Source organism: Arachis ipaensis, chromosome B1, assembly GCF_059453495.1.
Source record: "Arachis ipaensis isolate K30076 ecotype BB chromosome B1, ASM5945349v1, whole genome shotgun sequence".
NCBI classification, from domain to species: Eukaryota; Viridiplantae; Streptophyta; class Magnoliopsida; order Fabales; family Fabaceae; genus Arachis; species Arachis ipaensis.
In genome coordinates this window covers 84,544,701-84,616,789 of record NC_142436.1, presented here as the reverse complement: position 1 = coordinate 84,616,789, position 72,089 = coordinate 84,544,701, and the positions used below count along the sequence as shown (strand labels likewise).

At 38.0% G+C, this 72,089-nt stretch overlaps 1 protein-coding gene and 2 non-coding genes across 3 annotated transcripts; 2 read left to right on the top strand and 1 right to left on the bottom strand.

Moving 5' to 3' along the window:
- Positions 1-18,570: 18,570 nt before the first annotated feature.
- LOC148577294 (small nucleolar RNA R71) lies at positions 18,571-18,673 on the top strand. Its single transcript, XR_015903391.1, has one exon. It is a non-coding gene; the product is annotated as a small nucleolar RNA R71 (small nucleolar RNA).
- Positions 18,674-39,650: 20,977 nt separating this feature from the next.
- On the bottom strand, positions 39,651-39,757 carry LOC148577293 (small nucleolar RNA R71). The gene has a single exon (XR_015904316.1). It is a non-coding gene; the product is annotated as a small nucleolar RNA R71 (small nucleolar RNA).
- Positions 39,758-49,492: 9,735 nt separating this feature from the next.
- LOC148577292 (DNA-directed RNA polymerase I subunit 1-like) lies at positions 49,493-51,537 on the top strand. Its single transcript, XM_088500604.1, has 4 exons — positions 49,493-49,561; positions 50,108-50,267; positions 50,659-50,711; positions 51,451-51,537. Exons 1-4 carry the CDS (start codon positions 49,493-49,495, stop codon positions 51,535-51,537), a joined length of 369 nt encoding a protein of 122 aa, XP_088356730.1.
- The last annotated feature ends 20,552 nt before the right edge of the window (positions 51,538-72,089 follow it).

The window sequence follows — 72,089 nt, the reverse complement described above, 5'->3', positions numbered from 1 at the left end:
AAAATCCTAATTCTAAATCCTAATCCTAAAGAGAGAAGAGAGAGGAGAGAACCTCTCTCTAAACTAAATCTAAATCATGAAAACTAACTAAAGTGGTCTTTCTGAATGGATGCATTCCCTCACTTCATAACCTCTGGTCTATGCCTTCTGGACTTGGATTTGGGCCAAAAAGGGCTTCAGAATTTGCTGGGAGCATTTTCTGCAATTTCTGGTGCGTGGCCTCTATCACGCGTCCGCGTGGGTCATGCGGTCGCGTCATTCGGAGTTTTCCTTACCACGCAGTCGTGTCAGTCATGCGACCGCGTCATATGTGTTCTGCTTAAGGCGCGCGGTCGCATCAGTCATGCGACCGCGTCGCTGCTTCTTCGCGCTTGGCATATGGCCATGTCATCCATGCGATCGCGTGGCTGCCAGTTTCTTCAAAAACTCCGTTTTATGCTTTCCTTCCATTTTTGTATGTTTCCTTTCCATCCTTTAAGTCATTCCTGCCTTAGAAGATCTGAAACTACTCAACACACTAATCACGGCATCGAATGGAAATAAAGGTAATTGAAATAATTAATTTTAAAGCATAGAAAACATGTTTTTCACATACATCACATAATAAGGAAGGAAAAGTAAAACCATGCAATTAATATGAATAAGTGGGTAAAGGATTGAATAAATCACTCAAACTAAGCACAAAATATATCATAAAATATAGGTTTATCAACCTTCATAGTTAGAGGTTAACAAAGTGGGATTAAAATCCAATTCTCATCACAATTGATAAGGATAGGACTTTCAGTTCTTATACCTTGTCAAGAGTTTTATTATTTATTTAAATTAATTCCTTATAGTTTACTTTCTTGCCATTTACTATTGTTGCTTTTTTTCTTATACATTAAAAAACCCAAAATTCTACCTTTTTCATAGCTAATAATAAGTCATACCTCCCTGCAATTCCTTGAGAAGACGACCCGAGATTTAAATACTCGGTTATCAATTTTATTGGGTTTGCTTAAGTGACAAACAAAACTTTTGTAAGAAAGGAATTCTTGTCGGTCTAGAAGCTATACTTACAACGCGAATTTATTGTGAAAATTCTAGATCGCGCGAGAGTTTCGCTCTTTCAGTGACATATAATCCTGTTAGCTTTGGGTAATTAGGGTTTTTGTGGCCATAAACTAGTTTTTGAACTTAACCCTCTAATCGGACATAAGTGACCACGAGAGTGGCGGCTAATGAAGGTTAGAGGAGGCTAAATCACTAAGAGATTAGGGTTTAAACATTTACAATTTTTCAGGAATCATGCATTGTTAAAATAGTTGGTAAGAACTTTTAATCTAGAAAGATAAACATCTCCAAAGCCTTTACTGTTTTCACACCAAACCTTTATTTGCTTTATTTACTTGCTTATTTACGGTTTTATGCGAATTGACTCACCAAACCCATTTTGTATTTGTCTAACTAAGTCCAACTGGTTAGCCATTATTTCTCAGTCTAGCAATCCTTGTGGGATCAACCCTTACTCATCTGAGGTATTACTGGGAGGACCCAGTGCACTTGCCGGTTAAGCTGTGCAAAATCCTGATTCGCACACCAACAACCCTAAATCACCAGTCCATATTGGACATCAATGACTCTTGCATCACTAACCACGACATGACAATTATAAGAGCAAACCCAATTAGTCAACCTCTAATGGGGAGATAAGTCAACCGGGCTTAATCAATCTCAAACCATAGGTCTTATTCGTTAATGGATACGAGATTAAATAAAATCTCCTAATTATCACTCAATTCTTCAGATAGTAATGACATCAAGGTCACCTTCATTACTCAATTCCAAGTCAAGAATGCAAAAATCTACCCTAAAACTAAGAGAAGCATTTTCATAAACACTTGTAAGGAATAAAATGAAAGCATTGTAAAATTGTAATAATAATGAAATCTAAAACTACCAAATGAAAGATAACAATAACAATAACTAAGGCAAACATCAAAGGATATAAAAACATAAAATTTTATTAGATGGAAATCAAAATCAACACGATTTCATACGATCAAAAGCAATAAAATAAAGAAAATAACAAGTAAAACTAAGAGAACCAAGATGCAATAACAAGGAATTGTAAGGAAAACTAAATCAAAACAATGATTGAAATCTAAATCTATGGAGAGATCTAATCTAAACCCAAAATTCTAGAGAGAAAAGAGAGCTTCTCTCTCTAGAAAATTACCTAAAACATGGTTCTACTCTATCCTAATTGCTCTCCCTTTATCATTTTTGAATTTGGCTTGAAATAACCTTAGAAATGAGTTAGATTGGGCTTGAGAAGGTCCAGAAATCACCAGCCATGTGTTTTCTTAAGTGAACCACATGCTTCATGTCATGCATACGCATGAGGCATACATACGCGCCACATAGAGAAATCCCAAAGCACGCATACGCGCAAGGCATGCATGCACATGACCATGAATTGTGCCAAAACCTCATTTCTTCATGATTTATCCATTTTACACGCTTTTTCTTCATTTCTTCAATCCAATCTTTTCTTTCTAAGCTTGAAATTACATAACAAACACATCAAGGCATTGAATGGAATTAAAGTAAATTAAACTTATCAAATTAAAGGCCTAAAAAGCATGTTTTCAATCTTAAGCACAATTTAGGAGATATTCGCAAAACTGTAAGAATCGCAATTAATTAATTAATTTAATATCCCAAAATAGGTTCCAAAATTTTAAAATATTAATTAAAAATATAAATATCGTGTTTGGACTCAGTAGATTTTTTTAAGTTAGAAAATGTAATTTTTTGCGAAAAAATGCGTAAAAATGCATACTGGTAAATTAGCTGGCAGTACTAGCTTAAATCTGTCTGGTACTGTGTGAGAGTAGTAAAAACTGTAGAAGAACTTAGAAAAATAATTAAAGTTGAAAATCGGATGCTAATTCTAAAGGTTTGGCCAAAAATTGTGTTAAACGGGCAAAAAACGCTAACGGGTTCGATCGAGCCCAAGTTGGGCCCAAGCCCAACATATATAAACACACAAGTGAAGGCCATTCAGCCTCATTCATCACAAAACACAACACACACCAACTACACTAGTGATAAGAGAGGGAGAAGAGAGTGTTACTATTCATCCTTAACTTCCAGTGGCCATAACTCGAGCTACGGTACTCCGATGACGGCACGTGAAGCTCTCGCCGAGCCTGTCAGTTCTATCTAATTTTTTTAGGTAAGATTTTGAATATCACTCTCCATTATGTAGCCATAAAAAATTCAAAATTTAATTTTTTGGTTTTGAGTAGATTTTATATTTTCAATTGATTAGGTGGTATCTAAGGTTGGACTATTGGTGGTTTGTGTCCCAAACACCATCGAGAAAGGTAAGGAAACTCTTTACCTTTTTAAAATTGTGTATTTAGGAACCCTAGGTATTGATTTGTTGTATTTGGTATGATTTTAGTTGAGTTCTTGCAGTTGTTGGCATTTATTGGGAGACTTTGATTAGTTGTTGGTGATTGGAAGCTTGAGTTGGAGTCAATTTGGTGTGTTGTGCATATTGGGAATTGGCCAAGGTATGGTTTTGGTTTTCTCTATGTAATATGTAATATTTCTGGACACTTAAGCTAGTGGACTTTATGATAGGATTGAATTGATTGTTGAAAATTGTTGAATTGATAATGTATGATGGCATTGGTGATTATGATAAATTATGATGTTGAATTTTTTATGTTGTTGTTGATTCTTGAGATTTAAGTTGGATAATGATAATTTTGAGGTATGGTAATAAATTATGATGATTGTTGATATTGATGAATGTTGAGGATGTTGAATTTATGTTGAATTGTTAATTATTGAGAAGTGGAGTTGTGTAAGTAGGAATTTTTGGATGAAAATGATGAAAAGGTGTATTGGTAGGTTGTAGAATTAATTGGAAAGTATATGAACATAAATTAGGTAGATTGGAATTATTTTGGTTGTAGGTTAATTGGTTTTGATTGTGAATTTTAGAAGTTTGAGAACCTAGTTGATTTTTGGTAAAAATCTATTTTTGATGAACTTTGGCAGATCATAACTTGAGCTTCAGTTTTTGAAATTGACTGAAATTTGTTTTAAATTGAAGTTCATTTAAAGAGATTTAAAACATATTAGGTTTGAGGAGAATAGAGTTTTGTAGAGAAAGTTATGAACGTATAACGTTTGGTGTTTAAAACTAATTTCTACAACTTTACAAAATTTTACAAGTCTAGGAGTGCATGCATACGCGGACACTTCCATGCGCGGGCGTGCGTCTCTGTCAGACCTTCTTGCATACGCGGCACATGCATGCGCACACAGAATGGTCCAAATTTGAAGTGTGCGTAGGCACAGACCCTGTTTTACTGAAAATAATTTTCTTCGTTATTAAGGGTTCTCTTACTTTCTAAACTTCCTTAAATTTCTGTTTAAGAGTACTATCTAGTAATTAGGCTCTAAGACTATTAGAGAAGAATTAGTGACTTACATAGGTGAAGTTCTATATGAATTTAGAAGAGGGATACCTAGGTTTCTGGAGTATTGAGGAAGGATTCGTTGCGTGAGATGGCGGAGTACTGTAATGATGACTAATGTGATGAGTTGTGGAATTACGAACTGATGATGGTTATGAAGAGTCTGGAACTCAAAGAGAAATGGTGAATTATTGAATGTGATCACTGATGGAATATATATATATATATATATATATATATATATATATATATATATATATATATATATATATATATATACTGATATTGTTGAGACGCTTTGTGCCTGGCAGGGACGGTAGGTAAATCTCGCATGTCGAGGTCGCGGCGGCGGCGTAAGGGAGGTGGTTAGTCCCGCTTACATTGAGATGTGAGGTCTGTGGCTGAGTATCCCTCTCGCATCCTTTCGGAATTACAAGAGTGTGCGTGGGCACGATATCCCTGGGGGTATCCGTTTTATTTGTGACCGGAAGGCGACATTCCCATGAGAATGTGTCAGGTTGGATATTTGGTGCACAAAATTGGCTCCACAGAATTCGCATAGATAGACCAGCAAGTATACCAGGTCGTCCAAGTAATACCTCAGGTGAGTGAGGGTCGATCCCACGAGATTGTTGGTTTGAGCAAGCAGTGGACACCTTGCAGATCTTAGTTAGGCGGATAGAAATTATAGTTTGTCACGGAAAATGCATAAAACAAAATAAATAAAACGTTACTAGATAGATGAGATATCAATGGTGATAGAATGGTTGAGGCTTCGGAGATGCTTTGTCTTTCCAGATTAACTTTTCTTACTGTCTACTTCAATAACCTTCTAATTCCTTCAATGGCAGCCGTAAGTGATTAACTCATGTCCTCTCATCAAGTTAACCTCCTCTACTACAGCAATCCACCATTTTGAGATGACTCATGTACTCTCATCAAGTCACCTCTAGGTTTCTCACTGTATCGGAAGATGAAGCTCTAAGCAATCCATTCCCCTTCACGATCCTATTCAAGGTGCCACAGACAAGGCAAATCTTCCAGATCAGAAAGTGCTGCTTCTCTGACTCTAGCCTTAATGCCACAGAGACCTCACGCACCCATAGTCAACAGGATTATATCATATATCCAAAGTTGCTCAGATGCTCTATTGGAATCCGCAATGCAATATCTAGCTTTGGTTCAACGCTATTTGGATCAGGAATCGCACGGAACCCATGTAGAACAAGGGTGATTGTCACGGGTCACCCTCAATTTATAAGATGAAGAACGAGGTTGCATAAGAGAATAGAATCAGACATATTGAATTAGAACAGTAATATTATTGATCCATGAAACTCAGCAGAGCTCCTAACCTTAACCTTAGAAGGTTAGCAACTCATACTATACAGAAAATAATAATGAAAGGTTCGAATGGGCAAAGATCTCTCACAAGGGTAATCTTTGTTCTATATATACTAGTCTAGTAATTAAGGATTACAGAAAATAAGATAAACTAGTCTTGTAGTGCGAAAATTCACTTCTGGGGCACACTTGGTGAGTGTTTGGGCTGAGCTTGAGTGTTTCCCATGAGCTAGTACCCCTTAGGGGCATTAAACACTGGCTTGGGACCCCCTAAAGGGCGTTGGACGCTAGCTACCCCCTTATGTGCGTTGGATGCCAAGACTGGGGTTGGTGGCTGGCGTTGAACGCCAGTTGTGGGCCTTCATTTCCAAAGCAAAGTTTTGACTATTGTATATTTCTGGAAAGCCCTGGATTTTAGCTTTCCATAGCTATTGAGAGGGTGCCATTTGAACTTCTGTAGCTCCAGAAAATCTCTTTTGAGTGCATGGAGGTCAGATCCTGACAGCATCTGCAGTTCTTTCTCTGTCTTTGAATTAGACTCTTGCTCAAGCTCCTCAATTTTAGCCAGAAAATATCTAAAATCACCATAAAACATACAAACTCAAATTAGAATCCAAAAATATGAATTTTTCATTAAAACTTATAAAATTATAATAAAACTTAAATAAAACATAATGAAAACTATATGAAAATGATGCCAAAAAGTGTATAAAATATCTGCTCATCAGAACACCAAAATTAAACTGTTGCTTATCCCCAAGCAACCAAAAACAAAGTAGGATAAAAAGAAATAGAAGGATATAGTAAATTTCAGAGTTTTCAATGAAACTTAGTTTTAATTAGATGAGCGGGACTAGTAGCTTTTTGCTTCTGAATAGTTTTGGCATCTCACTTTCCATTGAAGCTCGAAATAGTTAGCATCTTTAGGAACTTAGAATCCAGATGATACTATTGATTCTCTTAGTTAAGTTCTTTTTTATTCTTGAACATAGCTTCTTTAGTGTCTTGGCCGTTACCCTAAGAACTTTGTTTTCCAGTATTACCATCGGATACATAAATGCCACAGACACTTAACTGGGTGAACCCTTTTGGATTGAGATTCAGCTTTTCTAGAATCCTCAGCTAGTGGTGTCCAGAGTTCTTAAGCATACTCTTTGATTTGGACCACAACTTTAACTGCACAGTCACAAGTTTTTCACTTTACACCTTCACACCACAAGCATATAGTTAGGGAAGCAGCTCAATTGAACTGTTTAGGCTAAGATATTTCTTTTAGGCCCTCCTAACCATTCATGCTCAAAGCCTTTGGATCCTTGCTCTTACTGATGAATCCACATTTCATGGTATTTATTTTCTCTATTTGGGTGAATTTCATCAACTTTTCCTACACTTATTCATTGAAATAGCATAGTTTCATGATTTCTTCTTAAATTGTGCTTGAAAGTGAAAACATGCTATTTAGACCATATAATTGCTAAATTTTATCCACTTTAATTTCATAAAATGCCTTGATGTGTTTGCTAAGTGATTTCAGGTTTCCAAGGCAAGTATGGTTGAAGAAGTGAGAAAAAGAGCATGCAAAAGGGAAGAAACCATGAAGAAATGGAGTTTGGAAGTTCAGCAATTTGTGCGTGCGCACAAGCGACGCGTGCGCACGCACAAGTGTGAGCATGGCGACGCGTACGCACGACCCACGCGTACGCGTGACACGAGGCACTTGAGCTCATTAATGCAAATCACTGGGGTGAATTCTGGGCATCCAAAACCCAATCCAACTCATTTCTAAAGCTATTTCAACCCTAATCCAAGTGGAAACAAGGGGGGGCAATTAGGTTTAGCTTTTCTTATGTTCTTCTCTTAGTTTCTAGAGATAGAAGCTCCCCCCTCCCTCTAGAATTAGGTTAGGTTTAGTTTAATTTCCTTTAATTTCAGTCTTTAATTCTTGTCTTAATGTAGTTTACTTTATGTTTTCATGCATTCTTGTCTTTATCTTCTTTATTTCTCTTGTTATTTCCTTTCTTTTGTCATTTTTATGTTTATGGATACTTTTGTTAATTTCAATTTTAATTAATGCAATTTATGTTTTATGTTCATTTATTGCTTTCTTTAGTTGTTATTGCTATTTTCTTGCTTTTGGTAGTTAGCTTTTATTTTTATGCAATTTAATTTGATTTTATTTTCATGCACACCAAGTGTTTGATAAAATGTTTGGCTTAGTCTTTACTTAGTTTTTCTCCACTCTTGGCTTGGAATTGATGACTGTGGTGACCCTTGAGTCATTAATGTCCATTCTTGTTTGATATATTAGAGTAGTTAATTGGTTTAGTTTCCCTTGACTCTAAGTGACCCAATAGTGTTGACTTAGGACTTAGGGATTGAATTCAACTATGCCTATTTGACTTATCTTCGATTTAAGGTTGACTAAGTAGGATTAACTCTTCATAATCATCATGTGTTTGTGGTCAATGGTTAGGATAGATAGCCTTAGTTCTCAATTACTTGCCAAGAGATTTCTTGCATTTGAAGTTTTATCACTTTGAATTTTAATTCCTTGCTTTGACTTTATTGCTTTGATGTTTAATTTCTTGCATGTTTAATTTTCACACTCTTGGTTGAGAAATTGGGTGTTTTGGTGAAATTGAGTTGTGGATGTTCATTCCGCATTGTGTGAGGATTGTTAATTGGTTTGGTTTCCCTTGACTCTAACTGGCCCACTAGTGTTGACTTAGGACTTAGGGATTGGAATCAATTATGCTCTTTTGACTAATTTTCAAGTAGGATTGACTAATTGGGATTAATTCCACACAATTGCCATATTTATGGTCCATAACTTGGATAGGAATCCCAAATTCCCCAATTCTCACCAAGAGCTCTTTTTAGCATTTAATTTCCATTTTCATATCCTTTACTTGCTTTTTATTTAATTTCATGCATCTTTATTTTATTGTCATTTACATTTCTTGCCTCTTTCAACCAAAACCCCAAAAAGATCCCTCATAGCCAATGATAATGACATTTCATTGCAACTCCTAGGGAGAACGACCCAAGGTTGAATTACTCTTGATCTCGGTTACTTTAACTGAAATTAACATTTGATCGTGAGAATTCATTGTTAGTTTGGACTATGCTACCAATGAATTGATGCTTGTTTTGATTGATTCCAAACTACCAATCTTTGCAGCCCCTGTTCGCAGTGCTAGGATATGCTGTGCGCATGAACCCCGGCCCTCTTTTGTTCCTGTGCATGCGCACGGACCTGTGTGCGCGCGCACACATGATCTAACCCATTTTAAAGAAAAAACAATTTTTTTTCCTTTCTGTGCGTGGGCACAGACCTGTGCCCACACACACCTCGAAATAAAGCCTCTGTTTATAGCGTTTGCACGCATAGTGTGAACACACAACCTATTTCAGTTTTCCCATTGACGCGTACGCGTCCCTCATGCATACGCGTCACCTTGCATTTTCTCCACTTCACGCGTACGCATTCCTTATGCGTACGCGTCGATTCCCTTTTTCACAAGCATCACGCGCACGCGTCTACCACGCGTACGCGTGACCCCTTGTGCGCGCGCACGGCCCTGTGTGCGTCGCACTCCTCTATTTTCTCACTAATACACTTTTTTCTTCTCTTGTCTCTATTTCTTCTCTTCTTTTCTCTTCCCCTCTTTCTTTTCCCCTCTTAAACCACCACTCACCACCATACTTCACCATGCACGACACTCACCTTTAGTTAGTTAGTTAGTTAGTTAGTTATTTAGCTTAGTTAGTTTAATTTTCTATTTTGATGCTAAGTGTAGGATAATTGAGTTGATTTATTAATTGTGTTGAGATATTGCTGCTGAATTATTATTGTTGGTACTATTTATTGAGGTTGTAAACTGTTGCTTGGTGTTGAGTTCTTCATGTTTAATGTTTGCACATACCAAGTGCTTCTAACATTGCCTTTGAGAATGCTTTTGGATTTCTAAATTGCATGTTTTGGCCACCAAATTTCATTATCTATAGATAGGCAATTTGTTCTTAGTTGATGCATTTTTTTTGTTAGGTGATGCTTGTTTGTGATTGATTTTTATTTAAGTCACCTATTTGATGCATTAACATTGAGAATTGTGAAATTGGATCACAAGCTTGCCTAATGACACTTTTTGAGCTTTTTAAACTTTGTGGACTATGCTTGTCTTATTTTTTCACTTCATGTCAATTAGGTGTTGCTTCATTATCCAATTCACAATTCCTTGATTCTTACTTGAATACTTTCATGCCTCTTTATTGCTTTTTTGTTTATCTTAACCTACAAGTTTTCTTTAGAGTATTTCAAGCACACTAGAATGAATGAGGTGCATGCTTATTTTGTCTAATTGTGACCTAGCTTACCATGCTAGTGTGTCTGTGTTCTAAATCGTGCACAACTTAGAATTCATACATTTGTTTTCTTCATGTCACAAACTTAGTCACTAACCTCATTCTAGTGAATACCGCCTCATTCCAACATTCCATGCTTCCTTGTTTTTCCATTCACTCGTCTTACGGTGTTATTTCCTATTTTTCATGAATGATTCATCGTAAGCAACAAGGGAAGTAGGAGAAAGAGCATACATCAGCCGATTGATCCACCAGCTGAAGGTGGCAATCTGAAGTTACTTCAACCCCTAGCTCACCTTTGAGTGCACGGAGGACTGTGCAAATCCGTAAGTGTGGGGAGATCGTCTCCGATCGACCATCTTGGGTGAGATACTCTAATCCTAACACTTTCATCTTCTTCTTGAGTTCTTAGTTTCATTTTCTCTTTTTAGTTTGTATATATCTTAGAACTTGAATTACATTCTCTCCTAGTTTATTGCGTTTTTTTGCATATATATAATAAGCTTAGTTAATATAATGAAAATTTTCCAAGAAACTTTCCATTATATAGGGCATTGGTATCCTAATTGATTTGAGTTGGTACTTTTGATTGAAACTTGCTTGAAATATATTGTGGAACATGTTTTTGAGTTATGAACACACAACCTTGTGTGTTGTTTTAGCCTAATTGTGTGGTTACACCATATAACCACTACTTTTATTCTTGTGTGTGTTATTCTCTTTTTATGATTGTAATCTTTGATTTGTTTGATTCTTTATGTCCATTGTTTGATGTATATATGCATTTATGTGATTGAGGCCATCTTTTCATTAAGCTCACTTATCTCAAATAGCCTACCCTTTTATCCTCGCTTGTTAACCAACTTTGAGCCTATCTCAATCCCCTTTGTTCTTAAGGTAGCACATAACTAGACTTAAAGTGAAAAACAAATAAATATCCCTTATTTGGATCTTTGATTAGCTTAGGCTAGTGAGAGTGTATCATATAAGTGTGGGGAAGTTTGGGAACTTTGGTCGAGGTAAAAGTGGATTTTTGTATTTTTGTTGAAAATCTTAGGAATTGGGTACATGCTTATGCATCCATTACTTAAACTATATGCATTGTCACTTTTGTATATATATTAAAAAAAAGAAGAGAAGAAAATAATAGAAAGGGGATAAAATTCCCCAAAGTTTTAGAAATAAAAATGCATATGAGTTGTGACTAAAAAGAAAATGCATGAGTGTGTAAGAAAAGTGAGAAATGGGTAGTTAGGCTTGCTTTGAATTGTATAGGTTGTTAAGTAGGTTTGGTGAGAGCTTAGGCTATTCAAAGATGCAAATATTAAGCTCACTTGACCATATATAACCTTACCTTTACCCTAACCCCATTACAACCATGAAAAGTCCTCATGATATTTGTATGCATACATTGAATAAGTGTTGATTGTTAGATGAAAGATAAATCTTAGAAAGCATGATTAGAAGAGAAATGAGTGAATTGACCCTATACACTTGAGTGATTAGAGCGGATACACATCCGGTGAGCGTTCAATCGCTCGATTACATGTTTTCACCTATGCTTAATTGTTTATCTTGCAAGTTGTTAATTCTTTTTAATAGCTCTAATCAATTATGGATTTGACTTGATTTAGATTGATTTAACTCTTATGATCATATATGCTTTCTTAGAAATGGATTTATTTTGACTAAGTAGTTGCATTCATGTAGATAGATTGCATGTAGGTAGTTTACTTGCATTGAATAAATGTAATAACCCTTGTTTCTTTCTTGAGTATGGCATGAGGACATGCTATCGTTTAAATGTGGGGATGTGACGAATCCACATTTCATGGTATTTATTTGCTCTATTTGGGTGGATTTCATCAACTTTTCCTACACTTATTCATTAAAATAGCATAGTTTCATGATTTCTTCCTAAATTATGCTTGAAAGTGAAAACATGCTTTTTAGGCCTTATAATTGCTAAATTTTATCCACTTTAATTCCATATGATGCCTTGATGTGTTTGCTAAGTGATTTCAGGTTTCCAAGGCAAGTATGGGTTGAAAAAGTGAGAAAAAGAGCACGCAAAAGGGAAGAAACCAAGAAGAAATAGAGTTTGGAAGTTCAGCGATTTGTGCGTGCGCACAGGCAACGTGTGCGCGAACACAAGTGTGAGCATGGCGATGTGTACGCGTGACCCACGCGTACGCATGGAAGTGAATTTTTCCAGGCGACGCCTACGTGTGACCCACGTATACGCGTGACATGAGGCATGTGAGCTCATTAATGCAAATCGCTGGGGTGAATTCTGGGCCTCCAAAACCCAATCCAACTCATTTCTGAAGCTATTTCAACCCCAATCCAAGTGGAAACAGGGGGGCAATTAGGTTTATCTTTTCTTATGCTCTTCTCTTAGTTTCTAGAGAGAGAAGCTCCCCCTCTCTATAGAATTAGGTTAGGTTTAGTTTAATTTCCTTTAATTTCAGTCTTTAATTCTTGTCTTAATGTAGTTTCCTTTATGTTTTCATGCTTTCTTGTCTTTATCTTCTTTATTTCTCTTGTTATTTCCTTTCTTTTGTCATTTTTATGTTTATGGATACTTTTGTTAATTTCAATTTTAATTAATGCAATTTATGTTTTATGTTCATTTATTGCTTTCTTTAGTTGTTATTGCTATTTTCTTGCTTTTGGTAGTTAGCTTTTATTTTTATGCAATTTAATTTGATTTTATTTTCATGCACACCAAGTGTTTGATAAAATGCTTGGCTTGGTCTTTACTTAGTTTTTCTCCACTCTTGGCTTGGAATTGATGACTGTGGTGACCCTTGACTCATTGATGTCCATTCTTGTTTGATATATTAGGGTAGTTAATTGGTTTGGTTTCCCTTGAATCTAAGTGACCCAATAATGATGACTTAGGACTTAGGGATTGAATTCAACTATGCCTATTTTACTTATTATCGATGTAAGGTTGACTAAGTAGGATTAACTCTTCATAATCATCATGTGTTTGTGGTCAATGGCTAGGATAAGTAGCCTTAGTTCTCAATTACTTGCCAAGAGGTTTGTTGCATTTGAAGTTTTATTGCTTTGACTTTTAATTCCTTGCTTTGACTTTTATTGCTTTGATGTTTAATATCTTGCATGTTTAATTTTCACACTCTTGATTGAGAAATTGGGTGTTTTGGTAAAATTGAGTTGTAGATGTCCATTCTGTATTGTGTGAGGATTGTTAATTGGTTTGGTTTTCCTTGACTCTAAGTGACCCACTAGTGTTGACTTAGGACTTAGGGATTGGAATCAATTATGCCCTTTTGACTAATTTTCAAGTAGGATTGACTAATTGGGATTAATTCTACACAATTGCCATATTTGTGGTCCATAAATAGGATAGGAATTTCTAATTTCCCAATTCTCACCAAGAGCTCTTTTTAGCATTCAATTTCCATTTTCATTGCCTTTACTTGCTTTTCATTTAATTTCATGCATCTTTATTTTATTGTCATTTACATTTCTTACCTCTTTCAACCAATACCCCAAAAAATCCCTCATAGCCAATGATAATAACATTTCATTGCAACTCCTAGGGAGAACGACCTGAGGTTGAATTACTCTTGATCTCGGTTACTTTAATTGAAATTAACATTTGATCGTGAGAATTCATTGTTAGTTTGGACTATGCTACCAACGAATTGATGCTTGTTTTGATTGATTCCAAACTATACAAAGAATTCTCGCTTTATCACTTACCTTTTGGTTTTAAGAGCTATTGGCTTTTCGCTCTTGCCTTTTGGTTTAAAGAGCTATTAGCTTTTTCTGCTTTTTATTTCTTTTTCAGCTTTTTTTTTTCGCATGTATTTTTTTCTTTTATTGCTTTTTGCTGCTTTTTCTTGATTCAAGAATCAATTTTTGAATTTTTCAGATCACCAATAATACTTCACTTTTATCCTCATTCTTTCAAGAGCCAACATTCTTAACTCCAATATCAAATATGCATTGCTTATTCATATATTCAGAGAACAAAAGTAATGCCACCACATCAAATAATTGAACTATTCTTAATATACAACTCGAAATTCATGCATCTTACTTTTCTTTTTCAATAAAATAATTTTTCTATTAAGCAAGGTGAGAGATGCATGGAATATTTCATGGCTTTATGACATAAAGACAGATGATCATGCACCAGAAATAGACAATAAAACAAAATACATCAAAACAAAAATAACATAGGCAACAGGGGAGTAAAGGTAACGAATCCACCTTAGTGATGGTGACTACTACTCCTTCTGGAGGATCCAATGGAGTGCTTGATTTCTTCTATGTCACGCCCCTACCTCTGTTGTTCTTCCCTCATGGCTCTTTGATCTTCTCTTATGTCATAGAGGATGGTGGAATGCTCTTGATTTCCCATCCTTAGTTGATCTATGCTGGAGCTTAATTATTCTAGAGAAGTGTGTAATTGCTCCTAGTAGCCTTAGAGAGGAAAATGCATCCCTTGAGGCATCTCATGGATTTCTTGTTGAGGCAGCTCCATATGCTCTTACTATGGTCCATGTGCTAGCTTTCTAGTTTGTTCCATCCTCTTCTTGGTGATAGGCTTATCTTCCTCAATAGGAATGTCTCCTTTTATGACAATTTCAGCTGAATTGCATAGATGACAGATAAGGTGGGGGAATGCCAACCTTGCTAAGGTGGAAGGCTTTTCAGCTTTCTTGTACAACTCTTGAGGTATTACCTCATGTAATTCCACCTCACTTCTAATCATGATGCAATGAATCATGATGACTCTGTCAATGATCACTTCTGACCAATTTCTAGTAGGGATGATAGAGCGTTTGATAAATTCCAACCGTCCTCTAGCTATAGGTTTGAGGTCAAGCCTTCTCAGTTGGATAGGCTTGCCTTGAGCATCCCTCTTCCACTGAGCTCTTTCCACACAAATATCTGAAAGGACTTGGTCCAACTTTTGGTCAAAATTGACTCTCTTAGTGTAAGGATGTGGGTCTCCTTGCATCATTGGCAAATGGAGTGCCAACCTTAGACTCTCTGGGCTGAAATCCATGGGTCGCCCTTGGACCATGGTGCTCCAATTTTTTGGATTTGGGTTCACACTAGTGTCATAGTTTTTAGTGACCCATGTATTAGCATAGAACTCTTGCACCATCAAGATCCTAACTTCTGGGATAGGATCAGAGAAACAGTTGTGCATCACCTAGTGTTCCAACCTTCTCTCTCAGTGCAAAGTTATACAAAACCCCCAGACACCAACTCTAACTTTGGTGTTGGGAAGCCATTGGCAAGCAAGGAGAATAAAGGCACTAAGAAGAAAGTACTTAAAGGTTGGATGGATAAGAAAATCTCTACTGAAGGCCTCTCACCTGAAATGAGAGTAGTCTTCACTGACAACCCAGTGATTCCAAACAGAGATAACAAGATCCTATCTCTAGAGCATGTGGAGCTCATCCATGAGAGCACAGGCAAGAAGTTAACTGTAAGGGGCAAAATTTTGAGCCCCTATCCATCTCCGTAAGGAGCAAACCGTCAAGCAAGTGACGTTAAAGAAGCGTTTGTTGGGAGGTAACCCATCAATAATTAATGTTTTCTTGTTTTTCTTTACATTTATTTAAGTTATTTCAGTTTAATTTTCATGTTTACTTTAAGTTTGTGATCATGTGCAGTAGTTAGAACAGAAAAACAGTCAGAACTGAAAACAGAACACCCTGGAGCAGAGACCTTGCTGTCGTTGAATGCCAGACAAGGAAGCCAAAGTGGGCGCTCAATGCCCATGAGGAGCAGCATTGCTGGCGTTGAACGCCAGCTAGGAGGCAGAGACCTGGCGTTGAACGCCAGGTAAGAACAACCTAATGGGCGTTCAACGCCCAATAAGAGGCACATTGCTGGCATTGAACACCAGCCAGGAGCAGGAGCTGGGCGTTCAATGCCCACAATGGGGCAGGGAACTCGAATTCCCTAGCCTCTCAGGATCAGTGGTCCCACAGAATCTCAACTTATCCCACCTTTTAATGTCTCATACCTTGAATCTTCCCTACATACTCTTCCCTATAAACTCTAACCCAATCACATCCATATCTCTTCCCAAAACCATCATAACTCTCACCAACCCCGACACTCTTCAAATTTAAAATTTTCCACCCAATTCCCACCCATTCATTCGAAACTCCAACATATCCCACTCCTATAAATACCCATTCTTTCTACCTTTCATACACACACCATTCATACACTAAAGCCCCACTTGGCAGAATTTTCCTCTCTTCCTCTATCTCCTCTATTCTCTTCTCCCTCTACTGTTTTCTTCTTATTTTGCTTAGGGATGAGCAAAGCTTTTAAGTTTGCTGTTGGAAAAGCCTTGATTTTTGCTTTCCATTCCCACTTATGGCATCCAAAGTTAGAGAATTCTCTAGAAAGAGGAAAAGAAAAGCAGTTGCTTCCACCTCCGAATCTTGGGAGATGGAGAGATTCATCACCAAAGCTCATCAAGACCACTTCTCTGAAGTAGTGGCAAAGAAAAGGGTGATTTCTGAAGTCCCTTTTAGGCTAAAAAAGAATGAGTACCCAGAGATCCAAAGAGAAATCCAAAGGAGAAGTTGGGAAGTCAGAGGGAGAGTTAGGGCTAGGCATCTTGAACAAGATGTGGTCTTCCCATAACTGTAAAATCAGCTCTCCCTTGCTACATCAATGATGGCATTGGTAGTGGCTAGGAAGGATCTTCCAAGGATGATGGATTCATCCTCTTCTTTCCCAGTATCCAAGATTATGAAATCTGTAGGGATGTAAAGGTTCTCAACCTTTACTAAGACATCCTCTACACGACCATACGCCTTTTTCATTGACCTGTCTGCCATCTCTAGTGAGATTCTTGTAACTTGTACCTTAAAGATTGCCAACTTCTCCATTACAGACAGTGGCATAAGGTTTTTGTTTGACCCTAGGTCACACAGAGCCTTATCAAAGGTAATGGTGCCTATGGTACAGGGAATCAGGAAGCGTCTGGGATCCAGCAGCTTCTGAGGTAGTTTCTGCTAAACCAAGGCATTGAGTTCCTTGGTGAGCACTGGAGGTTCTTCCTCCAATGGCCCTATATCAAACATCTTGGCATTCAGCTTTATGAGAAGTCTTAGGTACCGAGCAACTTTCTCTTCCCTAGTTTTCTCTTCCTCATCAGAGGAAGAGTACTCTTCAGATTCTATGATCATCAACCAGGCATTCAAGGGAACTTTAATGGGCTCCTTATGAACCTTAGGTGTTATTAGTTCTTCAATAGGGGAGTTCTCAGTGGGCTTAGGGTTGCCAACTACCCCTATTATAGCATTCAATTCTAGGACTTGTGTTTCTTTGGGAGTTGAACACCCAGCTTGTGTGCCTTTGCTGGCGTTCAATGCCAGCTTTTGTGCTGCCTTGAACGTTGAACGCCCAGTAAGGACCTCCTTACTGGCATTCAACGCCAGTGATGGTGGCTTGTTGGGTGTTGAACGCCCAGTAAGGACCTCTTTACTGGCGTTCAATGCTAGTGATGGTGGCTTGTTGGGTGTTGAACACCCAGGAAGGACTTCCTTACTGGTGTTCAGCGCCAGATTACTCTTTTCAGGTTCGGCCTCAGCTTCTACAGTGATGGCCTTGTACTCTTCTCTTGGGTTCACTTTAGTGTTACTAGGAAGAGTGTCAGGAGTGGTCTCAGGGATTCTTTTGCTCAGCTAATCAACTTGTACCTCCAGATTTCTGATGGAAGACATAGTTTCTGTTATGAAACTGTGAGTGGTCTTAGAGAGTTCAGAGACTATGGTTGCTAAGTCAGAAAGCCTCTGTTTAGAAGTCTCTATATGTTGTTGAGAAGATGGGAATGGTGGTCTGTTGTTGAACCTATTCTGGGTTTCCACCTTGATTATTGTTGAAGCCTTGTTGAGGCTTCTGTTGATCCTTCCATGAAAGGTTAGGATGATTCCTCCATAAGGAGTTGCAGGTTTTTTCATAGGGTTTTCCCATGTAATTCACCGCTTCCATCATGGGTTGATTTGGATCATAGGCATCTCCATTATAGGAGGTATCTTGAGTGCTGCTAGTTACAGCTTGCATTCCAATCAAATGCTGAGAAATCATATTGACCTGTTAGGTCAAGATTTTGTTCTGAGCCAATATGGCATTCAGAGTGTCAATTTTCAAGACTCTTTTTTTCTGAGCTACCCCATTGTTCCCAGGGTTTCTCTCAGAAGTATACATGAATTGGTTGTTTGCAACCATTTTAATGAGTTCCTATGCCTCTGCAGGCGTTTTCTTCAAGTGGAGTGATCCACCTGCAGAATGATCCAAGGACAGTTTGGATATCTGAGATAGGCCATCATAGAAGATACCTATGATAGCCCATTTTGAGAGCATGTCAGGAGGACACCTTCTGATCAATTGCTTGTATCTTTCCCAAGCTTCATAGAGGGATTCACCCTCTTTTTGTCTGAAGGTTTGAACTTCTACCTGAGCTTGCTTATCTTTTGAGGTGGAAAGAATTTGGCCAAGAAAGCATTGACCAACTTTTCCCAAGAGTCTAGGCTTTCCTTAGGTTGAGAATCCAAACATATCCTAGCTTGTCTTTAACAGCAAAAGGGAAAAGCATAAGTCTGTAGACCACAGGATCCACTCCATTGGTCCTTACAGTGTCACAAATTTGCAAGAATTCAAATAAGAACTGATGTGGATCTTCCAGTGGAAGTCCATGAAACTTGCAATTTTGTTGCATTAGAGAGACTAATAGAGGCTTAAGCTCAAAGTTATTTGCTCTAATGTCAGGTATGGAGATACTTCTTCCATAGAAGTTAGAAGTTGGTGCAGTGAAGTCACCAAGAACCTCCCTTGCATCTTCTTCATTGTTCTATTCGGTTGCCATGCTTGTATTTTCTGTTTCTTGTTTGAAAAGTTCTCTGAGATCTCTTCCGGAGTGTTGTTGATGGCTAGGCATCTTAGGCTAGTTTCACAAGCCTTTTTCATTATTTTTACTTGGATTCATGCACTTTCTTAGGCAATAAGTAAGCATTTGGATGATTAATGTATACATTTCTTGATTCTATCAAACATTGTTAATTATGAACATATTCAAGAGATTAATGCAAGAATTACTTGATGTAATGAATGATGCATTATCTTGTGATTATGGCAAAGCTTTGATTCATTTCTTTGGTTGATAATAGGTAAAGAGAGGCAAAGAAAGGGCAGAGAAGAAGCAGAGGAAGCAACGTTGGTGGCCCAAGTTGGCTCACCAACGTTGCCCATCAACGTTGGCTCTCTAACGTTGCCCATCAATATTGGCTCAAGGAAGGAAAAGCAACGTTGGTGGCCCAAGTTGGCTCACCAACGTTGCCCATCAATGTTGCAGAGAAGGAGGAGGCAATGTTGGTATCCAAAGTTGGCTCACCAAGGTTGCCCATCAACGTTGTTAAGGAATGGGAAAGCAACGTTGGTGGCTAACGTTGGCTCACCAACTTTGCCCATCAACGTTGTGCCAAGCATAAGGAGCAACGTTGGTGGACCAAAGTTGGCTCACCAACGTTGCCCACTAACGTTGCCAAGCATGAGGAGTAGCGTTGGTGGCCCAAAGTTGGCTCACCAACGTTACTAGCAAAATATGGTGCCAATGTTAGTGTGCTAACATTACTTCAAGTTATCACACTAACGTCTTCGATAAATTCTCAAGTTGGAGCTGGAAAAATTGCTAGTGTGCATACGCATGGGCGATGCGTATGCGTGACTGAAAGAACGTTGGTGCACCAACGTTAGTGACCAACGCCAGTGGCAACGCCCAAAGTGGCTTATGCATGCAACGTTACTGCCACTGTTAGTGCATTAAACGTTGGTGACTAACGCCAAGGCCAATTCCAGTTTCAATGGCACCCATGCAAGCTTATGAACGTTAGTGAGCTAACATCTATGTCAACGTCAAAAAGAGTCACTCCTAACTTGCTTCAACTAAGGCCAAAGCCCACATCCAATGAATTGAAGATTGATCTAGAAAGTGTATAAATAGGATATATTTTGAAGTTAGAAAGAGGCTGGGAAGCAGGGACCCTAATTGGGAAACCCTGAGTCATTTTCTTTTGTACTTTGTTTTACTTTCATGTACTTTTCTTGTCTTTTTTATTTTGTTGAGAAATGGTGAACTAAACCCCACATCATTAGGGGGAGGATCTCTATTGTAATTCGCATGATTGAATGAAACTCTTCTTCTTCTCAATCCGCTTGTTGTAGCTAAGAGATAACTTCTATGTTCATTTTGATCTATTGATGCCAGGGCATTTTGGCTAGTTTCACAAGCCATTTTGGGGATGTTTTAGGATAGTTTCATGCATTTTCTTAGGCAATAAGCAAGTATTTGGTTGAGTATGCATTCATACCTTGATTCAATCAAACATTATGAATTCTAAATATTTTCATGAGAATAAAGCAAGGATTGATTGTTGCAATAAGTGATGCATTATCTCGTGATTAGAGCAAGGTTTTGATGCAATTTGTTTGATTAATTTTAGGTAAGAGAAAGTAGAGAAGAGCCATGTTAGTGCCACTAACATGGCCATTAATGTAGAAGAAGGGATAGCTTGCAACGTTAGTGGTGAAGGTAACACCACTAACGTGTTCGAAAGCCAAGAAGCCCACGTTAATGGCCATGTTAGTGCGACTAACGTGGGCACTAACGTGGAAGAAGGAAGAGCTCAAGACGTTAGTGGTGAAGTTAACACCACTAACGTGAGGAATGGCTAGAGAAGCCCACGTTAGTGGCCACCACTAACGTGGATAAAGGGTGAGTTTGCAACGTTAGTGGTGAAGTTAGCACCACTAACGTGTTCGAAGCCAAGGTAACCCACGTTAATGGCCTTGTTAATGCCATTAACATGAGCCATTAACGTGGAGGAAAGGATGTTTTGGACGTTAATGGTGAATTTAACACCAATAACGTGATTAAGGGTTAGGAAAGGCTATGTTAGTGGCCACGTTAGTGCCACTATCGGTGGGGTCAATGTGACTCAAAGGGGTTGGAGACGTTAGTGACCAAGTTAGTGTCACTAACATCTTTGAACCAGGAATTTACACTTAACATTAACCACACTAACAGCCTTACTAACATGAATGCTACCCAACTCAAACTCTTCCAGCAAGCTTAGCAAAGCTCACTGAGATTGTAACTGCTTCAACTGAGCTTAAGGGCCCACATCCAAAGACTTGCAAACTTAACTGAAGATCAGAGAAGTAGTATATATAGGGTTAGTTTTGAACTAGAAAGGGGATTGGGACTCGGGGGGTTCCAGGATTGTAAACACCCAAATTTACTTTTCTCTATAATTCAGCTTTACTTTCAATGCAATTTACATTTTCATTTTCCATTCCCAGAGCCATGATCAACTAAACCCCACTTCATTGGGGGGAGGGAACTCTGTTGTAATTCAACGGATCAATCTTAGTTCTTACCTTCTTCTTTTCATTCTCTTTGATTTGCTTGAAAGCTTTCGATCTTCATCCAATTGAGTAATTGTCCCGGAAGAGAGATTGCTCATACTTGGATTTCCTCTGAGCCTTAGAAGAGGAATGAGGAAATTATGCTAGAAATGCTTTCTCATGTTGGACTAGATTGGGGGTTAGATGGATATAGTGACATATAATCCTACCAATACTTTGATTTAGAAAAACATGTGGTATAATCAGTAATTGTACTTCATCTCTTCCCATGAGCAATTAGATCAAAGAATTGGGTAATTGTTCAAGCTTAGAGCGATTAAATTGCCAAGGAATTGGGATTCAATCACCTAGGATTGCCAAGAGATCAATGAGTTGCATGGATTGAGGAAGAGATAAGAATGAACTTGATCCGGATAATGCAACAACTCTTAAACACAATGAGCTTTCCTATTCTTATCTTCCCATTCTCTACATTCTGTTGTTTACTTAGATGTTCATCATCCACATTCCCATTTACTTTTCTGCAATTTACTTTCTGCACTTTATATTCTGCCATTTACTTTTCGTCATTTACATTCTTTGTTATTTACATTTTCCGCCATTTAGTTTCTTCAAATCTAAACTCAATTCTGTTTAGTTTAATTAGAACACTCCTATGATTAAAGTTTCTCAACTAATCAATCCCTGTGGGATTCGACCTCACTATATTGTGAGTTTTTACTTGACGACAAATTCGGTATACTTGTCGAAAGAAATTTGTAGCAATACAAAATTCCACGCATCATCTATTCACTTCGGAAGGGGGTTTAGATCCATTGAATTTATATGTGAGCCTCAAAAGGGGAATCATGGAAATTAGATTGATGCTCTATCTCTCACAACTCTCTTGATCAACACCATTCGGGAGGAATTGAGATCTTGAGAGCTTGTGTGGCTTATGGATAAGAGAAATGCACTTAACCTCTTCTCATGACAATTAGATCAAGGAATTGGAAAATTGATTTTGTTTAGAGAAATTGGGTTGCCAAAGAATTGGGACTCAATTAATTACAATCCGCCATAGATCTACTTCATATGATTGACAATAAAGTTGAGACCCATCGATTCATGATGGATTATGATATCTCCAATCCCTAATGAATCTTTCTCTTTGTTATTCTTCACTTCAATTGTGTTGAGTTTACTTTAATTGATTTGAATTTATGCTTTCTTTGATTTTCTAGCACCCAATTCCCATTTACGTTTCATGCAATTTACTTTTCATCACTATTTACATTCTTGCCTTTACTTTCTTGCTATTTAAGTTTCAGCTCTTTTAGTTTCTTGATATTTACATTTCAGTTCTTTAGTTTCTTGCCATTTACATTTCATGTCATTTAAGTTTCTTTTTCTTTAGCTTTCAACATCTAGAGTTTTAGTACTCTACATTCTGTGCCATTTAAGTTTCTGTCCTTTACCTTCCAGCATTTAAATTTCTAGTACTCTACATTTTGTTGTTCTACTTTCCTTGTGGATTCATATTCTGTGGGATCGACCTTTCAATATTCGCTTGACTAGACAAATCACCCAACTAAAATTGCTCAATCCATCAATCCCTGTGGGATCGACCTCACTCTTGTGAGTTATTACTTGACGATTTGGCTCACTTGCCGAATGGGATTTGTGTTGTGCAAATTCCCGTGCATCAAGTTTTTGGCTCCGTTGCTAGGGATTGAGTTAGATTGACAATGACTAAGTGGGTGATAGTCTAGATTAGGCATTTTTCTTTTGTTTTCTTACAATCATATTAACTGTTTGACACATTGAGTCCACTAACTCTAACATTCACTCTAGCAATAGAGTGTTCATTTGTCATTTTTGTTTGTTTTGTGTTGTGTATGCCAGGAGGAAGAAGAGGTGCCTCTACTTCCTTTGATTCTGAATCCAAAATAACCTTCCTGAGACTTAGAAGAGAAGCAAGAGTGAAGGGTGTAATTGGAGAAGGAGACTCAGAGGAGGATCTTGATCAAGTCATGGAGGAAAACATGCACAATCCACCTGAGGAGGTTGCCAACAACCATGGTCAACCTGCCAGGAGAGTGCTAGCCTCCTATACTATCCCTGATCCTAGAAACTATGGGAGTAGCATTCTTACTCCAAATGTGATTGCCAACAACTTTGAGCTTAAACCTCAGCTCATCACCTTAGTTCAGAACAATTGCCAGTATGGAGGAAATGCTTCGGAGGACCCAAATCAACATCTCTCTATTTTCTTGAGGATATGTGACATTGTCAAGACTAATGGGGTGCATCCAGACATCTACAAGCTGCTGCTATTTCCCTTCTCTCTAAGGGACAAGGCTATTCAATAGTTGAAAACCTTCCCAAAGGAAAGCATCACAAACTGGGATGACTTGGTTAGCAAATTCTTGGCCAAGTTCTACCCCCCTTAAAGAATCATCAAGCTCAAGACTAATGTGCAAACTTTCAGACAATTGGAGGGAGAGTCACTATATGAAGCTTGGGAGAGGTATAAAGCACTAATCAGAAGATGTCCTCCCAACATGTTTAGTGAATGGGTGAAGCTCCAAAACTTCTATAAGGGCCTCTCTATGAAAGCAAGAAAAGCTTTGGATTACTCTTTAGGAGGGTCACTCCAAATGATGAAAACTTCACAAGAGGCACATGATCTCATAGATATGGTAGCCAACAACCAGTATTTCTACTCCTCGGAGAGACAAGCAGCCCCAAAGAGAGGTGTCTATGAGCTTGAAGGTGTGGATGTCATCTTAGCCCAGAACAAGCTAATGCACTAGCAACTTCAACAACGGATAGAGATGATATCAAAGAGGATAGACGGATTGCAATTGGCTGTAGTTAGCACAACAAGTCAACCTCTAACTGTTTGGGGACAACATAAAGAGAGTTGTGAAGGATACAACACTGAGCAGCAGCCTGAGCAAGTCCAATACATGCACAACCCATGTTATGGCCAAAATGACTTTCATGGGGACACATACAACTCCTCATATAAGATGGGGAGAAAACCAGATCCAATAGTAGAGGAATTCTAACCCCAACAATTTTTGCAACACAAGCAATAAAAACCACCACCCCACTAACAACAATCCATACGAAAAATCCCAAAACAATAACCGCACATACATATACTACCCATAAAACAACCCTTCAAACACCCCAACCAACTTTCATTAACCATCAACATCCCACACTCAACCACAGCCACATCAAGAATCCCAAAGAATCTCCAACTTAGAGATAATGATGGAGAAACTCATGAAGAATCAAGAGATGGCTAGCAGGAATTATGAAGCGTCTTTGAGGAACCTGGAAAGGCAAATTGGGCAACCATCTAAGCAACCTGTTGAGAGACCAAGCAACACATTCCCAAGTGATACCATTCTTAACCCCAAGGAAGAAGGCAAGGCCATACAACTTAGGAGTGGCAAGACATTGGAGAATGATAACAAGGTTGCCAACAAAGAGGGAACAAAGGATGAAGAGCATGACAAGGAGGATCCCAAGAAGGATGAGGAACTACAAGCCTCAAAGAAGAGCAAGCAAGTCTCAGAGGCACAAACATAGGAGCAGAAAAAGGAGGAGAAGCCATATGTTCCTCCACTACCTTACCCTTAGAGGTTGCACAAAGAGATCAAGGACCAACAATTCTCCAAATTCTTGGAGATTTTCAAGAAGTTGGAGATCAACCTTCCACTTGTTGAGGCCTTAGAACAAATGCTACTCTTGTAAAGTTCCTCAAGGAACTCATCAACAAGAAAAGGAGCTGGAAAGAAAAAGAAATGGTGATCCTGACCCAAGAGTGCAGTGTTGTGATTCAGAAAGGCTTACCACCAAAACTCAAAGACCCATGGAGTTTCTTCATACCATGCACCATTGGAAACATACCAATCGACAAAGCTTTGTGTGATTTAGGATCTAGCATCAATTTGATGCCACTTTCTATGATGAGAAAGCTATCAATAGAAGAAGTGAAGAACCACCAGAATGTCACTGCAGTTAACTGATAGATCCCTCATAATACCCAATGGAGTGGTAGAGAACTTTCTAGTCAAAGTTGGCATGTTCATCTTTCCTGCAGATTTTGTGATTCTAGATTTAGATGAAGAAGAAACTGATTTAATTATACTGGAAAGACCCTTTCTAGCCACAGCAAGAGCCATCATTGATGTAGAAAAAGGAGAGATGATTTTAAGGGCACACGATGAACAAATAACTCTTAATGTCTTCAAAGAAATACAACTTCCTGCTAAAAAGGAAAACTGCATGAAGATTGAGGATGAGGACTTAAACTGGAAGGAGAAGCCCAAGGAATCACTCACAAACTCACCCTTGGTGGAGAAGACTGAGATTGAAGAGAAGCAGAAAGATCAAGAGGACAGAAAAGCTGAAAAGGAGCTACAAAAAAGACACTAGAGGACAGTGAAGAAGAAAGCTCCTGACATTGAAATCACCAAGAAGGAAGAGTCATCAAGAAAAGGGAAGAAGAGTAAGAAAAAGGTGCCTAAGGGGTGGAGGTACAAGAAGATTCCAGCAGAAGGATTCTCACCAGGAGACAAAGTGAAGCTGATTTATCAACAGTTGGAAACACCTCCACATCCTTCTGAATACTACATTGTCAGCAAGATCCTCTCATTGGAGCACATAGATATCATCAGACAAGATACTAGAAGAAAGCTCACAGTGAGAGGAGACAAACCGAGGCACTATGATCATCAACCTCCCTAACAGAGAACAAATGTCAAGCTAGTGACAATAAACGAGCGCTTCATAGGAGGCAGTCCATGTTTAGCATTTTTCATTTCCTGCTTTAGTAATAATAACAAATGGTTTTGTATCATGAATTCAGACTTTCATAAACAATTTAATAATTGCAGTAAGCATTTCATGAAGCATATGATCAACCTCTAAGTTTGGTGTGCCTAAAGGCACCTTAAGATGATCTTTAAGCACGATGAACATATAGATATCTTAGGATATCTACTCAAGCATTTTCTTGAAGTATATAGCTAAACATTAAGTTTGGTGTTCCACATATGCTATAGGTATGAATGATGAGAGTCAAATTGCTTAAAGTGTTGAATTTCATGATAAGTGATCTATGCCCTGCATTGTTTTTAGTTTATGTTTGAAAGTATATAATAAAGTAATCTTCATGATGATTGAATCAAAGGTGACAAGGATTAAATTTAACTCTTGCATGGATCCTATGGTGGACAACAAGTTTGGTGTGCAAGGCACCTATGATGATGCATAATGGTCATAATATGTACATCCTAGGAATTGAATCTAATTCTTTGTACCACATGACCAAACACTAAGTTTGGTGTTCACATAAGCACAATTGCAAGAAGTCACGTTGGTTTTTCATTTATGAGGAACACTTAGTTTTGGTCAATTTATGAAAATTTCAAAAGTTAGTTATTGCATTTCATTTTTGCCGCCATCTATTTTGATTAATTTTTGCTTTGTTGATTTGGATAGGAACATGGAGGAAGGGATTGATGGAGAGGATGATGAGTATTTTGGTGAAAAATAAATTTCTCCCAAAACACACAAATCTAACCAGCAAGTGCACCGGGTCGCATCAAGTAATAATAACTCACAGGAGTGAGGTCGATCCCACAGGGATTGATGGATCAAGCAACTTTAGTGGGTGATTAGTTTAGTCAAGCTAACATAGAGTGAATTGTGTGAAGTTGAGCAACAGAAAGTAAAAATTGCAGGGAAATTAAAGTTGCAAAAAGTAAAATTGCAAGTAAGTTAAAGAACAAGAAAGTAAAATAGCTGAAACTTAAATTGCAAGAAAAGTAAATTGCATGAAAAGTAAAGGGGCTGGGGTGTTGGAAATTAAAAAGAGCAATAGATCACGCAACTGGAAATTTAAATTGTAGGAAGAATAAAGGAAATTGGATGCTGGGAATCAAAACAGAATTGAAATTTTGAAGTGCAGTGAATTAAAAGCAGCAAGAAAAACAAAGAGAAATCTCAGAGGGAGAATGAAACAGAACACCTTCAATTCTCCACCCAAGATTCAAAACAAAGAAAATTAAAGAGAGAGCTCTCAAATTCTAGTGCTCCCTAGTGGAGCCAGCCTCCCCACAAATATGAAAATGATGCCTTATATAGGCTTTACAAAAATGGAAATGAAAATGAAATTAAAAACAAATTACAATTAAATGAAATTCCTATTTTATCTATTTCTTGTGCCTTTGAGTGATGATCATTTGGGCCCTTGCTCTTGATGGAATTGGGTTGATAAAGGCCTTGGTTGATAGCTCTTGGAGTTTGAAGAGGAACCGAATTGAACCGGGTTGAGTTTGCAAAAGTTGGACCAAAAGTTGGAGCTAAAGTTAGGGGTCTAACTTTGGCTCCAACTTTTCATAGCAGCCCACAAAACTTGCTGGTATGAACGTTGGTGCCAACGTTAGGGGTCTAACTTTGACCCTAACGTTGGCCTCCCTTATGCACATTTATGGCGCCAACTTTGTCCTCTTGTCATGTTGCCAATTTTATGCCCAAATAGACTATCATATATGGTTGGAAAGCTCTGAATGTCAGCTTTCTAACTCACTTGGAATCATTTCAATTGGACATCTACAACTCAAGTTATGATCATTTGAAGAGGGCATGGTCGCTGGCTTTGGTGTGCAGCGTTTGAGGTAACGTTTGCCTCAAACGTTGGCGAAAACGCCAGTTCTGGAGGTTCAAACGTATTGTCCACCCCATACTATTATACATTGTTGGAAAACCCTGGATGTCTACTTTCCAATGCCGTTGGGAGCACATCAATTGGAGCTCTACAGCTCGAGTTATACCCCATCGAAGGTGCAGAGGTCAAGTGGCCTCACTGCAGGTTGCCACCATGTTCATTTATGCACATTGCGGGGCAGTTTTCTCCCTCAATTTTAGTGTCCACCATGCAGTGCCATATATGCTTGGAAAGCTCTTGATTCTTACTTTCCAATGCTTCTTGAATCACCTCATTTGGAGCTCTGTAGCTCAAGTTATTCTTGTTGGAAGTATACCCCTTCAAGTTGTTGTGGTGTGTGGCGCCAACGTTAGCCACCAAGTTAGGGGGCTAACGTTGGCGCAAACTTTTGCCCCTCTCCCTTGTATTTTCATGTGCCAACGTTAGCCTCCAAGTTAGGGGTCTAACATTGGCGCAAACGTTGGGTGGCCAGGGAGGAGTTTCTCATGCCAACGTTAGCCTCCAAGTTAGGGGGCTAACGTTGGCGCAAACGTGGGGTGCCCAGGGAGTAATCTTCATGCCTAACGTTAGCCCTCACGTTAGGGGTCTAACTTTGAGGCTAACTTTAGGTCCAACTTGTTGCTTCATGGTTCAATTTCACTTATTCCATTGTCCTCTCTTTACTCCTAGCCCTTCCTTCTTGCTTCACCCTTTCTCCAAGCTTTCTTCACCTATAATTAATCAACCAAACACATCAAAGCTATGCTCAAAATCATGAGATATTCATTCTTTCATAATATGTGACAATTTTAGCATAAAACCTCATGAAATAGCATGAATTCATACATGGTTGATTAAATCAAAGGAAGCATGAAAATCTACCCACTTGGCTTGCTTATGGCTCAAGAAAGTGCATAAAACCTATTGAAAACAAAGGAAAAAGGCATAGAAAAACATGACATGATGACATGTCATCACAACACCAAACTTAAACCTTGCTTGTCCCCAAGCAAGGAAAGAATCATGCAATAAAGATTGATAATCCAAGGTAAGAAGAATAGCAACTCAATGTTCATGGTAAGCTAGTTTTCTAAGCATGCTATAATCACAAAAGAAATGTAAATGATTGATGCTTCCATCTAGCTCAATTTATGAAATCTTTCTTTTATATTTCTTCCTTGAAACAAGCTTTTGAATTTTTTTTATTTAGCTTCTCCTTTTGGGTGCTTTGCCCCATGAGTTGATAACAAAGCTACGACTTCTAAATGCTTTGTTTTCAAGTATTACCACTTGATACATAAGCACCACAAGCATTTGATTAGAGGACTTCATTAAGCTCATTTTTCTTTTCTTTTCTTAACTCTCTAATCATTGATGCTCAGAGCCTTGAGCTTTGAGGGAGTGCTTTTGCACTTTGAGCCTAGCCTTGACTTCTAAGTGTTTTGTTTTCAAGCATTTGGCTTGATACATAAACACCACAAGTACTTAGCAAATAAATTGCCATTGGTACTCAGAGCCTTCAGCTTTCTCACTCTTTCCCTTTTTCTTTTCTTGCTTTATTTTTGCATTTGCTTCTTCAAGGTTTTCATGATTTTCAAAAGATTTCACAAAATGTCCTAGATGAAAACTTCAATTAAATAAAATCTAATGCAATTAAGCAACAATCAAACATACTAGCTTACCAATACTTTTATGCACATGCTAAAATCTTCTTTAATGCCTTGTTTGTTTATGATCATGATACTTTGTTGCTTTTGAATTCACAAAACTCAAGTTGGTATTCATAATGACACAGCACCATGTTGCAAATTAAAAATCAACTATGCCTTTTCATACACACATGCATACAGAGAAGGTAAAGACAATCATGCAGTTTATAGTGCTTGAAACAAATGAGAGGAAAAAGAACTTTACAACCTTGCAGTTCATCTTCATTATTGTTGTCCTTTTTTCCTCTATTCTTCCTCCTTCCCTTGCCAAACTCAAAATACTTGCTCATCCTCAAGCAATAATTAGAACAATGGCTATGGGGCTAAGATGTATCATGAATGTCTTACATAATGAAATGTTAGTAGCACATGTGTTTTAAGCAAGCAAAATTAAAGATAATAATCAAGGCACAAGAGACAGAGACATTGTGATTGCAAGCTTAAGAAGGTGAGCATAATACTTTGCATAAAGAATAAGTGGCACACCAAACTTAATGTGACACTTTCACTTGGAATCAATGCAAGTATCCAGTAAAGATTTGAAGCAAACTGTGTTGCATAGCAACACCAAACTTAGAATGCAATCCTATGTCAATTTATTTGAACTAAAACTAAACAAAAGAAACTGTTATATGTTAAATACAATCACCAAATGAAGAGTCTGTTATGAATAAGGATGTCTTGGTGATGTATTAACAAAAACAGTTAATGAAGGAAAGCATTAAAAACAAGTAAATAAATGAAACAAAGGGAAAACAAAAATTATCCAACTAAGAAGAAAAATAACACTGTAAAAGGCAATATGATTATGCAGACAAGTGATGTTGCTGGATTGATTTGCATAGAAAAATAGGTGACACACCAAACTTAGAATCTTGGTGTGTCACTTTCATGTAAAATTGATGCAATCATCCATGAAGATGGAAAACAGTTTGTTGCAGGGCAACACCAAACTTAGAATGTAACCATATGCCAATTTATTGAAATTTAAACAAAGCAAGGAAAAAAAATGTACCTACTGTCTACCTGTTCTTTACTTTCTTCTTCTTCTTCCAATTTGTTAAGAGAAATGACTTCAAAGGAGGAGAAGATTCAGCTATTACCCCTTGTCTTGGTCTCTCCTCAGCAAGCTTCCTTTTGCAAATGGCTTGATTGATCTTGCTTACTGGATTAGGGACAGGATTGGTGCTTTTGTTAGTTGCCTTCACTTCTTTGAATCCAAGTCTTGGTTGCTGTGTGATTATTGGAGTTTTGCATTCATCCAGAGCTTTTTGTATTGGTGGTTCCATGAACTCCTCCTTTATGTACTTCTCTGCCTCACTTGAGTTTGGAATGACTTCTTCACTTTCTTGCTCCTCCACTTCCTCTTTTACACCCAACATTTGTTTTAATTGCTCTATCATGGGGGAGGTTTGTCGATCTTCCCAACATTTCTTCATCTCCTCGTCATACCTTTCAATCATGGATTCAGGTGTTGAGGCATTTTGGTCCAGGGAGGTTTGTGAGAGTTGTGAGTCTTCATGTTCTCTTGTCATCTCAAGTGAAGTTTCAGGTTCAACCACCTCATTCTTCATTGAAAGTTCACTTGATGCAGTGGCCTCCTTATCTTGCTCTTCCACTTTCTCCTTCATATCCATCAATTGGCCTTCATTTTTCTTGCTCAGTGGTTCTAAGCTCCTCCTTATTTTCTCTACTTCTCCATTCATATTTTTGAAGAAAGCTTCTTGCCTTTTCTCGGATATTTGTGCTTCTTTCGCATATTTTTCGAGCTTGGACTCAAGCTCTGAAAGCCTTGAGTGGTTCATGGAAGTTTGTGTGGGTGGTGAGTTTTGAAAGGGGCTTTCGGTTGAAGTATGGTCAAGTGATGATATCTTTGGATGATTATCATATGGAGCACTAGAATTCCCTTCCCAGCCACCATTAGAATCATGACTTGCATTATTTTGTGGTGGAGAGAAATATCCCATATGATTTTCTTTCTCATCTTGTGGTTCTGAAGCATAGCTCCATGAATTGGAGTGCCCAGAATTTGAAGTTTCTTGGTGATATCCCCAGCCATCATTAGAGTTTGGTGATGGTGGGTGATATCCCATAGAATTTGTTTGATCATAAGATGAGTTGAACTCCATTTGAGTTTTGTAAAACACACAACCAAGGAAAATTGAAATTACTCATCAGAGATGAGAATTTCTTAGTGAGGCAAAAACTCAAACACCTTGGTTTCACTTTGAAACAGAAAACAAAAATAAAGAAAATGCTTGATCTAGACTTCTCACCCACATAATCATTGTTGATCTAATCAATCCCCGGCAACGGCGCCAAAAACTTGATGAGAATTTTGGTGAAAAATAAATTTCTCCCAAAACACACAAATCTAACCGGCAAGTGCACCGGGTCGCATCAAGTAATAATAACTCATGGGAGTGAGGTCGATCCCACAGGGATTGATGGATCAAGCAACTTTAGTGGGTGATTAGTTTAGTCAAGCTAACATAGAGTGAATTGTGTGAAGTTGAGCAACAGAAAGTAAAAATTGCAGGGAAATTAAAGTTGCAGAAAGTAAAATTGCAAGTAAGTTAAAGAACAAGAAAGTAAAATAGCTGAAACTTAAATTGCAAGAAAAGTAAATTGCATGAAAAGTAAAGGGGCTGGGGTGTTGGAAATTAAAAAGAGCAATAGATCACGCAACTGGAAATTTAAATTGCAGGAAGAATAAAGGAAATTGGATGCTGGGAATCAAAACAGAATTGAAATTTTGAAGTGCAGTGAATTAAAAGCAGCAAGAAAAACAAAGAGAAATCTCAGAGGGAGAATGAAACAGAACACCTTCAATTCTCCACCCAAGATTCAAAACAAAGAAAATTAAAGAGAGAGCTCTCAAATTCTAGTGCTCCCTAGTGGAGCCAGCCTCCCCACAAATATGAAAATGATGCCTTATATAGGCTTTACAAAAATGGAAATGAAAATGAAATTAAAAACAAATTACAATTAAATGAAATTCCTATTTTATCTATTTCTTGTGCCTTTGAGTGATGATCATTTGGGCCCTTGCTCTTGATGGAATTGGGTTGATAAAGGCCTTGGTTGATTGCTCTTGGAGTTTGAAGAGGAACCGAATTGAACCGGGTTGAGTTTGCAAAAGTTGGACCAAAAGTTGGAGCTAAAGTTAGGGGTCTAACTTTGGCTCCAACTTTTCATAGCAGCCCACAAAACTTGCTGGTATGAACGTTGGTGCCAACGTTAGGGGTCTAACTTTGACCCTAACGTTGGCCTCCCTTATGCATATTTATGGCGCCAACTTTGTCCTCTTGTCATGTTGCCAATTTTATGCCCAATATAGACTATTATATATGGTTGGAAAGCTCTGAATGTCAGCTTTCTAACCCACTTGAAATCACTTCAATTGGACATCTACAACTCAAGTTATGATCATTTGAAGAGGGCATGGTCGCTGGCTTTGGTGTGCAGCGTTTGAGGTAATGTTTGCCTCAAACGTTGGCGAAAACGCCAGTTCTGGAGGTTCAAACGTATTGTCCACCCCATACTATTATATATTTTTGGAAAGCCCTGGATGTCTACTTTCCAATGCCGTTGAGAGCACATCAATTGGAGCTCTACAGCTCGAGTTATACTCCATCAAAGGTGTAGAGGTCAAGTGGCCTCACTGCAGGTTGCCACCATGTTCATTTATGCACATTGTGGGGCAGTTTTCTCCCTCAATTTTAGTGTCCACCATGCAGTGCCATATATGCCTGGAAATCTCTTGATTCCTACTTTCCAATGCTTCTTGAATCACCTCATTTGGAGCTCTGTAGCTCAAGTTATTCTTGTTGGAAGTATACCCCTTCAAGTTGTTGTGGTGTGTGGCGCCAACGTTAGCCACCAAGTTAGGGGGCTAACATTGGCGCAAACTTTTGCCCCTCTCCCTTGTATTTTCATGTGCCAACGTTAGCCTCCAAGTTAGGGGTCTAACGTTGGCGCAAACATTGGGTGGCCAGGGAGGAGTTTCTCATGCCAACGTTAGCCTCCAAGTTAGGGGGCTAACGTTGGCGCAAACGTGGGGTGCCCAGGGAGTAATCTTCATGCCTAACGTTAGCCCTCACGTTAGGGGTCTAACTTTGAGGCTAACTTTAGGTCCAACTTTTTGCTTCATGGTTCAATTTCACTTATTCCATTGTCCTCTCTTTACTCCTAGCCCTTCCTTCTTGCTTCACTCTTTCTCCAAGCTTTCTTCACCTATAATTAATCAACCAAACACATCAAAGCTATGCTCAAAATCATGAGATATTCATTCTTTCATAATATGTGACAATTTTAGCATAAAACCTCATGAAATAGCATGAATTCATACATGGTTGATTAAATCAAAGGAAGCATGAAAATCTACCCACTTGGCTTGCTTATGGCTCAAGAAAGTGCATAAAACCTATTGAAAACAAAGGAAAAAGGCATAGAAAAACATGACATGATGACATGTCATCAGAGGACAAGTCAAGAAAAGGGGTTTGGTTACACTAGAGCAAGGCTAGTCACATGTCCTTGGAAATTGCTCATTGAAAAGAGTAACCTTGCACACATTGGTTAGTCAGGTGTGTCATAAGAATACCTTGATGACCGAACCTACCAACCTAATAAAGAAGCAATCCTTGTCTCCATTCAATCTTGCATGCACACCCTCCATTTCCAGCATGCCCAATTGAATCCTCACCATCCATTCTTCACCACCTCTCTTTATAAATAAGCCTTCATTTGGTCTAAGCTTCACACTCAAAGTCACACTTTCTTGCACTCATAATTCACTTCTTGTGTTCCTTTGATCACCCTTATATGTCATTGTTCAACCAATTCTTGTGCCACTTGATCAATCACTTACCTTCACTCTTAAGATACACTCTCATTCTCCCTTATACAAGCCATTCTTGCCACTCCTATCCCTTCTTTCTCTTCTATTCGGCTCATTCAAAGCAAACCAATGGCAGCATCATCAAGTTTAAAAAGTAGAAAGGGAAAGGAGCCCGACGTGTGATATTTTTTGGTCTAGAATTTACCAATAAAATTCCATCGTGAGTATAGTCTAAACCAACAAGCTACCTCGCACTAAAATTAAAAAGTGTGTCACCACAATAAAAAAATCAATAACCGGGAGTAGAATCCTAGGTCGTTCTCCCTAGGAGTTACCCTAAGATGCACGTCATTGGTTAGGAGTTCTCTTGGTATTTTAGAGTTGAGTACAAGAAAAGTAAATGAACATGAAACTAAAGCAATGAACAATTAACAATTGGGATAAGGAAACTAAGAAATTAAACTAACAAGAGAGAATGATAATCAATAAATGTAAAATCCTTGGCTGGGGGTGAGAATTGGATTTTCTATCATCATTGCCTCCATCAATTGTAACAAGAATTGGCCACTGCTCCACTTAGTTAACCTCTAACTATGAAGGAAAGTCAAGTGGATACAATCAACTTGAGTCCACAAGTCCTAGTCAAATCCTAAGGAAAGACTAGAAACTTCCAATTATCAATCACAAAATACTTTGACAATTTAAGTGTCTCCAATTTTCCAACCCCCAAGCCAAGAGTGAAAATTGATGAGTGATGAGCGGATATTTTATACGCTTTTTGACATCATTTTCATATATTTTTAGTAGTTTCTATTTAGTTTTTATTAAGATTCTATAGGTTTTAGGGTTAAATTCACATTTTTGGATTCTACTATGAGTTTTTATGTTTTTAGGCAATTTCAGGTATTTTCTGGCTTAAATTGAGGAGCTGGAGCAAAAGTCTGATTCAGAGACAGAGAAAGCACTACAGATGCTGTCCAGATCTGACCTGCCTCCATTCGGAAGAACTTTTCTGGCGCTACAGAAGTCCAAATAGAGCGCTCTCAACGGCTATGGAAAGCTTACTTCCAGAGCTTTCCAACAATGTTTAATAGTTCATATTTTGTTTCGGATTAGAAGGCCCAAAACCGGCATTCAATGCCAGCTACCTGCCCCCTTCCATACTTCCAGCGCCCAAAGAGCAGAGCCCAACGTCCAAAAGCCCAGAGAGGACCCCCTAGCTGGCATTCCACAACCAAGGAACCTCATAGAATATGGATCTCATTAAAGTTCAGCCTAAACACTCACCAAGTGGGCCTCAGAAGTGGATTTTAGCACTAAATAGACTGTTTTACCCTCACTAGTCACCTGTTTAGTATTTAAGGGATATTATTCATGTAATTTAGATAATTCACCAAACTCTCCGATTTCGGAGAGCACATTCACATTTTTATCTTTATTTTTATTTTCAGTATGAGTTTCTAAACCTCCTAGGTTGAGGGGAGGAGCCCTGCTGAGTCCTATGAATTAATAATAGTACTATTTCTTCTTCTTCGATTCGTGTCTGATCTATCTCTAAGATGTATATTCCGATCTTCATCGTGATGAACAGGACGATCTGACAAATTGGCTCTATTCATCACATTAAGACGAACGTGCCTGACAAACACCCGCATCTACTTGGGTTCGTGTGAGTACCTGGAAGAAAAGTACGGGCCAACAACTATGTTTATACATCTCTAAGACGGTTAATCCACGATTTCGTTGGGGACTTCTCGAGTCACCAGTTCAGCCTATCTCTGGGGAGATTAAGGTCGCCATGGTATAGGCTAGATCCAAGAAGCAGCGTTCTCTAATCCGAAAGATTCTACCTTGTCTATGGAGTTTTAAGTAGGATTACTAAGAGAATGGACTGCTATGCGCTTCACCCTTCGTCAGATTAAATATCACGACCACTGGCCATGGCCGTGTTCAACCTGTAGCAGAGGAGATCAAGGACCATTAGCATGGCTTTGATCACTTACATCTTGCCAAAGAAGAAGATCATTCACAAGCAAAGAAGACGGTAGTACCAGAGTTACTTCAAAAAGACAAAGCAACTCCAACTCTCAATCTAATCCTATCATTTATTCCTATCCCTGAAAACACATGCTTTACACATCCAACAAAAGATCTTCTGATTCCGCCTGACTAAGACCTGCAAGACAACCATAAGCTTGCTTCAAGCCACAATCCTCGTGGGATCGACCCTGACTCGCTCAGTTATTACTTGGATGACCTAGTGCACTTGCTGGTACTGCTGATGTTGTATGAAATAGTGTGGGTTTTGCGTACATGTGCACCAAGTTTTTGGTGCCGTTGCCGAGGATTGTTGAGTTTGGACAAACTGCCAGATTGTTTTGCTTCTTAGATCAGGTAAGTTTATTTACATTATTTTAATTGAGTTTCTACTTTTTGTTTTCTTCTTCAATTTTCAAAAATTCTTAAAATTTTTTCAAAAATATTTTTCTTTCCTTTTTTTAATTTTTATTCTTGATTTGAGTATTGTGTTCTTGTTGAGTCTTTTAATTTTCGAAAATTTCAAAAAGTTTTTCGAAAAAATATTTTTATTTTCTTTGTTTAATCCTTGCATTTTTTGAATGTGTCTATGTTCTTGGTTTGAGTCTTTGAGTCTTTTAATTTTATTTTTTCCTTCTTTAATTTTTGAAAATTTCAAAAAAGTTTTTCAAAAATATTCTTATTTTTGTAGTTCAATTGGTTAGAGCGTTGTGTTCATGTTCTTGGTAATTTGTGTTCCTTTGAGTCTTTCTTTCTAAAAATTTTTCAAAAATAATTTTTCTTAGTTTGATCTTGTGTCAAGTCTTTAATTTTGGTGTTTTCTTGTTTATTTTCTTGCAATTTTCGAAAATTTGGTCCTAGTTTTCTAAAAATTTTAAGTTTAGTGTTATTTTTTTTGTGTTCTTGTGTTCTTTGAGTCTTTAAATTTTGTTCTTCATGTTCTTGTTCATCTTCAAAGTGTTCTTGAGTCTTTTGTGTGTCTTGATCTTAAAATTTTTAAGTTTGGTGTCCCTTGGTGTTTCCCTCCAAATTTTCGAAAAATAAGGGGCTCTAGATCTAAAAATTTTAAGTCTTGTGTCTTTTTTTGTATTTTTCTCTTTCATCATAAAATTCAAAAAATCAAAAAAAACATCTTTTCTAACTAATTTTCACCTTAATTTTCGAAATTTTTCAAAAAAAAAATCAAATTTCAATTTTCAAAATTTTATCTTATCATATCTTAGTTGTCAAGTTTTCAAAAATCAAAATTTTCAAAAGTAAAAATCATATATTTTTCAAAAAATTTATCTTTTTCAAAAATCTTATCTTTTTCATATCTTTTTCAAAATTCAAAAATCTCATCTCATCTTTTTCAAATTTAAAAAAAATTAATTAAATCTTTTTCAAAATCAAATTTCAAAATCTTATCTTTTTCTAAAATTTCAAATTTTAATTTCAAATCTTTTCTTATCTTATCTTATTTTTAAAATTGAAATCTTTTCTTATCTTATCTTTTATTTGTATTTTAATTATTATCTTTTCTTAATTAATATCTTATCTTCTCTCTCTTATTTTTCAAAACTATCTAACTAACTTTTCTCTCTCTCAATTTTCGAAAATCGTATCCCCATCTTCTCTCTCATCTTTTTCAAAAATACCTAACTAACTCTCTCTTCTTAATTTTCGAAAAACCACTTCTCTTTTTCTCTCTCTTACTTTTGAAAATATCCTAACTAACTCTCATCTCTCTCTATTTTCAAAAATCTCTCTCTCTATTCTCTCCTATTTTTTCAAAATTTACATTTAAAATTTAAATTCTTTTTAAATTATTTACTTAATTTTTGAAAATTTATTTATTAATTAAATAAAAATAAAATTATTTTAATTCTTATTTACTTTTTCTATTTATACTGCTCTTCTTCTCACATCTCTATTACTCAAAACTCTCCTATCCCTATTTTTTCTTCACATCTCACTTGGAGCTTCTTGCCAATTGGCACAGAAAGCTCTCTTGTGATTTCTCTTCTATTCTCTTTTCCTCTATCTTGTTCAATTTCATCTACTATATCCAAGGTATTTTTCTTTTACTTCTTTTATTTATTTTTATTTTTTATTTTTTCATCTTCTTCTTCTTTCTCTACTTCTGACTTTAAGGAGGAGCTTCTTGCCTATTGGCATAGTCTCTCTTCTTCTTTTTTTCTTCTTGTTTATGACCAGGAACAGGGATAAAGAACCCTTCTTGACTCCTGATCCTGAACTTGAGAAGACTCTAAGGAGGCGTTTACAACTAGCTAAAGCACAACACTCCAGAAGAGACCTTTTAGAAAGTTTTGAACAAGAAACAGAGGATATGGCCGAACCACAAGAGGAGCCCAGAAAGGTCCTTGGTGACTTCACCATGCCTACCTCTGACTTTTATGGCAGAAGCATTGCTGTACCTGCCATTGGAGCTAATAATTTTGAGCTTAAGTCTCAGTTAGTCTCTCTTCTGCAGCAGAACTGCAAATTTCATCGACTTCTACTAGAAGATCCACATCAGTTCTTAGCAGAATTCTTACAGATCTGTGACACTGTAAAAACTAATGGAGTTGATCCTAAAGTCTATAAGCTTATGCTTTTCCCCTTTGCTCTAAGAGACAGAGCTAAGTTTTGGATGGATGCCCAACCAAGAGAGTCTTGACTCTTGGGAAAAGCTTGTAAATGCTTTTTTGGCTAAGTTCTTTCGTCCTCGAACGATGAGCAAGATTAGAGTGGAAGTTCAAACCTTCAGACAAAGAGAAGGTGAATCCCTCTATGAAGCTTGGGAAAGATACAAGTAGCTGATCAGGAGATGTCCTCCTGATATGCTCTCAAAATGGTCCTGCATAGGCGTGTTCTATGATGGGCTATCTGAGATATCCAAGATTTCCTTGGATAGCTCTGCAGGTGGATCCCTCCACTTGAAGAAAATGCCTGCAAAAGCTAGAGAACTCATTCAGATGGTTGCAAACAACCAATTCATGTACACTTCTGAGAGGAATCCTATAAATCATGGAACCTCTCAGAAGAAAGGAGTTCATGAAGTTGAGACTCTGAATGCCATCTTGGCTCAGAATAAGATCTTGACCCAACAGGTCAACATGATCTCTCAACATCTCATTGGGATGCAAATTGCACCTGGCAGTAATCAGGAAGCTTCTCTTGAAGAAGAAGCCTATGATCCTTATCAACCCACCATGGAGGAGGTGAATTACATGGGATAAGCCCATGGAAACACTTACAACCCTTCATGGAGGAATCATCCTAATCTCTCATGGAAGGATCAACAGAAACCTCAGCAAGGTTTCAATCAAGGTGGTAGGAACCATAATAGGTTCAACAACAGACCACCATTCCCATCTTCTCAAGGGAATATGGAGACCTCTAAGCAAAGCCTCTCTGACTTAACCACTCTAATCTCCAGCCTCACTAAGACCACTCATAGTTTCATTAATGAAACAAGGTCCTCCATTAGAAATTTGGAGGTACAAGTTGGTCAACTGAGCAAGAGGATCCCTGAGATCCCTCCAGACACTCTCCCCAATAATACTGAGGTTAATCCTATAGAAGAGTGCAAGGCCATAACCATGGAGGTTGAAGCCAAATTGGAGAAGATTGGGAAGGCATTGAATTCCAGTAAAGAATCCTTCACTAGGTGTTCAACGCCCACTAGCCCAGGGAAGCTGGCGTTGAATGCCAACAAGGACATCCCTGCTGGGCGTTCAACGCCTAAAAATCTGATCAGTTATGGCGTCAATCGCCAGAAATGGATGCCAAGCTGGAGTCCAATGCCGAAAAAGGTGCCAGAATTTGAGTTCAACGCCCAAGGAAGCCTAAGCACGTGGATTTCATCAAAGCTCAGCCCAAACACTCACCAAGTAGGCCCCTGAAGTGGATTTTAGCACTAAAAAGAATATTTTACCCTTACTAGTCATTTGTTTAGTATTTAATGGATTTTATTCAAACACTTTTAGACATTTTGATTACCATTCTGTACTATTTTCGTTTTTTACTTTGTATTTTTACTTCAGTATGAGTTTCTAAACCTCCTAGGTTGAGGGGAAGAGCCTTGCTGAGTCCTATGAATTAATAAAAGTATTTCTGTTTCTTCTTCGATCTGTGTTTGATCTATCTCTAAGATCTATATCCCGATCTTCATCGTGGTGAATAGGATGATCTGACAAATTAGCTCTGTTCATCACATTAAGATGAACGTGCCTGACAAACACCCGTGTCTACTTGGGTTCGTGTGAATAGTTGACCGGAAAGCACAAACCAACAGCTATGTTTATACATCTCTCAGACGGTTAATCCACGACTTCGTTTGGGACTTCTCGAGACACCAGTTCAGCCAATTTCTAGGGAGATCAGGGTCTCCGTGGTATAGGCTAGAATCCGAAGAAGCAGCGTTCTCTGATCCGGAAGATTCGACCTTGTCTGTAGCGTTTTGAGTAAGATCGCCAAAAGAATGACTTGCTAGAGCTTCACCCTCCGTCAGATTGAATGACCACGGGCAATAGCGTTTGACCTGTAGTAGAGGAGATCAATGACCATGGGAAATGGCTTTGATCACATACAGTCTGCCATAGAAGATGATCATTCACAAGCAAGGATGACAGTAATACCAAAGTTCATTCAGAAAGACAAAGCAACTCCAACTCTCAACTCTATTCCTATTCTTATAATTAAACATTGTAATTCCATCTTTCAAATCCAACTCCTTCTGATTGCGCCTGACTAAGACCTGCAAGACAACCATTGCTTGCTTCAAGCCACAATCCTCGTGGGATCGACCCTGATTCACTCAGGTATTACTTGGACGACCGAGTGCACTTGCTGGTACTGCTGCTGTACGAACAGTGTGGGGTTTGCATACGCGCACTAACTTTTTGGCGCCATTGCCGGGGATTATTGAGTTTGGACAAACTGAAGGATTGTCTTGCTCTCTAGATCACGTAATTTTTAATTTTGTTAGCTTTTCTACATTTATTTTCTTCTTCCAAATTTTCAAAAAATTAAAAACTTTTTTCAAAAATATTTTTCTTTTCTTTGTTTAATTTTTGTTCTTGGTATTGAGTCCTGCATGTTCATGCTTTTCAATTTAAAAAATTTTAAAACTTCTTCCTATACCCTTTTTTATACTACTTCCTATACCCTTTTTTAAACTATTTGTCTTTTCTCTGTTTGAGTCCTTGTTTGTGTTCTTGGTTTGAGTCTTTGAATCTTTTATTTTTTTATTCTCTTCTTCAAAATTTTTGAAAATTTCAAAAAGTTTTTCAAAAATATTTTTATTTTCTTTGTTTGATCTTTGTTCTTGTTTTGAGTCTTTTATTTTTGTTCTTGTTGTGTTTTTTGATTTTTATGAGTCTTTCTTTCTAAAAATTTTTCTAAAATATTTTCTTTGGTTTAATCTTGTGTCAAGTTTTTAATTTTGGTATTTTCTTGTGTTTTTCGAAAATTTTGTTTTAGTTTTCTAAAAATTTTAAGTTTATTGTTCTTTTTGTGTTCTTGTGTTCTTTGAGTCTTTAAATTTTGTTCTTTGTGTTCTTGTCAGTCTTCAAAGTATTCTTGAGTCTTGTATGTGTCTTGATCTTAAAATTTTTAAGTTTGGTGTCCCTTGGTGTTTCCATCCAAATTTTCAAAAATAAAGGGCTCTAGAACTAAAAATTTTAATTCTTGTGTCTTTTTTGTGTTTTTCTCTTTCATCATAAAATTCAAAAATAAAAAATATCTTTTTTATCTTTATTTAATTATTATTTTCTAAATTTTTAAAATAAAATTCAGATTTCAATTTCAAAATTTTATCTTATCATATCTTAGTTGTCAAGTTTTCAAAAATCAAATTTTTCAAAATTAAAAATCATATCTTTTTCAAAACCTATCATATCTTTTTCAAAATTTAAAAATCTTATCTTATCTTTTTCAAAAATTCAAATCATATCTTTTTCAAAAACTTTTAAATTTCTTATCTTATCTTATTTTTAAAATTCAAATCTTTGCTCATCTTATCTTTTACTTTAATTTTATTTTTTATCTTTTCTTAATTAATATCTTATCTTCTCTCTCGTCTTTTACAAAACCACCTAACTAACTTTTCTCTCTCTCAATTTTCGAAAATTCATATCTCATTCTTCTCTCTCTTCTTTTTCAAAACCACCTAACTAACTCTCTTCTCTCTTAATTTCGAAAATTTCTCTCTCTTCTCTCTCTTCTATTTTCTAAAATATAACAATTAAAACTCAAATCTTTTTAAATTAATTTAACTTAATTTTTGAAATAATTAATTAATTAATTAATTAAAAATAAAAATATTTTAATTCTTATTTAGTTTTTCTATTTATACCTCTTCTCTTCTCATCTCTATTCATTCAACTCTACATCCTTCGACTCTTAACCTACAATTCTTTATCTTCTTTCCTTTCTTCTTCACATTTCACTGGAAGCTCTTTTGTCCAAGTGGTACAAAAAGCTTTCTAGTGATTTTTTTTATCTTTTATTCTATCTTCTTTTATTTACTCTTATCTACTATTTCCAAGCTATTTTCCTTTTACTTCTTTTATTTATTTTTATTTTTTTTCTTCTTCTTTCTTCTCTACTTCTGACTTTAAGGAGGAGCTTCTTGTCTATTGGCATAGTCTCTCTTCTTCTTTTTTCTTTTCTTCTTGTTTATGAGCAGGAACAGGGATAAAGAACCCCTCTTGACTCCTAATCCTGAACATGAGAAGACTCTAAAGAGGCGTTTACAACTAGCTAAAGCACAACACTCCGGAAGAGACCTTTCAGAAAGTTTTGAACAAGAAACAGAGGATATGGCCAAACCACAAGAGGAGCTCAGAAAGGTCCTTGGTGACTTCATCATGCCTACCTCTGACTTTTATGGCAGAAGCAATGTTGTACCTGCCATTGGAGCTAACAATTTTAAGCTTAAGCCTCAGTTAGTCTCTCTTCTGCAGTAGAACTAAAAATTCCATGGACTTCCACTGAAAGATCTACATCAATTCTTAGAAGAATTCTTACAGATCTGTGATACTATAAAGACTAATGGAGTTAATTCTGAAGTCTACAAGCTGATGCTTTTCCCCTTTGCCTTAAGAGACAGAGCTAAGTTTTGGTTGGATGCCCAACCAAGAGAGAGTCTTGACTCTTGGAAAAAGCTTGTTAATGCTTTTCTGGCTATGTTTTTTTCTCCTCAAAGGATGAGCAAGATTAGAGTGGAAGTTCAAACCTTCAAACAAAGAGAAGGTGAATCCCTCTATGAAGCTTGGGAAAGATACAAGCAGCTGATCATGAGATGTCCTCCTGACATGCTCTCAGAATGGTCCCTCATAGGTGTGTTCTATGATGGTTTGTCTGAGATATCCAAGATTTCCTTGGATAGCTCTGCAGGTGGATCTCTCCACTTGAAAAAAACACCTGCAGAAGCTAAAGAACTCATTGAGATGGTTGCAAATAACCAATTTATGTACACTTCAGAAATGAATCCTATAAATCATGGAACCTCTCAGAAGAAAGGAGTTCATGAGGTTGAGACTCTGAATGCCATCCTGGCTCAGAATAAGATCTTGACCCAACAGGTCAACATGATCTCTAAACACCTCACTGGGATGCAAACTGCACCTGGCAGTAATCAGGAAGCTTCTCTTGAAGAAGAAGCCTATGATCCTGATCAACCCACCATGGAGGAGGTGAATTACATAGGAGAAGCCCATGGAAACACTTACAACCCTTCATGGAGGAACCATCCCAATAGTTCATGGAAAGATCAACAGAAACCTCAGCAAGCTTTCAATAATAACCAAGGTGGTAAGAACCAGGATAGGTTCAATAACAGACCACCATTCCCATCTTCTTAAGCGAATATGGAGACCTCTAAGCAGAGCCTCTCTGACTTAGCCACTCTAGTCTCCAGCCTCACTAAGACCACTCATAGTTTCATTAATGAAACAAGGTCCTCTATTAAAAACTTGGAGGTACAAGTTGGTCAACTGAGCAAGAGGATCCCTGAGATCCCTCTAGACACTCTTCTCAGTAATAATAAGGTCAATCCTAGAAAAAAGTGCAAGGCCATAACCATGGAGGTTGAGGCCAAATTAGAGGAGAACGGGAAGGCGTTGAACGCCAGCGAAGAAGCTTTCACTGGGTGTTCAATGCACACAATGGCAGCAAGCCTGGCATTAAACGCCAGTGAGGAAGCCCTCACTGGGCGTTTAACACCCATCCTGGCAGAAAAGCTGGTGTTGAATGCCAGCCAGAGGGCACTGGCTGGGCGTTCAACACCCAAACAGGAAGGCTTACTGGCATTAAACGCCAGTAAGGAACCCCTCACTGTGCGTTCAATGCCCAAACAGGAAGGCTTGCTGGCGTTGAATGCCAGTGAGGAACCCCTCACTTGGTGTTCAATGCCCAATCAGGCAACCACTTCCAGCACTGAATGCCTGTGAAGAACTTCTGGCATTGAACGCCAGCAAGGACATCCCTGCTGGGCGTTCAATGCCCAGAATGCTAGAGGGACTGCCGTTTAATGCCAGTCGGGGTGGACAGCAAGGGTGTTCAATGCCCAATAAGCTGACAGAGCTAGCATTGAATGCCAACCAAAGCATATTCTCTGAGTGCCTAAACCCCACTTAAGAACCCTCTAGCCCAGAACCAAAGAAAACCATAAAAATAATTGAGGTTCCTTTGAATGCACTTCTGCAGTGCATAAGTTCTGATGACTACTCATCTTCAAGTGAGGATGAAGGCACTAGGGAAGAGCAAGTTGCTCGTTTCCTAGGACCTCTAATAAAGATGAATACTAAGTTATTTGGTACAAAGCCTTTGGAGGAAGAACCTCCACTGCTTACCAAAGAACTCCATGATTTGGTTCTGCAAGAGCTACCTCAGAAGCTTCTAGATCCTGGATACATTTTAATTCCTTGCACCATAGGCACTATGACCTTTAGAAAGGCTCTATGTGACCTAGGGTCGAGCATCAACCTCATGCCACTCTTTGTAATGGAGAAGCTGAGAATCCTTGAGGTACAAGCTGCACACGTCTCTTTAGAGATGGCAGACAAGACCATGAAGAATCCATATGGCTTAGTGGAGGATGTCTTGGTTAAAGATGAAAACCACTACATTCCTACAAACTTCATTGTCTTGGACATAGGAAAGGATGAGGATGACTGTGTCATCCTTGGAAGACCTTTTTTAGCCACAGCTAATGCTTTCATTGATGTGGCTAAGGAAGAACTAACCCTAAAGTTAGGGGAGGATCACATTTTATTCAAGATGCTTCATCCCAATTCTCCCTCTAAAAGAGAGATAACAGTGCAACACCTAGTGTGCCAACCTTCTCTTTCTGTGCAGAGCTCAGCAAATCCCCCAGAAATCAATTCTAAGTTTGGTGTTGGGCAGCCCTCAACAAGCTCTAAGCACAAAGGTACTAAAAAGAAAGGACTTAAAGGCTGGAGGGACAAGAAAGTCCCAACTGAAGGCCTCTCACCTGGCATGAGGGTTGTCTTCACTAAGAATCCAATCCTACCACATACAGTGAGCCGTGTCTTATCTCTAGAGTATGTAGAACTCATTCATGAGAGGACAGGAAGAAAATTCACTGTCAAGGGCGAAAATTTGAGCCCTTACTTACCTCCTTAAGGAGCTGAAGGTCAAGCTAGTGACTTTAAAAGAGCGCTTGTTGGGAGGCAACCCAACTTTACTCAACTTTATTTATTTTATTTTTATTTTGTTTTTTTTCAGTCTTAGAGTCATGATCATGTGCATCAGTCTAGAGACAGAATTCACAACAGTGAAAACAGAACACTCCGAAAAGAGTGTTAAAGTTGAACGCCAGTAAAGAAGCCCTCCTGGGCGTTCAACACCCCAAGTGGGAAGCATTGCTGGCATTGAACGCCAGCCAGGGAGCAGCCCCTCGGCGTTCAAACGCCAGTACAGATAAGCAGGGAATCTGAAATTTCCTAGCCTCTCATGAATTGTGGGTCCCACAGAATCTTACCTACCCCACTTAACCCCACCTACTTTCACACTTTCCCATACACACTTCCCTAAAAACCCTAGCCCAATCACATCCATACAATTTTCCCAAACCATCATAACTCCCACCTATCTCAGCCACTTCAAAAATCAAATTTCCCACCCAAACTCACCTTATGAAGAAACCAAACCCTACCCACTCCTATAAATACCCCTCTCCATAACCCTTCATACACACACATCTCATACCCTCTCCACCCCATAATGCCGAGCCCTCTCTCCCTCTCTCTCTATATTTTCTTTTTTTTTCCTCTCCATTCTTCTATTTTTGCTCGAGGATGAGCAAAGTTTTAAGTTCGGTGTTGGAAAAGCATAGCTTTTTTTTATTTTCATTACCATTCATGGCACCCAAGGTTGGAGACTCCTCTAAGAAGATGAAAGAAAAGGCATTAGCCAGTCCCTCTGAATCTTGGGGGATAGAGAGATTCATTACTAAAGCATATCAAGACCACTTCTATGAAGTAGTGGCTGAGAAGAAAGTGATCCTTGAGGTTCTTTTCATGCTCAAGAAGAATGAGTATCCAGAAATTCGAAGAGAGATTCGAAGAAGAGGTTGGAAAGTCCTAACCAACCCCATCCAAGAGGTTTAGATTCTCATGGTGCAAGAATTCTATGCTAATGCATGGGTTACTAAAAACCATGACACTAGTGTGAACCCAAATCTAAGGAATTGGATCACCATGGTCCGAGGAAGAATCATAGATTTCAGCCCAGAAAGTGTGAGGTTGGTGTTCAACTTGCCTCTATTGCAAGGAGATATTCATCCTTACACTAGAAGAGTCAACCATGATCAAACACTACAAGAAAAATACCTATTCAGCCACACTTTTTTTAAGCTACATTTGAAAAGCGTAGCCTATTCTATGAATAGGCTACGCTTTTCTCCATGTTGCCTTTTATAAGAGAAAAGAATACACAATTGCAGCATCATTTAAAAAGTGTAGCCTTAGGTATTATAGAAATCACTTATAAAGCGTAGCCATAGGTTAATATCTATAGGTTCACTTTTCATATCAAAGAGGACACTTTTAGAGGGTAGCCTATTTGTTAAATTTTGGGTGCATTTTAAAAGCGATGCCTAATATATCTAGAGTAAAAAATTTGACACTTAGTGAAATTTTTTCCTCTTTTTCCTGAAAGCAAACTCATCACACTTAGTAAAATTTTTGTGATTCAATTCCCTCCAAATGTCACTCAATCACCTTCGTCCCCTTTCGTAAACCCTCAGTCTCACTTTTTCCTGAAAGCTCACTCATCACCTTCATCCCCTTCATCGCGAAGTAGAAGCCCTGGCCATCGTTGCCCTGCTCACCATCGTTGCCCTGCTCACCATCAGTCTCACTTTTTCCTGAAAGCCCTGCTCACCATCGTTGCCCCCCACTCACTCTCTTCACTCTCGGCATTGACCCTCTCACTCTCGCTCTCGCTACTGACCCTCTCACTACAAGAAGAAACCCTCTCAGTCTCGCCATTGACCGTCATCGCCCCCCACTCACCACTCACCCGCACTCACCACTGTCCACATTGCTGCACTACTGACCGTCGCTCCTCTTCGCCATCTTGCACTGATCGTCGCTGCGCTGCCCTCACCATCGTCGCTGCGCCGCTCTCACCATCGTCATCTCCGTGCTTCTCATCATCGTCTTCTCCGTGCTCACGTCATTGAATAGGTATGTATTGATTTCTATTTGGTTCTGAAATTTTAGAGACTTAGGGTTCCGATTTTAGGGGTTTTAATTTGGGAGTTTTAATCTGTGAAATATGGGTTTGTGAACTGTAATTTGATAACATGCATGCTGTTGTTGATGAAGATGTGTGGTATTTTAGGGTTTGTGCACTGTGATTTAATATACATCTTGTCTATTTTCTCTTCTTTCCTTGTTTTGCAGCCTGGTTTATCTTGACATTCTCATGCCACCATTAATAGAGAAACAGTAGCAACTTCCAATTTTTTTTGCAGCCTGGTTTGTCTGGTTTTGTAATTTTTTTTGAGGATTTGTTGTTCTGATATTTGGGGTTTTACAATCTTGTGTAATTTCTGCTTCTTACTATGTTAGAGTTTGCTTTTTATTTTGTATTTTGCTTTATTATTTTGCATCTTGCTTTGTTAGGGTTTGTAGTTGTTATTAGTGTTATTCTCTCATTGGAAACTAAGTACCAGCAGGTTTGGCAAGTGAGACTATAACCGATGACAGGGATACAACATATGAAGAGGATATCAACTCTGCTGGGACCAAGAAAAGTGATTCAAAAAGGTACAAGTTGTCTTACAAGCTTGCTGAGCAAAATCGATTTTCTGGTCCTTTCTATATCAAGTTAGTTTCTTCCAAATATTGAATTAACCTCAATGTAAAGTGTCAGCCGGACACTGAAAAGTTTCACATGCTGTTGGAAAATTTAGAATAATATATTAATTCTATTCAAATTACAGGTTAAAATGACGTTAGAACTTTTGTGAAAAAATGAGGTTCAACTCTGCTCCTATATTAATGATATTCAAGGTCAGGGATATGGAAAGAAAGCAGGTCACTCAATGTTCTTTCTTGAGAATATTTTTGTTCCACCAATCAAATTCCACCCTCCCACTAAAGGAGGTGATATGGTAAGTGTGAATAATAAATAAAGACTGTTAACGAGTTGTACTATTTCTCTATCTTCTTTGTTTGTACTTCATGTTCTTGCTTCTACTATGGAGTGTGGAATATTTCCAAAGTTTGTCAATGCAAGGTATAGGTTTAGGGAAGTACTCTGAATTTGAAATTGTTGTGGGATATAAATGTAGGAAAAATGTACTTATGAAATTGTTAGCAGATATATATAGATTGGAAAATGAAGGATTTTTGTTAGAAAATTCTATCATGACTCATGCGGGCCATTCTTAGGAAAGCAAGCCAGCAGGATGTAAAGGTAATATGAAGGGAGGATATAAGGATGAAATGCAAATCCAGTTTCTTTCTTGGTTTATCACAAGAACACACTTACCCTTTCAATTTAGCTAATCTCATTTAATAGGATAAGGCTTGTAAATTGCTGGCATTCAAAGTATAACTACTCCTTTTTAGTCCTTTCATTGTTTTGTGAATACTTGACTATCTTTTTTATTCTACATTCACCTTATTGACTTGGACTTGGGCAATTGTGTTTGTAGGTATTGGAGCATGCTCATACTGTTTTGTTGAGTAAGATTATGCAGTCTAACATAAGATTAGGGGATGCCCATCTAAACAAGAAGGATCCCTCGATGGTTTTAGCCAGGTGGGTGGAACTTCAGCAATCTGTAAATGTGCTCTTTACCAGTAACACTTCTGGTGAGAATTTATGCTGTTTTGTTTTGTTTTGGTTTCTTTTTTTAGTTGTAACATGCAGACCTGGGTGTAGTTGGGTAATATATTTTATAAATATCTTTAGATTCTTGTTTGATTCTTGTTGCCCCCATTCTTCCAAAAAACGGGATAGAATTTCAGCACAAGGCAAAAAATAGACTTATGGTAATTCACGCTTTGTGATAAGTGGTTTCGTGACGATACATTTGCATAGCCACTAGTTCATAATGCAGAAAAATTAATTGGCTTGATGCATCATCATTTGCTGCTTTTATGGAAAGGAAACTTTATGCTATTAGATTATGCTTTCTCTCCCAATTTAAATTTCCAGTCAGTTTTCCTACTAATATGCTACTTTTGCTTCTTGACATTGCAGGAAAAACAGAATATGTTTATGCTCGTGTGAAGCTTTCAAGATATTCTTTAGAGGTTTTTCTGTTCATTATCCTTAAAAAATCTTGCCGTCTATGTTTGTTTAATGTTTTTTTTTTCCGAGGATGCAAGTTCCATGGTTAATATAATATATCAAATATTTATGTGGCTTTTTCCTTAAACCTACAGGTAGCTTTGATTCTAGACCACATATATAATTCCATATAGTAACACATATTTAACAAAATAATTTCAAAATGATTTAGAGTCAACTGAACTTTTCAAACAAATTGAAGCAAAATGCCCAAGAAATTCAACCCTTAAGATCCGGACCACAGAGCCAGAAAACACAACATAAAATACCAAAAAATGTGTTTCCTCATTTCCATAAGGAAATGCATCAGAACAAGGGAAGAACAAGTGTCATACAATTTCTGAGTAAGCACTAGACATTACACATATGTGAGGGGAAATAATCTTGTGTAGTTTATTAGGGAACTTGTCTTTATTGTTAAGTGTTAATACAATTGTGTACTGCAGTTTAAATAAAAGACTTGATGTTAGGGGGAGCATTAGATTTGTATAAGGTTTATAAAGAAGTATCCTTATTCATAGAATGAGCGAGGACTAAAAAACTCAAAAAAGGAAAATTTCAGGCTATAATTCCCTTGAGATATACACAAGGATATGTTCAGACCACTGGCTCATGTATTCATCTATGATTTATTTGTGTTTATTACTTTATTACACTTTGTAAGAAAATGTCATTGCTGATTATTAATTATACTCTTGTTAGGTTCTGTCTGAAGATTTGCCTGCTACTATTTCTAAAATATCATTTCCAAAGACGATGAAATGGAATTCCCAGGTATGTGGGATTTGAGGTAGATGAAGAACCAGAAATCTCCCAAATACGATCTTCCGTTGAACAAGATATTTAAAGAACAAGATTTTTTTCTCTTCTATCAGAAGGTTAATAATTTTTATTAGAAGATACTTATGTAGGATACAATATTTTGGTTTTTTATAGTTTATTAGTAGTAAATTCTAAGTGGTCTAATGTATATTTTGATATGGGTATGTTTAATTTAGTGTGAGATGTATGAATACTCATTTATGATCATCCCAATATTTTTAGTTCATTATAAATATATTTTGTTAAAGGATAATTTTTATTATTTAAAGAATATTGTATGGTATTATTATGTATTTATTTTTATTTTATAATTTTTGACTAATTTAATTAAAAAAATAGGATTATATAATCATATTACTAAATATTAGGTTTTAGAAAAAAAATTATTAGAATATATATATAGAAAATAAAAAAAAACAATGAGGGACCTAAGGCTACACTTATATACAGTAGCTATAGTATACAAAAAAAAAAAGAGGGATCTAAGGCTACGCTTATAAAAAGTAGCTATGGTATACAATGTGGCTATGCTTTACAAGTGATGCAGTAGTGTTGAAAAGCGTAGCCTATTCTGGAAAAATGAAAGCTGAAAAGCGTAGCCTTTGATCCTGGACAACATCACTTGAAAAGCGTAGTCTATTCCCAAACGCCAAAAGCGTAGCCCTTGGTGCAGAAAAGCGTAGCCTTTGAGAATAGGCAACGGCCGAATAGGAATCACCCCAAAAAGCGTAGCCGTAGCCCAAAAAGCGTAGCCGTAGCCTAAGGCATCATTTTTTTTCACTTTTGGCTACACTTTTCAAGTGTACCTGAATGGGTGTTTTTCTTGTAGTGAAAGATTGGATCAAGTGCTCTCAGATATCTGTGTAGAAGGCACACAGTGGAAAAGAAATTCCCAAGGCAAGCCCATTCAATTAAGAAGGGCTGACCTAAAGCCCATAGTTAGAGGATGGTTGGAATTTATCCAAAGAACCATCATCCCTACTAGCAACCGGTCAGAAGTGACTGTTGACAGAGCCATCATGATTCATTGCATCATGATTGGAACTGAGGTGGAAGTTCATGAGGTGATTCCTCAAGAACTGTACAAGGTAGCTGAGAAGCCTCAGACCAATGCCAGGTTGGCATTTTGCACACCTCATCTGTCACTTATGCAATTTACAAGGAATTGTCATAAATGGAGATCTCTCCATTGGGGAGGATAAGCACATCACTAAGAAGCGAATGGAGCAAACCAGAGAGCATGCACAAGAGCCTGTGCATCCGTCTCATCATGAAATCCCTGAGATGCCTCAAGGGATGTATTGTCCTCTCCAAAGGTATTGGGATCAATGGCAAACTTCTCTTGGAGAATTGAGCAATAACATGGAGCAACTGAGGATAGAGCATCAAGGACAGGTTACCACCCTCAATGAAATAAGAGAAGACCAAAGAGCCATAAGAGAAAACCAAAGGGCTATGAGGGAAGAGCAACAAAGGCAAAGGGATGACATAAAAGAGATCAAACATCACATTGGATCCTCAAGGAGGAGCACCAGATGCCACCCTTAAAGGTGAATTCATTCTCTTTACACCCATATCCTGTTATTTTTCTGTTTTTTGTTTGTTTATTTATCTGTTCTCTTGTACTAGTTGCATGATCATTTGCGTTGATGTCTTAAAAGTTATAAAATATTTTATATATCTCTCACCTTGCTTAAATAAATATTTTTATCTAAAAAGAACTGAAAGATGCATGAATTTAAAGTTTAAAATAATATTAGTTTAATTAGTTTGATGTGGTGTCATCTGCTTTTGTTTTCTGAATGTATGAAATAAACAGTGCATGTTTGAAGTTGAAATTTTAGAATGTTGGCTCTTGAAAGAATAAAGAAAAAAGAAAAATATTATTGATACTATGAAAAATCTGAAAATTGATTCTTGAAACAAGAAAAAGTAGCAAAAAGCAAAAGAAAAAGCATGTTGCAAAAGATAAAAATTTATGCATGTGAAAAAGAAAGAAAAAAGTGGCGAAAAAAAAGCAGAAAAATCCATTACTGCCTAAAAATGCAGGAAAATGAGGGCAGATTGAAAAAGCCAGTAACCTTTTAAACCAAAAAGTAAGGGTAAAAGGACCCAAGGCTTTGAGCATCAGTAGTTAGGAGGGCCTAAAGGAATAAAATCCTGGCCTAAGCGGCTAAACCAAGCTGTCCCTGACCATGTGCTTGTGGCGTGAAGGTGTCAAGTGAGAAGCTTGAGACTGAGCGGTTAAAGTCGTGGTCCAAAGTAAAAAGAGTGTGCTTAAGAACTCTGGACACCTCTATCTAGGGACTTTAGCAAAGCTGAGTCACAATCTGAAAAAGTTCACCCAGTTAAAGTGTCTGTGGCATGAATGTATCCGGTGGTAATACTGGAAAACAGAGTGCTTAGGGTCACGGCCAAGACTCAGAAAGCTGTGTTCAAGAATCAAAATAAGGTTAACTAAGAGAGTCAATAATATCATCAGGATTCTAAGTTCCTAAACATGCCAACATCTCAGAGTTTCAATGGATAGTGAGATGCGAAAACTATTCAGAAGCAAAAAGCTAATAAGTCCCGCTCATCTGATTTTAACTAAGCTTCATTTGAAACTTAGAAATTTATTGTATTTTAATTTTCTTTTCCAGCCTACTGTGTTTTTAGTTGCTTGGGGATAAGCAACGGTTCAAGTTTGGTGTTGTGATGAGCGGATATTTTATACGCTTTTTGGCATCCCTTTCATATAGTTTTTAGTAGTTTTTGTTTAGTTTTTATTGAGTTTTTATAGTTTTTAGTGTTAATTTCACATTTTTGGATTCTACTATGAGTTTTTGTATTTTTGGGCAATTTCAGGTATTTTCTGGCTGAAATTAAGGAGTTGGAGTAAAAGTCTGATTCAGAGACAGAGAAAGCACTACAGATGTTGTCCAGATCTAACCTGCCTACATTCGGAAGAGCTTTTCTAGAGTTATAGAAGTCCAAATGGAGCACTCTCAATGGCTAAAGAAAGTTGACTTCTAGAGCTTTCTAGAAATATATAATAACCCATATCTTGCTTCGTATTAGAAGGCCCAAAACCGGCATTCAACGCCAGCCATCTGACCAGTTCTGGTGTCCAGCGCCAGAAAGGGATTCCAAGCTAGAGTCCAACGCCCAAAAAGGTTCCAGGAATGGAGTTTAATGCCCAAGGAAGCCTAAGCACGTGGATTTCATCAAAGCAGAGCCCAAACACTCACCAAGTGGGGTCCAGAGGAGGATTTTAGCACTAAAAAGACTATTTTACCCTTACTAGTCATTTGTTTAGTATTTAAGGGATTTTATTCAGACACTTTTAGACTTTTTGCTTACCATTCAGTCCTATTTTCATTTTTTACTTTATATTTTTATTTCAGTATGAGTTTCTAAATCTCCTAGGTTGAGGAGAGGAGCCCTGCTGAGTCCTATGAATTAATAAAAGTATTTTTGTTTCTTCTTCGATCTGTGTTTGATCTATCTCTAAGATGTATATCCCAATCTTCATCGTGGTGAATAGGATGATCTAACAAATTAGCTCTGTTCATCACATTAAGCTGAACGTGCCTGACAAACACCTGCGTCTACTTGGGTTCATGTGAATACTTTGCTGGAAAGCACGAACCAACAACTATATTTATACATCTCTCAGACGGTTAATCCACAACTTCGTTTGGGACTTCTCGAGACACCAGTTCAGCCAGTTTCTGGGGAGATTAGGGTCTCCGTGGTATAGGCTAGAATCCAAAGAAGCAGCATTCTCTGATCTGGAAGATTCGATCTTGTCTGTGGCGTTTTGAGTAGGATCGCCAAGAAAATGACTTGCTAGAGTTTCACTGATAAACCACTATTTCATGGTTTATCTTGTGCTCAATTGAGTGGTTTTTATCAACTCTTTACCCACTTATTCATACTATTTGCATGGTTTTACATTTGCCTTCCTAATTATGTGCTTTGATAAAACATGCTTCTTTGGCCTTAAATTCCCTATGTTTAATCCTCTCTTATTACCATTAGATGCCTTGATATGTGTGTTAAGTGATTTCAGGAATTACAGGGCAGGAATGGCTTAGAGGATGGAAAGGAAGCATGCAAAAATGGAAGGAATACAAGAAGTTGAAGGAATTGCAAAGCTGTCCAGTCTGACCTCTCTGCACTCAAACGGTCATAACTTGAGCTACAGAGGTTCAAACGACGCGGTTCTAGTTGCGTTGGAAAGCTAACGTCCGGAGCTTCGATTTGATATATAATTTGCCATAACTGCCCTGAAGTTAGGGGACGCGAACGCGTGAATGACACGCCCGCGTCGCAGCTGCGAACTTCAATCCACGCTAACACGTGAATGACGCCTCCGCGTCACTTTGCCGCGACCTGAACGTACCAGAATACGCTGGGAGTGATTTTTGGGCTGTTTTTTATCCAGTTTGCGGCCCAGAAAACACAAATTAGAGGCTATAAAGTGGGAGAATGCATCCATTCATTATCATGCTTTTAAGAAGCTTTTCACATTCACAATTCTAGGAGTAGATGTAGTTTTTAGAGAGAGAGGTTCTCTCCTCTCTCTTAGGATTTAGAATTAGGATTCTTTTCACTTCATGATTTTTTCATCTTTTGCGATCACAGGTTCAATGTTCCTTTTATTTATTTTTCTAATTTAATTTATGAATATCTATGTTAGATTTGATTTCTTTTATTAATGCAATTTGAAGTATTTTTATATTTAATTTTGCTTTGCTTTTAATTTAATTTAGATATTTTCCCTTTTGCCTTTGGTTAAATAATTGGTGACTCTTGAGTTATCAAACTCATTGTTGATTGAAAATTGAAATTCTTCAAGAATTAATTCGGGTTCCAATAACTCTAACTTTTCCCAAGGAAAGACTAGGACTTGAGGAATCAGAATTAATTCATCCATTTAACTTACCTTCATAGTTAGAGGTTAACAAAGTGGGAGAAAAATCTAATTCTCATTACAATTGATAAGGATAACCAGGATAGGACTTCCAGTTTTCATACCTTGCCAAGAGTCTATTTTATAGTTATTTATTTATTTTATTCTTCTTATGCAACATACTGCTCCCTTACTTTCTAAAACCCCTAATTTACAAAACTCATAACCAATAAAAAGAACATACCTCCCTGCAATTCCTTGAGAAGACGACCCGATGTTTAAATACTCGGTTATCAATTTTAAAGGGGTTTATTACTTGTGACAACCAAAACGTTTGTACGAAGGGATTTCTGTTGGTTTAGAGACTATATCTACAACGCGACTGTTTTTATAAAATTCTTTACCACCATAAAATCCTAACGTCATTCACCCTCCGTCAGATTGAAGGACCACGAGCAACAGCATTTAACCTATAGCAGAGGAGATCAATGACCACGGTCAATGGCTTTGATCACATATAGCCTGTCATAGAAGAAGATCATTCACAAGCAAGGAAGACAGTAATACCAGAGTTTATTCAGAAAGACAAAGCAACTCCGACTCTCAAATCTATTCCTATTCTTATAATTAAACATTGTAATTCCATCTTTCAAATCAAACTCCTTCTAATTCCACCTGACTAAGACCTGTAAGACAACCATTGCTTGCTTCAAGCCATAATCCTCGTGGGATCGACCCTGACTCGCTCAGGTATTACTTGGACGACCGAGTGCACTTGCTGGTACTGCTGCTGTACGAATAGTGTAGGGTTTGCATACGCGCTCCAAAAATCTACTCCATAACTATAATGGACATTTTCTCAAACACTTGGTTAGTAAGAATGAAAGACATTGTGAAATTGAGAATAGAATTCATATCAAAGTTATCTACTACAAACAACTAACAACAACAAAGCAATCAACAACAATAAACATGAAATTCCTCAATGAATTAATAGAAATCAATGTAAACAAGATCCAAATCTAAGATTCAATATGACTAGAATGACAAGAACATTAAATGAGAGTAGGAAAATGAGATCTACAAATTAAAGCAATGTAAAATTTAATTAACACAAATCTAATCAAAGGATCCAAGTGAAATTGAAATTGAGAAGGCTAAGATCTAGAAAGAGGTGAGAGTTTCTCTCCCTCCAAAACAAGAACTAAAAATTAGCTCAAATTGTGTCAATTGTGTGTATGATTGAATCCCCCCTTCCCCTTGGATCCTTGGGTCTTTTCCATGTAGAATTCAACTTCAGATTGGGCCTAGAGCCTCCCAGAAATCGCCAACCATGATTTCATTAATGATGTCACGTGCTGGGCATCATGCGTGTAGGTCGGCCATGCGTGCGCATCATATGAACCTCTCAGGCCACGCGTACGCGTCAGTCACGCATACGCGTCAGTGGAATTTAGCATCACCATGCGAATGCGCCAGCTTTTGCACGCGAGACCCAGCTGCATGCGTACACGCATGCGCGTCAGCCACGCGTGCGCGTCGCCACCAATTCTCCCAAGCTCCATTCTTCATGTCCCTTCCACTTGTGCATGCTTTCTATCCGTCTCCTAGGTCATTCCTACCCTATATACTCTGAAATCACTTAACAAACGTATCATGGCATCAAATGGCATCAAGAGAGGATTAAAATTTGGCGTTTTTAGGGTTAAAGAAGCATGTTTTAAAGCATGAAGCAAAATTAGGAAGGAAAAATAAAACTATGCATTTTATATGAATAAGCGTGAAAAATATTGATAAAACCTCCCAAATTCTACACAAGATAAATCCTAAAATTGGGGTTTATCTAGGCCCATGGAGTAAATTCCCTTTGACAATTGGAGGTTCAAATCCGTGTTTAATGAGATACAACTTAAGTGGATGAGACCCAAGAAAATACTACCCGAGATAGGATTCTAACTTCCTGATAATGAATGCCAAGAAATCAAGGACAAGATTGAGAGGAGGAGGTGGGAGCTTCTCACCAGTCCACCAACAAGAATAAATGCAAATCTTGTTAGAGAGTTCTATGCCAACACGGTGAGGGAAGATACAAGCAAGGACACCTCTTACAAGAGCAATGTAAGAGGTGTAGAAGTTGACTTTAGCCCCAAGGCTATCGTGAAAGTTCTTGGGCTTAGATCAACACCTTTCGAAGAGGCAAGCTATCATGCAAGAGTGAGTGGCGACCCTGATTGTGAGCAAATTGTCAATGACATCCGTGTGAAAGGGGCTGACTAGGTAAGGGATTCCAAGAGAATGCCAATGTTTATTAGAAGAGGAGACCTTATCCCGGAAGCCAAAGGATGGTATGAGATTGTATGGAGATCCATCCTCCCTAGTGTAAACACTTCAGAGGTTAATATCAAGAGAGCCACCATGGTGCATTGCATTATGACAGGAGGGGAAATAAGAGTCCATGAACTCATAGCAAAGAACATCCAAGAGATATTAGAGAAGAGTGATCCTGGCTCTTGGCTCTACTATCCTAGCACCATATTGCGCCTATGCAAGAAATCTAAGGTGGTGTTTGAGGATGTAGACCCTGATTGGTTAAACCCAGGCAAGCCAATCACTCCTCAAAGATTGTCATATGTCACGGCTGCCCAATCAGAGAAGGCCTCAAAGGAAGAGGAGAAGGGAGGAACAACAAGCTCCAACACCAGCCACTATGGACATAAGCCAAATACAAGAAGCTATCGATGGTCTATCTAGACAATACCTGGAGAATCAAGAACAACAAAGAAATTTTTAACTCCAACTCATGGACCAGCAAAGGGTATTCCAATCCCAAATGATGGATCAACAAAGGGAGCTACACATGCAATTCATGGAGCAACAAAAAGAACATTACTCCCAACTATGTGAATCTATCCATCAAGTGGCTGAGAAACAAGTCCAATAAGAAAGGCACATCCAAGAGCTCAATCAACACCAGAATGTCTACATGAAGACTTTCATGAGTATATGGTTCTCAATGAAGGGAGGCATCTAGACAAGGTTGAGTATGACATGAGTACTCAAGCTAGGCTTAATTATTTGGTCAGTTTTCTGCCTCAGTTGAACCTAGGAATACCAAACTATGAAGACATTAGCGAAAGAATAGAGTCAAGAGAAGTTGAAAGAGCCAGACGCAATGAAGACAAAGCTAACAAAAAAGATGGAGGATGCTGGCTTTTGGAAGAAGCTGAAGGAGAAAGGAGGAGCAAGTAGCCAGCAAGAGGGAGATCAAAAAGGAGAGAAGAAGAAGAAGAAGGGAAAGCAAGCTAAAGAGTAAAAGGTGGTTGATGCACGGAAACTTGTCTCTCAACAATTTCTCTCGTCAAGTAAAAACTCACAATAGAGTGAGGTCGAATCCCACAGGGATTGATTGGTCAATCAACTTTAATTAGAGGAATGTTCTAGTTGAGCTAAGCAGAATTTGATGTGAGAATTGCACGAAATTAAATGGCGGAAAGTAAATAACAGAAAATGTAAATACTGGAAATAAAGAGCTGAATGTAAATGGCGGAAGGTAAATTGCAGAATCTTAAATGGGGAATGGGAAATTTAGCATGAAAGTAAATTTCAGAAATTAAAGAGAATGGGTAAGATCAGAAATGGGAGATTCATTGGGCTTAGGAGATGATGCATTCTCCAGATCAAGTTCATTTTCATCTCTTCCTCAATCAATGCATTCATTGATCTCCTTGACAATCTTAAGTGATTGAATTCCAATTCCTTGGAAATTCAATCTCTCAAATCTTGATCAATAGCCAATTCCTTGGTCTAATTGCTCATGAGAAGAGATGAAGTATTGTCACTGATTGTACCACATGTATTTCCAAATCAAAGTATTGGGAGAATTATATGTCACCATATCCGCCCAAACCCCAATTTGGTCCAACATGAGAAAGCATTTCTAGCATGATCTCTTCATTCCTCTTCCAAGGTTCTGAAGAGATCTAAGTACGAATAGCTTCTTTTCCAAGACAACTACCTAATTGGATGAAGATTGAAAGCTTTCTAGTAAAATCAAGAGAAAAAAAAGAAGAAGAATAATGAAAACTATTATTGATCCATCAAATTACAACAGAGCTCCCTAACCCAATGAAAGGGGTTTAGTTGTTCATGGCTCTAGGAATGGAAAACAAAGATGGAGAATGCATTCTGAAAGTAAAACTAGAAGTTGCAAAGAAAGTAAAATTATACAGAGAGTAGTCCTCTCAATCCAAAAGCTTTTCTCTAGTTCAAAACTACTCCTATATATACTACTCTTCTGATCTTTCAGTTGGCTCTTCAAGTCTTGGATATGGGCCTTTGGATCTTGAGTTGAAGCAGTTTGGAATCTTCAGTGGGCTCAGCTTTACTTGCAGAGAAAGTATGAAGTAGGAATGGACTTTGGCTAGGACGTTAGTGGCGTTAACGTTAAGTGAAAATGCGGGTTCGAGAACGTTAGTGACGATCACCTTTTGCACTAACATTCCTAGCCCAAGATGAGTTGCATTAACTTCAATGTCAGTGGCACTAACGTGACCACTAACGTTGCCTCTTGGTCCATCGCGAGCGTTATTGGCGTTTACCTTTGCCAATAACGATGCCCTTAGCCCCTTTTTCTCACGTTAGAGTCCACGTTAGTATAACTAATGTGGCTCTTAACGTGGGCATGCCTTAGCCTCGAGAGCGTTAGTGACACTTACCTTTGTCACTAACTCTCCAAACCCCCCTTCTCACGTTAGTGCCCCACGTGAATTGTCTTAACGTGGCCACTAACATGGTGGTAATTGCCATCTCCAACGTTAGTGACAAAGGTGAGTGATAAACCCATATTTTATGATATATTTTGTGCTTAATCTGAGTGATTTATTCAATCCTTCATCCACTTATTCATATTAATTGCATGGTTTTACTTTCCCTTCTTCATTATGTGATGTATGTGAGAAACATGTTTTCTATGCTTTAAAATTAATTATTTTAATTACCTTTATTTCCAATCGATGCCGTGATTAGTGTGTTGAGTAGTTTCAGATCTTCTAAGACAGGAATGACTTAAAGGATGGAAAGGAAACATACAAAAATAGAAGGAAAGCACAAAACGGAGTTTTTGGAGAAACTGGCATTCACGCGATCGCATGGAGTTTTTGATGTTTGATTTCAATTTTTGCTATTTCTATATCTATTTGAATCATCATCAACCTATTTTCCTTATTTGGATATGAGTTACTTATAGCTTCTAATTGTGAATACTTGTTACTTGGAATATTTGCATTATGCCACTTACTTTAACCCACTTTTTACTAACTCACTAATGTTAACTTCCTAAACTCTTTTTCCATTCTAACCAAACTAACTTTTCAAAACTTCTCTTCTGATTTTCTTTCACTTTCTTTTAACATTCTAACCATGGCATGATGTTAATTTTTCTATTTAACATGAATTCATTTACATTTTGGATTGTGAATTCTCCTTTTCAGACTTTTAACTCCTATACAATCCTTAATGCACATTTACTTAACTCATTTTCCTTATCCTTTTGCTCCTTTGCCACTTTGTGTTTCTTTTGATTATTTGTCTATTTGTTTTCCTATTTTCACTATATCCTGGTTTTCTATTTTTCAGGATGTCTGCCACCCAGAGAAAAGGAAAAGGAAAGGCTACTACTGGCAAACGAAAAAGAGGAGAATCCTCCATGTCCATTATGGATATTATGCACGATGACTCCTTGCGGGAGAAAAATTTTACCCCGCAGGAGAAGGCCGACCAGCTAATACCTGCTACTGATCCAGTGAAATTTGCAAACCGATACTATGAGCTGAAGTATCCGGTGTTTGCAAACTCCAGGAACCTATACCTGGAGAGAACTTTGAAGATCCCAAAAGAACTCCAGTAATACACCTCTGACCAGATCAAACAAAGAGGCTGGTTCTTCCTGGAGAGAAACCTGACTAAGGTCAATGCATCTTGGGTTAGGGAATTCTACTACAATTACTTCAAAACCTCCCTAGATGCAGTGAACCTTAGAGGAAAGCAGATTCTGGTGACTGAAGAGGCCATTGAAGATGTTCTGAAGCTTCTGCCTAAAACTGATCAGCTGGATGGTTATCAGAAAGCTGAGGAGGATATGTGCTTCATGCAATTTGATTGGGATGCAGTCAAGGCCCGGATAGCCCTTGACCCGACCATTCCTTGAATTATGGGTCAGAACACCACCATGCCAAAGGGAATCAAGCGGATTTACCTGAATGATGAGGCTCGGCTATGGCATCAGATACTTAGCAACTTCATTATGCCGAGTACTCACGAGACTGAGATACCAGCCGCTATGATCACCCTCCTATGGTGTGTGATGGAGGGTAAGGACATGTACTTGCCACGCTTTATCCGGTACCACATGGCCAGGGTCCACGTCTGAGGCACTCTTTCCTTTCCATATCTGCTTACACAGCTAGGCCGTCGAGCTGACGTGCCTTGGGAGGATGCTGATGAGAAGCCACCTGCTGCAGAATGCAAGAAGATTATCCCTCACAGCAGGAACTTTCTGGCTTTGGGCTACAGACCTCCATTCCTCACTGCTACTGCTGACACAGCCACACCATCTGCCGGCCCCTCTTCCTCTACAGCTGCCCCAGCTACCCCTGCCACCACTACTGCACCTCCACCTGCCCCGGCGCCCATCTATCATCTAGTGCACCGCCAGTTTCGAAGGCTTGACTAGATGGAGAGTCGCAACAAGCGACGTTATGAGTACCTGAAGCTGATGATACGCTCTGGTGACATCCCCTCCAAGCCTGACACACCATCCGAGGCATCTGAGGAGGAGGCGGATGATCACAAGGCAGAGACCCATCCCTAGAGCGAGGCTGCACAGGCAGGCACAGAGCAGGCCGCATCACATCAGGAGGCTCCGCCTCAGATTCAGGCTGTAGACCCCGAGATCCCTATCCAGTCAGCACCTCCTCTGCAGCAGGCAGCTCCTTAGACCACCACCACAGAGACTCCAACTACCCACCCTTCTAGTGATGACACCCCTTCACACCCTGCTTAAGTGAGCATCGGAGACGATGCTACATTTTAAGTGTGGGGAGGTCGCCATCTCTGGCGTTCTTTTTTTTGGTGAACCATTACATACTCTTTTTATTTATTTTGCTACTTTTCTGTATTTTTATTTTTATTTTCTCAGTACTTATATATATTGCTATTTTTATGTATTTTTACTCTATCTCTGCATTTTGCACTTTAGTTCACATTTTAGCCATTTAGTTTTAGTTGTAATTCTAACTTATTAGTTATAGACATTGTGGATTAATTAGTATAGTTTACCCTTTTTAGCATAAGATAGCTTAGTTTAAATTGAAAAATATAAAAAGGAAGTAAACTAGGAACTTGAACATAATAGAAACAATCCACCCACCTTGTATATATAGCATTACATGTTAGTTAGTTAACAACATTTCATCAAGGAGAAACACTAGCACTTTAAAGCCATTCAATATAAATTTTACATTGAGAATAATGGGAATTTTTAACTAAACCTGCATGACATACATAACTGATAAATGATTTTTGAGCTAGAGAACACACAGCCTGTGAGTTTTGAGCTTAATTGTATGGTTACATTCAAACTATAATATTTTATTCCTATGTGTTCCGCCCTTTTTTTTTTATTCTGATGTTCTTTACTTTGTTTTAATCTATATGTCCGATTATAGAATATAACTACATACCAAGAGAGTGATTGAGGCCATTGCTTGATTTTTAGCTCACTTATCCCAAAATAGCTTACCTTTTACATCACCCTTGTTAGCCCTCTTGAGCCTTTAAATCCCCTTTTATTCTATAAACCACATTACTAGCCTTAAGCAGAAAAACAAAATAAAAATCCCAAGTTGAATCCTTGGTTAGCTTAAGATAGAAATTGTGTATGGTTTACATGTGGGAAACCTATTGGGAACATGGATGATAAAAAAAAAGGTAGAAAAGTTGAAAAGAATAAAATAATTCAAAATAAAAGCTTTGGGAAGCATGCTCATGTAAAATCAAAATAATTGAATTACCATGTGCATTAAAAAAAATTAATTAATTTTCAGTATTCAAATAAAGGGGACACAAAAGAATTCCCCAAATGTGAAATAAAGCATTGCACACGGGATAAAAATAATAAATATTGAAACATGAGCATGTAACATCAAAAGTGGGAAAATATGGGAAAATAGGTAAAGAAGCTTTGCTTTACAAAGTATGTATGTTAGGTGAGATCTTAGACTAATTAAGGATTCACTTATTAGCTCACTTAGCCTTATACATATACCCTTACCTTTACCTTGGTCCCATTACAACCTTAACTAAAGACCTCATGATTTTTGGTATGTATACATTCTATAATTATTGATTGGTTAGATGAAGAACAAAGTTATAGAAAGTAAGAATAAAAAGAAGAATAGAGTGATTAACCCAATAAACACCGAGTGACTAGAGAGTAAACACAAAATCCAGTGAGGATTCAATAGCTCATTAACATATATCTCTGCTGAAATTATTAATTGTCCTACAAGTTTATAAAATGTTTTTTTTTCTCTCCCATCTCAATTGTAAAGGCACTTTATCACTATCTAAGGCTTGGCTATATATATATATAACTCCTTGAGAATGTGAATTAATTCAACTACATTCAAGCTTTATATTCAAGTGAATAAAAATTAGAATTGCATGATGCATTTAGGTAGTTACATTTAGATTAGATTGCATTGCATGGCATTCCACCACTTTAACCTAAACTCTTGGACTTAGCATGAGGACATGCTATTGTTTAAGTGTGGGGAAGTTGATAAACCCATATTTTATGATATATTTTGTGCTTAATCTGAGTGATTTATTCAATCCTTCACCCACTTATTCATATTAATTGCATGGTTTTACTTTCCCTTCCTCATTATGTGATGTATGTGAAAAACATGTTTCCTATGCTTTAAAATTAATTATTTTAATTACCTCTATTTCCATTCGATGCCATGATTAGTGTGTTGAGTAGTTTCAGATCTTCTAACGCAGGAATGACTTAAAGGATGGAAAGAAAACATACAAAAATGGAAGGAAAGCACAAAACGGAGTTTTTGGAGAAACTGGCATTCACGCGATCGCATGGGCGACGTGGCCGCGTACTCCACGCGGCCGCGTGGATTCGAAAATATAACCCCCCAGCCCGCGAACCCTATCAGTCGCGCAGCCCCCCCTTCACCCCCAACCCTCTTCTCTCTCTCTGTTCTTCCTCCCCAGCCACCGCCGGCCAGCCACCACGCCACCGCCCAGACGCCACCGCCGTACCACCCCCTCCCCTTCTCTCTTCTTCCTTCTTCCTCTCTCCTTCCCTCTCCACCACAGCCACCTCCGCGAGCACCGCCCAACCACTGCCGGCCATCCAGCCGCAACCCCTTCTCCGCCACCCACCCCCTTCAGCCAGCAACAACCACCGCCTTCCCTTCCCCTATCCTCTTCCTCTCTCACTAACCCTAATACCTCCCTCCGCCACTGCCCCCTCAGCCGCCACCGCGACGCCGTGCACCACCACCGCGCCGGACGCCGCCGCAGCCACCTTCTTCCCTGTTCTACCCATTCCGCTTACCAGATTCCGCAACACGCAATCTTTTTTATCCGTTCGTCACTTTTCTGTATTTTTTATTCCGTTTATGTTCATGATTAGGATAGCTAGACTTGCATGTTGTAGTGGATTTTTAGGTTGTTAGGTAGCTTAGGCTGTGGTTAGTGGATCTAGGTCTGTTTACTTGCACTGTTCTTACTTCTGTTTTATCCTATGTGCAAATATGTTGCTGCTATAATCATGTTTCATATGCTGCTTTCTTGTATGTTGCTGCTGTTTACATTGAGTTTTTATATTTATTTTATATCTATGTACATGCAGCTTGATTTTTTTTAATTCTTATGAATTGATATGATTGCTGTTTATTTTCCGGGACAATCCAGTTTTAGCCGGAATGCTGCCCAAATTTTTTTTAAAATTGTTTTCATTCATGTTTTCGTTTGGCATTTCTAAAATCTGTTTTACTCTGCTTTACCCAAACCATTACATCAATGCTATGGCAGACTTTCTTATCCTCTTTGATTTCCTCGTTCATAACCTGCATTTGTGATTCATTGATTCCAATTTCTGATTTCTTTATTTCTATTCGAATCAGCATCACCCTGTTTTCTTTATTCGATTATGAGTACTTCTATTCTTACCTGTGAATCCTTATTATATGAAATTTTTTCTATGCCACTTACTTTCCTAACTCACTAATTTTAATTTACTAATTTCTTTTTACCATACTAACCCTCTTGATCTCTTTTCTGATTACTTTTACTTCCTCTAACTTTCTCACTATGGCATATTAATTTTTTTCTTTCCATTTAACATTAATTCAATCACATTTCAATTGCTCATTTTCCTTATTCTATTTCCCCCTTACCGCTTTGAGTTTCCTTTGTTTAATTGCCTATTTGCTTTCCTATTTTTTTATCCATTCCTGGTTTTCTGTTTTTCAGGATGTCTGCCTCACAGAGGAAAGGCAAAGGCAAGACTACTGGCAAGCGCAAGAGAGGAGATTCCTCCCAGTCCATCATTGCTCTAATGCACGATTCCTCATGGCGGGAGAAGAACTTTACACAGCAGGAAAAAGCTGACCAGCTGCTCCCTTCGACTGATCCTATAAAATTTGCAAACTGGTACTGTGAGCTGAAGTACCCGACTTTTGCAAACTCCAAAAATCTATACCTGGAACGTACCTTGAAGATTCCAGAAGCCCTCCAGCAATACACTACTGAGCAAATCAAGCAACGGGGCTAGTTCTTTCTGGAGAGACCACTGACAGAGGTCAATGCATCTTGGGTCCGGGAATTCTATTACAACTACTACCTTACTACCCTAGATGCAGTGAACCTGAGGGGAAAGCAAATTCTGGTTACTGAGGAGGCCATAGAGACCATTCTCTAGCTCCCAGCCAAGTCCGATCAGCCAGATGGTTTTGCACAGGCTGAGGAGGACATGGGCTAGATGCAGTTTGACTGGGATACTGTGAAGGCACGGATAGCTCTCGACCCTGCTGTTCTTTGGGAGATGGGTCAGAACACCACTATGCCTAGAGGGATCAAGAGAGTGTACTTGAATGATGAGGCTCGGCTATGGCATCAGATCTTGAGTAATTTTTTGATGCCGAGTACTCACGAAACGGAGATCCCGGCTACCATGATCACCCTCCTTTGGTGTGTGCTGGAGGGTAAGGACCTTTATCTGCCACGTTTTATTTGGCACTATATGGCGAGGGTCCACGTCCGCGGCACCCTCCCTTTTCCGTATCTGATTACACAGCTAGGCCGTCGAGCTGACGTGCCATGGGAGGATGCCGATGAGAGACCACCAGCGGCGGATTGCAGGAAGATCATTCCTCACAGCAGGAACTTCCTTGCTTTGGGCTACAGACCATCACCTGTCACTGCTACTGATGAGACAGCCCCTCCGTCTACTGGACCCTCTTCATCTACAGCTGCCACAGCTGCCCCTGCTGCCACCACTGCACCTCCACCCACCTCTGAGCCGGTTTATTGCCTCGTGCACCGTCTATTCCACCAGCTTGATCAGATGGAGCGCCGTAACAGGCGCCGGTATGAGAGATTGGAGCGCCGCAGCAGGCGACGCTATTGCCATCTGAAGCTGATGATCAGACAGGGCGCCGACATCCCCTCCGAGCCCGACACACCATTAGAGCCATCAGAGGAGGAGGAGGATGAGCACGAGGAGGAGCCTCATTCCCAGGCGGAGACTCATCAGCAGGCAGGCACAGAGCACGCTACACCACAGCAGGAGGCTCCACATCAGCTTGAGGCTGCAGATCCGGAGATCCCGCTCCAGTCAGTCCCTCCTCTACAGCAGCCAGACTCTCAGCCCACCACCGCCACAAAGACCCCAACTACCATCCCTCCCAGTGATGACACTCCTTCACACCCGGCTTGATTAAGCATCGGGGACGATGCTTCATTTTAAGTGTGGGGAGATCGCCATCTTTGGCGTTTATTTTGGTGAACTACTACATACTTTTCTTTTATTTTGGATATTTTTCTGTATTTTTTTCTTTTTCTTTTGTTGTTATTTTCTGAGTACTTATACATTGCTACTTGTGTATTTTACTCTATTTTCTGCATTTTGCATTTTTTTGGTTCATATTTTAGTTATTTAGTTCATTTTAGTTATTTAGTTTAGTTTGCAATTCTAACTTATTAGTGGATCAATTAGTATAGTTTACCCTTTTTACATAAGATAGCTTAGTTATAGCTTAGTTTAAATTGACAAATATAAAAAAGAGTAAGCTAGGAACTTGAACATAATAGATTTAGATCCATAAAACCTTGTATATATAGCATTACATGATGTAGTTAAACTGACAATATTTCATCAAGGAGAAACATTAAAACTTCAAAGGCTACCCTAAATTACTTTTTAAGAGAATAATGAGAATTTTTAACTAAACCTGCATGACATACATAAGTGATAAATGATTTTTCAGCTAGAGAACACATAGCCTGTGAGTTTTGAGCTTAACTGTATGGTTACATTCAAACCATGATTTTTATTTCTGTGTGTTCCAACCTTCTTTCTTATTCTGATGTTCTTTACTTTGTTTTAGTCTATATGTCCGAATATAGAATTTAGGTACATCTCAAAATAATGATTGAGGCCATCATTTGATCTTAGCTCACTTACCCCAAAATTAGCCTACCTTTTACATCACCTTTGTTAGCCCCCTTTGAGCTTTTTTTAAAACCCCTTATTCTATTTTAGCCAAATTACTAGCCTTAAGCAGAAAAACAAAAGAAAATCCCAAGTGAATCCTTGGTTAGCTTAAGATAGAAAATTATAAATAGAGTAAAATGTGGGAAACTTATTGAGAACATAGTTGATAAAGACAAAAGGTAGAAAAATTAAAAAGAATAAAGCAACTCAAAATTTTGGGAAGCAGGCTCATGAAAATTCAAATTAATAAAAAATACCATGTGTATTAAAAAAAAAGTTAGTTTTCAAGCATGTAAATAAGGGGATACAAAAAGAACTCCCCAAATGCAAAATAAAAAGCAATGCACATGGATAAAAACAAGAATTGAAACATGAGCATGTGAGATCAAAAGCAAGAAAATAGGGAGAATAGGTAAAGAAGCATTGTTTTACTAAGTATGTATGTTAGGTGAGATCTTAGTCTAATTAAGGATTCTCTTATTAGCTCACTTAGCCTTATACATATATCCTTACCCTTTGCCTTGACCCCATTACAACCTTAATTAAAGACCTCATGAGTTTTGGTATGACTATGTTCTATAATTGTTGATTGGTTAGACGAAAAACAAAGTTATAGAAAGGAAGAATAAAGAGAAGAATAGAGTGATTAACCCAATAAACACTGAGTGATTAGAGAGAAAACACAAAATCTAGTGAGGGTTCAAAAGCTCATTAAACATTTATCTCTGATTGTCTTGCAAGTTTTTTTCTCATCTCATTTGCAAAAACATGTTTTATTATTTGAGGGTTAGCTATATATATATATATATATATATATATATATATATATATATATATATATATATATATATATATATATATATATATCTCCTTGAGAATGTGAAATAATTTGACTACATGTAGGCTTTATATATGAGTGGATGAATTAGAATTGCATGACTCATTAGGTAGATGCATTTAGCCTAGGTTGCATTTCATAACATTCCATCACTTTAACCTTAATTATTTACCTTGGATTTAGCATGAGGACATGCTAGTGTTTAAGTGTGGGGAGGTTGATAAACCCATATTTCATGAGTTCTTTTGTGCTTAATTAGAGTGATTTATTCAACTCTTCACCTACTTATTCACATTAATTGCATGGTTTTACTTTCCCTTCCTTATCATGTCATATTGTGAAAAACATGTTTCCTAAGCTTTAAAATCAATTAATTTAATTACCTTTATTTCCATTCGATGCCGTGATTAGTGTGTTGAGTAGTTTCAGATTTTCTAAGGCAGAATGACTTAAAGGACGGAAAAGGAAACATACAAAAATAGAAGGAGAAAGCAAAACGGAGATTTAAGGAAATTGGTATCCACGCGATCGCATAGATATGCGATCACGTGCCAAGCACGAATCAGCAGCGACGCGGCCGCATGACTGACGCGACTGTGCGCCTTAAGCAGAACGCACATGACGCGGTCGCATGACTGACGCGACCGCATGGCAAGGAAAGGCTCCAAATGACGCGACCGCGTGACCCACACGGACGCATGACAGAGGCCACGTATCAGAATTTACAGAATACGCCCCCAGCGAATTCTGAAGCCCTTTTTGGCCCAGATCCATGTACAGACAGCATAGACCAGAGGTTATAAAGTGTGGGAATGCACCCATTCAAGGAAAGCTCGCATATTTCACTTTTCAATGATTTAGATTTAGTTGAGAGGGAGATCTTCTCTCTCTCTCTTTTAGGATTTAGGATTTCTTCTTGTTTTAAGAGTAACTCTGGATCCCAGGTTTAATGTTCTTTTATTTTAGTTTTAGTTTTATTTATTTATTCCAACATTTGAATTGATTATTATAATTTGCTTTACGCATTATTCCATGTTACAGACAGTTATTTGAATTAATGATAATTGAGGTATTTTCAGTTTATGATTGTTCTCTTTGATTCAAGTCACCATTGCTTCCTATCTAAGGATATTTTTATTATTCCAGCAATTTTACTTTTTCCCCTTTTGGTTCTGGTTAAGAATTTAGTAACTCAATAGTTATTAAACTCAACATAATTGATAATCATTATCTTGCTAATTGAGCTGAACTTAAGCAATCCCAACCTTTTCTTAGGAAATAATTAGGATTCAAAGGTCAATTTAATTAGTCCCCTGACTTTCCTTTGCCCTAGTAAAGGTTGACCAAGTGGAGTTTAGATTCAACTTTCATTATAGTTGAGGGAGATAACTACGTTGGACCTCCGACTTCTCTTACCTTGCCAAAAGTTTGCTTTACAGTATTTATTTGTTTTAATTGCCATTTACTTTACTTGTCATTTAAAATTACTTGCTTCTCATCTTCTAAACCCTGATTACAACCTTTATAGCCAATAATAAGAACACACTTCCTCGCAGTTCCTTGAGAAGACGACCCGAGGTTTGAATACTCGGTTAACAATTTTTAAGGGGTTTGTTACTTGTGACACCCAAAACGTTTGTATGAAAGGACTTTTGAAGGTTTAGAAACTATACTTGCAACGAGGATTTATCCGCAATTTTCTAGAGCACGCAAAAGTCATCTCATCAATATGCCTGTGGTGCTTTTATATTAGGACATGCTTGGATGATTAGGTTCTGAGGAGTGCTTTATCACTTGATAACTTGGGTTAACTAACCTGAGATTATCAATCAAAAGTCCATTATCAAGAGCAGTCTAACTACAATGCATTTAGTAACCCAAAGAGGTGCTGGGCATCAATTTCTCAAGGATTAGATTGCAAGCTAAATGCCTATAGTGTGTATGTGTTGAGGAGAGGCTTGAGTTAGTAAGTCTGAGGGGTGCTTTAA

Coding starts and splice junctions, on each gene's coding strand:
- LOC148577292 (XM_088500604.1), top strand. CDS start 49,493: ATGTTCTTTCTTGAGAATATTTTTGTTCCACCAATCAAATTCCACCCT. Junction 50,268..50,658: donor CTTTACCAGTAACACTTCTG/GTGAGAATTTAT, acceptor TTGACATTGCAG/GAAAAACAGAATATGTTTAT. Junction 50,712..51,450: donor TTTCAAGATATTCTTTAGAG/GTTTTTCTGTTC, acceptor TACTCTTGTTAG/GTTCTGTCTGAAGATTTGCC.